The sequence below is a fragment of the Oryzias latipes genome, chromosome 24, assembly GCF_002234675.1.
Source record: "Oryzias latipes chromosome 24, ASM223467v1".
Taxonomy (NCBI): Eukaryota; Metazoa; Chordata; class Actinopteri; order Beloniformes; family Adrianichthyidae; genus Oryzias; species Oryzias latipes.
Window position 1 is genome coordinate 20279476 of NC_019882.2, and position 72089 is coordinate 20351564.

Below are 72089 nucleotides of genomic sequence, written 5' to 3' on the forward strand. Positions count from 1 at the left end.
TTGCTAAATGAATTTTATTAATGCTATTAAAAAATATATATATATTTTTAATAATAGGACAAAAAATTAATGACTGTAGTGGAAAAATAGCAAGAGAAAAATGTGTACAATCCCTGAAACTGGCCAAATATTAACCAAAGAAAACCAATAAAAAAGGTAATCAACAAAACTAAAGTTTGTCTTTTTCATAAACAGGCTAATTCTTAGTCTGATTACAGTGCGGCAAAAAGGTATGTAAACACACAAACACACTGTGATTCTCCCACTTAGAAATCATGGAGACGTCTGACATTTTCATTTAAGCTGCATTTCCACTGTGAGAGACATCATCTAGAAAAATAATCTGGAAATCACATTGTATGATTTTTATATAATTTATTTGTATTCAACATTAAGGAATAAAAGCACAATATACATATTTTTTAGTGTTCCAAAGATTTACAATTCATGGTGAAATAGCTGAAGAATGTGTGTGAAGCAGAACAAAAACAAGAGCAAAGCCTCAGCTGGAACACAACATAACAATATGAGCCGAACCTAAATGTTGAGGAGCTTTTGCTTTCATAACTGTGCTGACACTGTAACAAATGCAGCCAAAGCAGCTTTTTCTGCAGATTCCTGGACCATGAAAACTCTTCTTGATTTTATAAGATAACATTTTTGTGGCAAATCCAGTCTTTTAGGGAAAAACCTGAGGTTTTCTGGTACAGGGCTGTGGTTGTCCTCAAAAAGAGTAGGGATTTCGTTTGTTTTGAAAACTTTCATGATAAAAATCTGTTTGCCTGTCTACAACTCACTTTGGTCTACTTCACACAAAAGGACTTATTTTTGCAGATAATCAAAGTTCTTCCATGTTTTCTCTCTCAAACATTTGACTGCAATGGTTGTTCTTTTCTTCTCTGCTCTCATTGACGTCACTTCTTCCTCTCAGCTCAGCACTGTCCATCCTCATTAAAGGGCTTGAATAAAATCCTAAAACAGTGTTTGTGTGTTGGACCGATCCCTCTCATCCACTTGTGATTAACTTGTTGGAATTGTATCTTTTTTCTGCATCAGCTCTGATGGGTTTGCCGGAAATGTTATTTGCGGCGCTGAACAAGGCGGCGGCTGACAGACCTGCAGCTGCATGTGTCTGCTGCAGGTTTTTCTTTGTTTTTTTGGGAAGTGCTTTTTCCATGGACACTGTAATCCTGTTAATTTGACTCCTAGTGTTCTCACCGTTTCCCTCAGCATTAATCTCTTGTTTGGTTTGCATCCTCTGAAGCTGCCTTCAAACAGGCTTCCCCCCCCCCTACTGCTTGTATAAATAGACCTAAGCACTGTCAAGCGTTTACCCTCTTTGATATACTTGCAGCAGGGCTTTATCAGTCTGATGAGACTCGGAGGAACAGGCAGCTGATTTAAATTCATTCTTTACAGCGCCGCGCTGACAGCTTCAAATCGGCAGCATAAGGCTGTTTCAGGCGCAGCAGTCGACCTGTTGATGTGAACCTGTCTACCTGTGAAACCCACACACAAACGCTCACTCTGAAGAAAGCTGGTTTTTCCTTGTGCTGTTCAAAAACAGTTTTTCCCATAACAAAGAATATTCATTGGATATTTCACTGGATTAGATTTCTGACATGAGAAGCTGTTCCTGCAGCTCTTGTTACTACACTTATTTAGAACAGGAGTGAAAAATTTAAATATTTTTTTTACAAATTTGTGGCCATTTTGAAAAAAAAAACAAGCTTGTGTACGAATTCCTTCACTTCTCACCACTTAGTGCACCATATGTCCAAATGTCCCCAAACAGTAAATGACTGTCTCAGCCACAGCCACCAAATTGACACATTCATTCCAGTGACTCATTTCTTTCATCCGAAAGGACGATCTCGAAATTCTTTGGTCATTTCTCAAAACAGCCCGTCTCCTGCAGCAAAAGAGCATAGACCTGCAGCAAAAACGCATCTGTCCCAAAACAATTCATCTCTTCTCCAAAATGAGGTTCATGGCATCACTCAAAGCTGCAGTGCCCTCAAATCCATCGTCCCCTTTAGTGTTCTGTTGATCCTGCAGATCAAAAGGTTCAGACATCACCATGTCCAAAGGCACACCTCCGTGAAAATGCCTATCCCTCATGTCGAGTTGACAGAAAATAAAAGTCAATCAAAACTGAAAATGAAACTATGCAAGAATAAGAACAAGAAATGAACTCACACTGGCAAGGAGATTGTTGTGATACTTGATTTATTTATGAATTCACTGTAAAGAAAATTTCTCAGAGCAAGAATAAAATAACGTCAAAGAACCTGAACAATCAAAGATACTATGTATATACTTAAAATCATAGGAAATGTTTTTGTAGATCAAAGTACTTTTCCTCCTCGACATCACACCGAACATCCTCCCTTGCAATGCAACCGGGGAGGAAGCAACAGAGATGCTGCAACCAACGGCTGCACTCTCCTGCTGTAATCTCTTCACCAGCAGCATCCGTTGCATGGCAGAGGGTTATTTGATCCTGAGCCTGAAACTCATAGACCTCCAAGTCCTCAATAGGGTTGAGGGTCAGCAGGTATGGTAACAGGAACAAATTCAGCATGCTAGGATTTCTGAGGAACCAGTCTCTGGTCCGTGGGCAACGGTGGAAGTCCACATTTCCCCACACGACTGAGGCCCAGCAAAAGGAACATGATATGAACAGAGACAATCCAAGAAAATCAGGAGCTTCTCACTATTGTATGGACCAAGAGTGGGGAAGTGGGTGGTCATTGCTATATATCCCAAACGCTCATCATCATCAAGGCTCCTGCAGGGGGGGGCAATTCCCCTTCCTTGCAGCTGGTGCGGCTTTGTGCAAAGAGGCAGAAATCTTGGGGCTGCCATGTTTGGGCTCTCACTACTTTGTTAGAGACGTGATGGGGCCACTTGAACCTGGCTGTCAAATCCATTTGTTCTTGCAGCTAAGCTCTTATTTAACCCTTGTGCTATCCTAGGCACTTTAACATTGGGAGTTGGGTCATCTAGACCCACTAGACAGTGCTCTGAACCTTTTTTCTTCAATGATTTGTGATCTTCACTGGTGTCCATGGATTACATGAAATCTTTCCACCTTTATCCACTTTTGTCATGGTAGGGAGAACACCTCAATGGTCATAGCACAAAGGTTAAAGGCCATGGTTCCGAACCATAAAGCAGGACACACCCCATGCTGGCCTACCACGTCAACCATGGCCCGCTGGCCAGTGACATGTTGGCCACATTTTCATCTTTTGGCCAGACTGGACCCAGCCACGTTCACAAACACCAGTGTGGGGGATTCCGCCTTCTTAATTAGTACACTTTTAGTTTCAGCTCACATTCAGTTACAGCAACTATATGCAGCCAATGTTGAATGACATTTGAGTTAGGAATGTTTTCTTATTCATGGTTTGGTGCTTATGACATATTTTCAAAATTTAGGAAATAGTTTGACATGTTTTAGAGGGTAAAACTATCTGACTGACTGTTCTGAATGACAGAAGTGACTGATTCACTTAAAGAATTGTTCAAACTGTTGGGTTTTGAAGCTAATCGTTTGCAGACAAACACAAAAGCATTTGAAATCCCATGAATTGAATGAACAATGTCGAATCTGTTGTGAACAAAGGCCAAGAGGTTTGGAGAAATGTCCAGGTGGTTTTGAGAGGATAATTTCTGCTTCAAGAAATGAGCCAAAGTGGTGGAAAAACTGTAAGTAAGTAGTTGTGCAGCTGCAGAGGAGAGTAAAGGAAAAAAGGTGCTTGTTTACCCATTTTATGAGTAAAATGGACTTTAATTTACAATAGCTATTGATACCTTTTTTTTAATCACTGCTTCTGCAGGCACTTACTTCCCATCCTCTTTTAGGAAATATTTAATTTCTGGCCTCCAATCCTTCATCATGGCTGCTAAATATGACGTGTTTTTAGTTTGTGAATCTAAAAATATGGAGAACAGGGTGTTCCTCATTGTTCCTGAAAAGAAAGTTGAAGCTGGAAGTTTCAAAACTGACTTTAAAACCAAATTTGCCTGAATCAAAAATGTTCAAATACACTGATCAAAAATATAAACGCAACACTTTTGTTATTGGAGTGAGGTCGAGACCTCGATGAGGATGACGATCATGCAGATGAGCTTCCCTGAGACGGTTTCTGACAGTTTGTGCAGAAATTCTGTGGTTATGCAAAGCGATTGTTTCAGCAGCTGTCCGAGTGGCTGGTCTCAGACGATCTTGGAGATGGACTTGCTGGATGTGGAGGTCTTGGGCTGTTGTGGTTACACGTGGTCTGCGGTTGTGAGGCCGGTTGGATGTGCTGCCAAATTCTCAGAAACGCCTTTGGAGACGGCTTATGGTGGAGAAATGGACGTTCAATTCCCTAGCAACAGCTCTGGTGGACATTCCTGCCATCAGCATGCCAATTGCACGCTCCCTCAAAACTTGCGACATCTGTGGCATTGTGCTGTGTGATACAACTGAAGATTTCAGAGTGGCCTTTTCTTGTGGCCAGTCTAAGGCACACCTGTGCAATAATCATGCTGTCTAATCAGCATCTTGATATGGCACACCTGCGAAGTGGGATTGATTGTCTTGGCAAAGGAGAAGTGCTCACTATCACAGATTTAGACAGACTTGTGAACAATATTTCAGAGAACTGGTTATTTTGTGTATGTGGAAAATGTTTCACATCTTTGAGTTCATACCATAAAAAAATGGGAGCAATGACAAAAGTGTTGCGTTTCTATTTTTGGTCAGTGTAATAAAAGGCTGTCAATACAAGAACAGCATCATCAGAAGGGTGAACTTTATGATGAAATTTTAAGTGTCTTTATTGTTTTAACAATTTTAGAAGAGTTTTAATCAGAAGGAAATCCTGAGGAATAGCGACAGATTTGTCTTTTTTTTTTCTTTTTTTCTTTTTGTTTTGCCCCCGTGTCCTCTTTGCGCGTGTGGTGCTGATGCTGTGCGCTCTCCAATAACTGAGCACCAATCAGAGTGTCTGTCTCACTCAGTCATCCCATCCCTCTTCGCACAGCACTTGTTCCCCTCCGTCCTCAGATTCACATTCCTCCTCCTGCCTCCGCGGAGAAGATGCTGCGGCGCTCCCAGCATCCTCCACGGTTCGGCTCGCTCCGGGACCTCTGAAGCAGTCATGCCGGGGTACCTCAGGCTCCTGCTTGTGCTCCTGTGTTTGGTTCTGATCGGGGAATGTCGGAAACACCGGAGCAGGAAAAAGCGCTGGTCTGCGCCGGCGGAGACCCCAAAACCCGGGAGGTGAGTGTCACCCACCCAGCTGTGGTGGAATCTCTGCCTTAAGTTTCACCAGCGGAAACTCGAGCTCTTTACGCTCAGGAGTCAAAGTTGCGTAAGTGTTTAGAGCAACAGACGCGTTTGCATTTCTTTCGGTGTCTTCATGGAACACATCTTTACAAATTGTGGCGGTAAAATCACCCCTCCTCACGTCTCTCCTCCCCTCAAATCCATTTTCACGCTCGCTGCTATTTTGGGGATCGAGTTCCAAGAACCAAATCGTGCGTAAAAAGCAGCCAGCGCGCAACGCTGCTGCGGCAGCTCCATGCTTTCCTGCAGAAGCAGAGCAGGTGGAGTCAAGACAGCAACAAGACATTCAAACAAGAACTGGAGAAATCTCAGACTGGTTTCCACCGCAGGACAAGCATCCTGAGAGGAATTTCCATTTTGTAATTCCCCTCTCAATGCAGCAAGACATCACAATAATTTATTTTCTTTATCCCTATTTGAAGTCCAAGGTGTGCATGGTTAAAATATAGATTTTAGGTGAGTTTGATTACAAATGTGGACACAGTGAGACTCCCACCTGTCCACAAAAGCTCCATTTTTTCCTTCTGACACAAAACATCATATTTGGAGAAATACTCTCAAAATCAGCATTAAAGTCCACTCTAAAGCAGTCATGCAGTGTTTTTCCACAATATGCCTAAAATATTGTAAATGTTTTGTTAGGATAGGCATCTTCTCTAAAAGCTGCTGGCTCTGATGGTTTCACTGAGCACAAACGCTGTACTTCCTGCAGAGATTGGAGGGAAAATGTTCATTTTCACGGGCCGTCACACAGCAGGGACAAGACTCTGCTGCACAGGTCACCTGATTTAGTCTCACCTCATCTGTTCCTGTCAGAATTCTGATGGGAAACGCAACCCACAAGCAAAAAAGTCCAAATCACTTCCCTCCACACTGTCACTTTGGCGGTTTTGATCTTAACCTTTTTGTCAAACTCACGTTTTGAAAGTCACCTGGTGTTCACTTCCTTTCACTCCACCACATCAGACTGCTGGAGTTCATGACTGTCAGTCACATCAATGATGCAGCCTTCCCAACAATCCGCAGAAAGAGTTTGGGAAGTCAAACTTCAGAGTTTCAGGTCAGACCTTTGAGCAGCATGTCAGAAATCAAGAACTTTAAAGACAGCAGATGAAACATTTCATTTACTGTCAGTGACAGTTGTTTCATTCTTTTCAGTCTTGTCTAGCGACAGCTAAAGTGACCAAGTGTGTTCACATAAAAGAGGTCTTCCTTTAAAATATTATTAATTATTAAGGGTGTAACAAATAATTGATTAACCCATGAGTTAATTTACAGTCCTACAATCCAACCAGATCGATCTGTTTGAGATGAGTTTGAGTCTCTGAGTCTCACTGGTTGAAGTTTTGGATCAAACATTTTTCATCCAAACATTTGTCAGATTTAACATGTTAGGCATGTTTTGACAAAAACTAGGGATTTTGGTTAACCTCTGACCCTCATCTTAGGCATCATTTGGCAGCAAAGCCAAGCAAAGCTCTTTTAAACTAGCCATTCTTTAATTTCAGTTTGGCCTCTCTTTGTTCAGGCTGTAGTTGCTGCTCTAAATTCCCAACATCTAGGTTGGATTTTAGTGTTTTTAGGCAGGAACATTTCTAGAAAGTTGAGCCCACGGGGGCTGAAGTCCCTCTTCAACAAAATTAAGTTGATATGCGCTGATTTGTGTTGGACAAATCCAGTGGCCCAGACCAAAACACAAGAGACAGACCCTAAAGTCAAGGAACACGACAATTCTAAATTAAAATGAAGAAGTCTGTGTACGAGAGTTGACTGTTTTCTGCAGAAGTGCAACAATAACATACATAAAGCAAGTTTAATATTTTTTGCCACCAAATCCTGATATAAATTTGTTTTTTATTTGCTGTTTCTACTAGTATTTGCAAAATTATCCCATCATACACATATTGATCGACCCTTCGTCCATTTATTGATTTGGCCACGCCCATGTTTGCTGAATGTTTGCCGAATCTGTTGCTGAAACTCAAATGAAACCCAGAACATGAGATGTGAGCGTGAAGAGGAGCTGGGCAGATGTTCTGATGGAACAGGGATATGTCCACAAGTCAGCTCTTTACTCACATCTTCTGAAGCTTTTTTCTACGTTTTAAACAAAAAGAAATATTAAAAGAATAAACAAAAAAAGGAAAACATAAAAAATCTGAATCTTGTGAGAAAATGCGTCAAAGAGAAGCAATGAAGAAGATTTTTGTTCATTAAAGTTAACTTAAGACTGAATTGTTCAACTGCCCTATGATGATGATGATGACGATGATGATGATGATGAACCCCTTTCTGTTTTCAGCCCTCTGGCAAAGAAGGTCGCTGACGGCACTAAAAACAGAAAGCTAAAGACCACTCACCTCCTGCGGGTTGATGAACACGACTTCACCATGAGGCCGGCTTTTGCAGGTAAGACCCGTCAGCTGCTGGCGGCCTGCATCCACTCTGAGGAGAGTGGAGGTGTGTATCCTGACAACACCCACAGGGCTCCGTTTTTTAAGCTCACTCAAAAGCATTTTTTTTTAAACTGTCACCTCCTCTGAGCTGCAGGGAGGAAAACAGAAAATGTGTTTGGAAACACCTGCTTTAAACAATTCTGTCCTTTCGATTTTCTTATGTTTATGGAGAGAATCTGATTTTTTTTTGTGTAAATTTTCAAATCTATCTTCAAATCGATAAAATGTCTGATGCTTCAGCAAAACATTTACTTTAGGTCATCATCATAAAAGGCATGACTCATCCTTTATATGGAAGCCTTTAGGAAGACAAGAACACTAAATGTTACAAAACATGACAAAGGTCTATCTCACTCATGTCGTCTTCACTCTGAGCTTCTGTCAAAGCACAACCAAATACAGAAGCATCTACTGCACTATATTTAGTGTTTCCAAGGCTCTTTGTGAGTTTGATGAGGAAAACTGCTGTTGCCACGGCTCAAATGTACTTTCATGTGCAGACGGGAAAATGACCATGTGTTAAGTAGACTATGACAAGTCACAAAGTGTGTGGTTGCTATAGACTCAGACCTTTGTGGAAGTGGCTATTTGGAATTGAAGTTTAAATTAAGTCAAAAATGCCTGTCACGTTTGTCACTTTGTTGCATTGCATTCATAAAAGCTGAAATCTCCCAGAGAATCCACAGACTAATGACATTTAGAGTTATGAAGACCTTTTACACCAAGATATTGGTGGCAACCTATGAAAAGTAGCATCAATATGACATTAAACTTGAATAATAACATGTTCATCAAAATTCACTGATATCTGCAGACAGATGTGAAGGTCACTCTTACAGGACTCTTAGTCAGGACTTAAGGTGTTGCATTATGTTGCCACAGCAACCATAAACAAATGTTTAGCAACGGAAACTCAAAATCTTTATGTATTTAAATGCAGGAACAGAAATCGGTGCTTATCAGACCAGCGATGGATTTGGAGGTTGTCGCTTCCATTTAACCCCTTGTGCTATCTTAGATGACCCCACCCTTCCATTGATGTGTTCTCCCTACCATGACAAAAGTGGATAAAGGTGGAAAGATTTCATGTAATCCATGGACACCAGTGAAGATCACAAATCATTGAAGAAAAAAGGTTCAGAGCACTGTCTAGTGGGTCTAGATGACCCAACTCCCAATGTTAAAGTGCCTAGGATAGCACAAGGGTTACAAAGGTGTCATGGCAACCTGTGATGATGTCACTTCAACCATAACGTTAGCGTTGGTCTTCAGCCATTGGCAAAAGACAGAATGAGGGATTTGAGAACATCATTTCATGTCAGCAAAATACAAATGTGAACTAAAGATTTCCGCTGTTTAGCATGCAAAAAGTTCAGGAGGTGAGCGGGAAGGAACTGGAGGTATTTGGACCTTCAGGTTCTCAGATGGATCATTGAGAGTGTTTTGTCGGCTTTTGTTTGCTTGGTGCTGTGGAATAAAGAGGAGGATGGTTACCGTGTTATTCCAAGTGTCACAAGCTGAGTTGTGTGAGCTCCCGCTGCTGCTTGGGAAACGTATGGAGCGATCATTTGGCTGAGGAAGACAATTCTGCAGCAGCTGTGCTGTTGCTAATGTAAGCCTCTCCTGCCTCCTGCATGACTAGCGAGCAGCTCTAAGAAGGAGCTCTTTTGTTTGAGTGCCAGTGATGATCATAAACACGGAGCTTCTCGCCGTCTGAAAAAACAATGGCAACTTCAAGACAACAAAGAGAGAACTTTAGGTCCTTCTAAAAGCCTTCAAAGAACCTGCTGTGTGTCGTCTGTTTTCCTGGGAGAGCGCCCCCTTTTGATCAGGCAAATCAAAGTGCTCCGGAGGAGCAACAGATCAATTTCTGCGTCTATTTATAGTGCACCTCCTCCCTGTCGGCATAGCCTTGCAGAAACATGGAGAGGGGTGGACAGACCTGTCACGCATTAGTCATAGTTGCATTAAAGAGTTCTCCTCCAAATGCATCCCATCACTGGGATTTCCCTCCGGACTTAGTGTCTGTAATGCAGAGGCCTAGCTGTCTAATCTAACATGGTCAACCAGCAGAGGATTTGCAGCTGCTAATCCAGCAGCCTTGCTGCAGCGGGTCAGCAGAGGGGAGATCTCAGACTGTTGGTGGAAATGACACGAGGACAATCTGCTCTGAGAAAGCTCAACACAAACAGCCCTGACAAGTCTCCTGCAGGAGGTGCTTGAAGAGCTGATGTTTGAACGGCTGTCCAACCTTCACTAGTCTGAACCAGATGCTGATGGGTTTAAATGAGGAACTGTCACCACTTGCTCAGTTGATAGCAGCTAATGTGGCTGAATGAGATCCCTGTACTTCATAGACACCTTCATAGGAGACATCTCCAGATTAACACCAAAGACTCCCTATGGCCCAAACCCATCTGTGTCTGATGTCTATCAAAGTTGGAGATGGGCAAGATCCATAAATACCTGAGCAGCAGCCTGGACCTGAGACATTCACGGTTTCCTGATGAGGTCGAGGTTTCTCTGCCTCTGCCAGAAGTTGCTTTAGATGTATTTCTCCTCCTGCCCTTCCATTTGCAGACAGAGAGGCACATTTGACTGTGTGATGCTGCTGCAACCAGACTTTGCAACCAGCTCTTTGTTTATCAGCATCTCTTTCAACTCTTTAGAAAAGCTCTCTGACTGCACAATAAACCCAAGAGGCAATTTCTGACCACCGGTCATCAATTCAGTCACCATGGACACCCACAGGCTTCAGATCTGAACATGATCTCATGATTTTTATTTAGTTTTGACCAATTTTAGGGTAAATAAACCCCAAATGCCTCCCAAAGTCCCTCAGCATGAACCGAAGCACAGCAGAATTTCAGCTAAAAGGAAAACAAGAGACATGAAATAAATATTTATTTTTGAAGTAAAATATAATTAAACAAAGTACAAATAAATCTTCTAAAATTATTAGTTTGCATTAAAATATTTTGAGCCAAATTTCATTAGTAAAGTAGGGTTAAATAAAATGGAACTGGTACTTACGGGAGGAAATTGAGGACTCCAGCTCCCATTTCTACATATTTTGGGACCTTTTGCAAACATTACATTTTTTTTCAACCCTTTGCAGTTAAGTGAGAGTGAACCCAAAGTGCTGAAAAAGCTGCAGATATAGTAATTCTTTATGAAAAAGATCATTTAATGTTTATTTTAGGTCAAGTCAAAACTCCATATGGATTTCTTTTTTTATACTTCTGTTTGGTTTTAATTGCACTCTAAACGATTTGCTTTGAATTGATTGTGGGATTCAGCTACTCTAACAGCCTTTTTTTAATTAACCAAATCTGTCCGTATAAGGAAACAAAGCCATTCTGGGCTCAGAAGATTTGTTTCACCTGAAAATGATTTGTATATGTTTTTAGCCCCTAAAGAACCAGCTGCAGTGGCTGAAAGACAGCATTTCAAAAATATTTTCTTTGATTTCAAGTAATTTTACCTTTTAGAATCTTTGATGGGGGGGACACTAATGTGCAAAGAAGAGGAATAAGATAATAATTTTAAATCGAGGTTAGCTAGGTGCTTTCACGTTCCCAATTGGATAAGGGTTTTTATTTGGTGGCATACAAACGGAAAAATTGAAACAGCTTGTTACTTGATAATTCCTAGCATGAGTCAAAGTATCTTATCAAGAAAACTCAGAGCTATCAGATTACCTCATATTAGGGTGAGGGGGTAGGGGGCTTAGCCTGCAATACGCCTTGGGGGGGCTACTTGGTAGTGGTCCCCCCCTCCCATGGTTGCTGTATGAAGTGGGCCCCCCCTCTTTCGGTTTTATTTGCACCTTAGACATGTAGGGCCCTTGGTAGGGGGGGGGATGCTTGGACATCACTGCCAGTAAGCAGCAGCACCCTACCCGCCAATTTTAACCGCATCTTAGACATTTAGGGCCCCTTTGTGGGGAGGGTGAGGGGACATCACTGTGAGTAATCAGGAGATATCCCCTCAGTGCCCTACCCGCCAATTTTAACCGCACCCCCCTTAGTACACACACCCCTCCCCCCTCAAAATATACATTCCAAAATAAACACACACACGCACACACAGACCCTCTCAAACACACATACACGCACACACATTTGCAAAGAAGGTGGGACCCAGGACCATCTGTCCCCTACCCCTTCCCTGGTGGGGGGTACGGGGTCCTTGGGAACGGCGGCTGTGTCCCCTGGGTGCCGGTTTCCTGGGCCCGGCGGTGCTCTCTCTGCGCGCGGGGGGGGTTCACATTACACCTGAACCGGGGGTGTCCGTGTCCCTGGGGGGTGGGTTCGGGTCCTTGCCCCTGGGTGCTGGGCCCCGCCAAGTCTCCAACTGTGGCCGAGCCTGGTCGGGCCAAGTTAACAACACCCCTTGTGGGCCCCCTTTCTCCCCGGGGCGCTCCCCTTCTGGGCGGGGGCGGCTGGCCCCTGCCTTGCTCCTCCCTGGACCAACCGTGGGCCGGGTGGGTGGCTGCCTGGAGTGTGGGGTGGGTCTCCCTTGGGGGGTCCTGGCTCGTACCTGGGGTTGGGGCGGGGGGATGCCCGGAACTCCTGGGGGGTGGTGGGCTGCTCGTCTGGGGCTGTGGGCGGCCTTCTCGGGTGGGGCCCTGCGTTGTGCTCTCCCGGCGCGGCGGGGGCTGCCCTCCTGGTTAAGTTGGGCGGCGCTCCCTTTCCCTCTGTGCCTCCCTGCTCTCTGGGTCTGGGGGCCTCGCGGCGGTCCTGCTGGCCCTGGCCTGGGTGGCGGGCTGGGTCGCCCGGGGGGCGGTTGTTCCCAGCCTGCTGCCGTGTGGCGTTGGGGGTTCCGGCTGCCGCTGCTGATGCAGCGGGGGTCTTGGTGTGGGGGTGGCTGGTCACTCCTCCTCCTTCTTTTCACATTCCACCGTCCATTTTAGAAAAACATAAACACTCACCTGAGCACAGGTGTTAGCTCACCTTTGCACTAACAGTTTGCATGATTGAATGAATGAAAAATTTCACACTAGTTGGTTTAAAGGCATAAGTATGTGTGTGTGAACACTATCTGTTTTGTGTACATGTTGACATGTGGATGTTTTTTTCTTCTTTCAGCCAACAGGTGTGTTGATAACATGTGAGTGTGTGTGTGGATAGGCCCCGCCCTGTTTGTACTACATTTGAACCTTAGCGTAATGATAAACAACCAGTAAACTTGTTGCTTTATGCTGCTTCATGGTCTTATCCCCCCCCCCCTCCTATTATCACCCTCTTACCCCCCCCCCCCCCCCCCCCCCTAACGTCCCACTCTACCATCCCTCTCTCTTCTTCCCTTCTTTCCTTTTCCGTCCGGTCCAACACTAAAGATTTTCAAACCTGATTGAAATTAATAAAGTTTGGCCTCAATTACAAAAGGGGTTTATTCAGACATACCTTTGGTTTTTCTGAAGATTAATAACCCCTGTTGTTAAAGTAAAATATGTCCAACACAAGAGGCCGTCAGCTCTCATCTGCCTGCCCAGCTGTTGGACAAGACAAGTTAAAAAAAAAAAGAAAAAAAGAAAACTCAGAGCTTGGAGCAGAGAGGAGCAGGTTTAAGGTGGTTTGGGCATCTGGTGGGGATTTCTCCTGGACGCCTCCCTGGGGAGGAACATGGATCTATTTGTCTGCAAGCAGATGCATCAGAATGGAGCAGAGCAAGGAGCTTGAGATCTGCCCAGCATATTTAATACGACACAAATACAATCGTTTTCAAACAGCATTTTTATTGTTCTCCTGATTCACAATTGACTTAATCCTCAAAAATCCAATTTTAAGCTTGATTTCCTTTATATACGTCCTTTATCAAGAGGAACATGTTAAAAAAACTAAAAATACAATTTTCCACAAATAGAACCAAAACTGAGGGATACAAACAAAACAGGAGATCTGACACCATCCAGCTATATATTATGGATTTGAGACAACAGAATGGGAATTTAGTGATACAGCTGAACATGACCACTGAAGTATGCTAAGGCTAACTGAGAGGAAAAAACAGAACCTGAAAACTCAACAGAGTTTGAACACAAAAAACACGACTCAAAGCAGAAATTCAATTAAAGTGAAAAATCTGCAATCCTCACGCTGCCTAAAAAAGGGTTTTGTAGGGCAGCCAGGCTCAGAAGAACCATGAAAGCATAAATGTGTGTTTTAACGTGACTCTTTATGCTTTGATGCTGAAGCCCGGCTCTGTTCGTGGAAAAGCGAGTTTAAGGTCACGAGGAGTCGCTGCCTGATGCTTTCCTGCTGCTGCGAGTCACTAATGGGTCTCATCTGGGATCAGGGAATTTGTCAGCAATTTACTGATGCAGAAAATCTTCAAATCTCCTAGAAGCAAGCAGGAGGCGTGCTGTGTACTGAAGTTTCTGTCAGAGACGTGGAGGAGCAGCTTGTTAGAGCTTTTTTGCAGCTGGGCTAACAGCAAATCCAAGAGGTCTGCGTGAGCCTGACCGCAGACGGACGAGGCTCCCTCCAGCAGGCGTCGGTGTTTCGGACTCGCTAAAGGGACCAGAACTTTGGATTTACCCGTCCTGCACGTGATGTCCGACATATGGGGAGGAGTTAATATCCCCTGTTCCAGGTAGCAGCTTTACCCTCACAGTTACATAAGAGCAGGCGCCTCACTGCTGCAGATTAAAATTACTAGTACTACAGCGGCCAATGTGACTCCCACACAAAAATGACAGAAGGGCGTGTGAGTTTGTTGTGCTGGTGATAATAAGACTACCAGGATGCTCCTCCATATCCCTGCAAATCCCAAACTGGATATAATCCTCTCAATCAGCTAACATGAACAACCAGGAGAACACAGAGATCTGTTTAATGAAAGATCTCATGTGAAATGATTCCAGTCATTAGTCATGGCTTAGCAGGATCCCCTGTCTGGTTATTTTTAGGAGCGTGTGCTGGAGAGGACGACATGATGACATGGATGCAGACCACCGTGAGGCTGGTTCCTCCTCGGATCAAATGTTAGCTCTGCAGCATCAGCGCCCCTTCAGCTGTTTGGGGCTGCTGCTTCCAGAGAAAAGTTTCTATTTGGACCCTCAGCTTGTCGGAATATTTTGTTACAGAGCCTGAGGATGATGATACAGCTGTTAGGGTTGGAGGTTGTTGAAAGAGACAGCAGAAGCTCAAAAAATAACATTTTAATAATAACAATCATAAAACATTAGAAAAGGCTAAAGAAAAGGCAAAATGTGGTGTGGCAGGGTGATGAAGAAAAAGGGGAAGATTGGGCCATTGTGGACCTAAAACAACAGTCTACTGCAATGGCCAGAGTGCCAACAGTCCAGTTCCATGTGGTGTTAGGTCCAAGACACCATCTGGCCTATCACCTTTATCAGCTTTTTAGTTTGTCATGTGTTGGTTCTAGCTTTGTTTTCTCTTGTTTGATTTTTATTTAAAGCACTTTTTGTCTCTGTCACAAGGGCTGTACAGTGGTGTAGTGGTCAGCACTCTCGCCTCTTAACCCTGTTTCAAATTCTGGCTAGTACCTTTCTGTATGAAGTTTGCTTCTGTGGGTTGTCTCCAGTTACTCTGGTTTCCTCCAACAGTCCAAAAACTGTCTTCAAAGGTTGATCGATGATTCTAAACAGTGTCACTTAGGTATGAATATGAGAGTGCAATTATCTGTCTCTTTGATGGAATTGAGAACCATCCAGGCTGCACTCCACTTTTGCTCAAAAGAAGCTGGAATAGGTTTAATGACTGTTTAACCCTTGTGCTATCTTAGATGACCCCACCCTTACATTGACATGTTCTACCTACCATGACAAGGTGGATAAAGGTGGAAAGATTTCATGTAATCCATGGACACCAGTGAGGTTCACAAATCATTGAAGAAAAAAGGGTTCAGAGCACTGTCTAGTGGGTCTAGATGACCCAACTCCCAATGATGCCTAGGATAGCACAAGGATTAAAAGAACTGGAGTGAGTGTGTCATCACTTATAGAAAATGGTTCACTTCCAGCTCCGACCAAATGAAGTCAATTCAGTTGCCATATTTTTGCCATACAGACGTCGCCATGTTGGAGCCAGAGAGTGTTAGTAAGCAGTCCGAGTTGGTCTGAGTTAGGAAGCCACTCTGGTCAGTCAGGAATGAGCTTGTTTGAAGTCCACACCCCTACCACTTGAAAGCGAGCTCATGAGAATCTGTCAATTCAATTCAAATTCAATCCAAATTCACAACAACAGTCAATGGACTTCGTACTGGTAATTGTAAAGTGAAAATACAATCAAACGTATCATAAACAAATAGAATTCAATAGGATAATACTTAACTTTAATTAAACAGACTAAACTAAACTGGACCTCCCTGCCCTTAGACCCTCTTTCGCGGTAAGGAAAAATTCCTAAAAAAACGGATTCAGGAAAAAAAGAAGAAACCTCAGGGGTGTCCACATGAAGGAGGGATCCTCCCCCAGGACGGACAGGCGATGTACCAGAACTCATAGAGAAGAATTAACTTATCCAACCCTACAACTACATATTTGAAGTCCAACAGACGAGCTTCATCCAGATGAGAGGGGGGACGGCTGAGGGCGCGAGACGACCCGGAGACAGAATCCACATCCAGGAGTAGAAGCAGTAGTGGGGGCAAGCCAGAGACAAGGTACACAGTCAGGAACAGGAGCACAGATTAGCCAGAGGTGAGGACCACAGCCAAGTGCAGGTGCGCGGTCAAGCCAACTGGAATCTGGAAGCACATCCACTCCCTCGGAGGGGAGTGGGAGTGCAATCAAACGTTTTGAATGTTGGACGTGAGACTACATACTTTTATTGAGGCAATAAACTGCTGTTTATTGGGGATATGGGATTTCAGATTCTAGGAACCAGCAGGTATTTCCAACAGTTACTTCCTGTTTGGAATGTGATGGGGGAGGGGTCACCCAGTCCAGTTCTCATAAACAAGTCAAAGGTTAGGCCCCAGCACCCCTGTGACCATGACCAGGTTTGGAAAAAGAATGGATGGATAATTCTGCCATGAAGTCATGTCTCCTGTGTGTTGGTCCTCCTCAGACCTCCATCCCTGACAACTCAAACTGCATTAAGATGATTTAAGCATCATTTGTGGTCAGTTGAGGCTGCTGCTTCTAGAAAGAGTCAAACTGGGTAATCACTAAGGTGAGAGTCAGAGCAGCTCCTCCATCCATCCATCCATCCATCCATATGGGGCAGCTGCGGTGCAGCAGTAGGGCGGTCGATCCACGATCGTAAGGTTGCAGGTTCGATTCCCGCCTTGCACACCCATGTGTCGAAGTGTCCTTGGCCAAGACACTGAACCCCACCTTGCCTCTGGTGGGAGGTTAGCGCCAGTGTTTGGAAGCGGAGCCGCCATCAGTGTGTGAATGTGTGTGTGCATGGGTGAATGGGACTGTGACTGTAAAGCGCTTTGGGCCTTCGTAAGATGGTAGAAAGCGCTATATAAGTATTTACCATTTACCATCCATTCATTCATCAAGTTATCGATGGACTTGTTTGCTTCTCAACTGGAATTTAGTAATCCCCCATCAGTTTGTTATGAAACTTATCTAGAAATATCATTGTTCATCCATAGTCCTACATACAAGAATTAGGGTTGGGCGATGTCCCTTAAATTGGCAGTTGACGATGTTTACTGTAAAACATCGGGATGGACGATGATATCGTTTGGGGGGGGTATTTTTAGTTTTTCATTATTATATAATTATAATTATACATATAATTATTATTCATTATTTTACTTTATTACTTTATTTATTTTATTTCCCAACTAATGACCCACCTGCGATGAAAAAATAATGTCCAGTATAAACTGAGGGAAGTAAATTTAACAAAAAAATATATATAAATAGAAAAGACATACTCCACTCCTGCACTTCATTAGTCAAGTGGACCGATGGACCAAGTGACTGTGTCTCTGAGCAGAGCAGCAGGACTTATAGCTTTGTGTTTGAGGAGAAGGGAGGATGCTTTGTTACGTGTGTGAGACTTCGGACTGCGATCCATCCCGCAGCTCTAGGTGAACGAGCTACCGAACTCAGGAGAACCGGGTCTCCCGGTAAAAGTGTGTGTCCGGGCAAAGCTCGGACCGCCAGCTCACACAGCAGCTTTGGGGCGGTGTCTGAGCTTTTCAAAGCAGAAATGTCGCTCAGTCCTTAGAAACCGTTCAAACAATCACAGGGATTTGTGTTCCCAGTTGTGTGCCGACAAAATAAAGGCTGATGTTATTCCCACATATTTATGTGCAGCCAGGATGCAGATTGCAGCATTTCCCGCATGGATTTTATGTTCATCAAAGGCTAAATGTTGTTGTTAGCCCGTGTTCTCTCTTAGCCCTGGCTTCTTCTGGCTCCGTTCTTCAACAGAAAAAGCACTGACCACACGGATTAAAATTAAAATGATGAGCGAAGAGGCGCTTTATAATAACCGTAACATTAATAAAAGCACATTTAGAAGATCATCTTGCATATTACAGAGCTGCCAGATATCTATGTATGCAGCCGCTCGGCGGAACTCATTTCCTCTTCCGGTATTTCAAACACTACTGTGCATGTACAAATGATTTATTCTGACCGAAAGTGTGACCCATGTGAACGTTTGTTATAATCGGAAAAAGGTTTTCTGGGCCCCATGTATATGGTTGAATTCTAATCCGACCATTGATCCGATCGACTTATGATGTCGATTCGCACCGTGGCGGGGGCGTGGCATCACAATGGTGTCTCTCCATCGTGATGTCAGTCAGGCATCCCGATGGATGATTGTATTGTCCGTCGGGATGGTATCGTCCATCGGCACAACCCTAACAAGAATTACTATTTTTCATATGTGTAAACCTCACAATTATTATATCTTCTTAAGTGAGAATTTTTCTCCCAATCTGCAGGATGCTTGGTAGTTCCAATAAGAACTGGAATGAGAGGGCAGACCCTCCAGTCATCAGGCTCCTCTTATATAGAACTATGTCTGTACTTCAGTTTAGGAGAAAGAGACCATCTGTGTCTGCACAGCCAGACCTAAAACCTTCCTTTTTGATCAAACCTATAATTGAGATTGACTTAATAACTAGTATTTACATATGCTGCTCAGACTGCTGGGGGTAGTTTCAGGTTTTATGGGGCATTTTTCTCTCTACTCCTCTTGTGTCATTGTTACATACATGGGTCTCTGTCATACAGCTGATGTTCATCTATTTTTCTGTGTGTTTTGTTTGTCTTCTCTAACTGTAGATACCTTTGCTGACTCACTTTCTTCCTCGCTGTAGCTTCATCCGCTCTCAGGATGTGTTTGAATGTCATCTATCATCTGATTACTTGCAGTAACGGTTTTATTTGACCTGCTCAATGGCCTTGTGGAAGCGTGTTTGCCCTGTGACTGGAAGGTTGTGACTTTAAATCCACAGCCGAGTCATAACAAAGATTCTAAAAATGGGACCTGCTTGACACTCATCATTAAGGGGTTGGATTGGGGGGTTAAACCACCAAATATGGTTCCCGAGCGCAGCCGTGTCCCCACTCCCCAGGCAGTGGATCAAATGCAGAGAAATTTAACTCACCTATGTGTGTGACAGCTAATGGGAGTTTAAAATACTTGAAAAAAACAAACACAACCTTGTTAATCTAAAAGCATCATTTTGATGAAGTTTTTCTGATACCCCCTGCAGGACCTGCAGTCCCAGTTGGAGTGGACGTACAGGTGGAAAGTTTGGACAGCATCTCAGAAGTAGATATGGTGAGTGGCTTGTAACATTTCATAACTTGCGTTGCGTTTCTCAGAGTTAATCATAAATTAAGCTCAGAGAAAGAGAAGAATCAGCTGCCCCAAAGGTGACTAGCTGAAGAAAAAACCCACAGGAGTGTGACCAGGTGAGAAGATGACTTTAACCCTTGTCCTATCGTAGATGACCCCACCCTTACAGTGACGTGTTCTCCCTACCATGACAAGGTGGTAAGATTTCATGTAATCCATGGACACCAGTGAAGATCACAAATCATTGAAGAAAAAAGGGTTCAGAGCACTGTCTAGTGGGTCTAGATGACCCAACTCCCAATGTTAAAGTACATAGGATAGCACAAGGGTTACAGGTAAGGCTACGTCATAAAAATGAATCCTCCACAGCTCCTGCTTTGACTCTACAGCCTGTAGAAACATGGAGACAGTAGAGACAGCACAGAAAGGATAAGACACAGAAAGCGTTTCTGTTGGTGGTTGGGGACTCTGCTCTCTCTAAGGTCATGTGTTCTTCTCTACAGAAACTGACTCATGTTTGCAGGGCCGTAATCAGAGCTAAAATACGAGGGCTTGTTGGCAGGAACCATTGGTTTGGCTGGAGGTCAGACTACATTTAATGCCATGTGACATAATTAAACCAACCTTCTGTTCTAGAAAACACAAACTGGATCCAAAACAGTTGTCCTGATGTTGCATAAGATCCTGTTTCAAGGACAAATGAGGATTATATTTAATTTGGATCCCAAAGTTGAGTGTTTAATGACTTTGCAACAAAGAGAGGTAAAAATGGAGGGAGTCCGGTGCTGATTTTGGAGTCAAAAATTCACTAAAACTTATATTTCAGTAAACTATTTATTTTTTAGGGTCTGCAAAAAAGCATTTTAGGGAACCAACCACTTTTACTGTGAAAAAAGAAACTAATGGAGTTAGTTTTGGTGGTTTCTTGAGTTGTTTTGCCTTAATTCTTGGATGGGGATGTGTGAGGGCACAGACAGACACGCATGAAGAAGATTAGCTGAGTTTGTTGGGAGAATTAACTAAAAAAAATCTGAAAAAAGTTGAAGGACTAAATCTAAGGAAGCTAGGCAATCTTAACTGGAAAATGCACAAATCTTCAACATGGATAAATTCCACCTGTGGGAGACTACAGACTCATTACAGAGATTGTTTTGTTTTTTTCTCTCTCTAGAGATCAAACTTGTCTGAGAAAAGGGAGAGCTCATGGATCTTTGCTGGTCAGAGTTCTAAACAAAACAAATAAACAGATGTTCATCCATCCATCCACTCATCCATTCATCCACTCATCCATTCATCCATCCATCCAATCATCCATCCATCCGTTTACCTAAACCGCCACATCCCTTGCGGGTCGTGGGGTTTTCGGAGCCTGTCCCAGCTGCTGTTGGGCGAAGGCGGGGTAGACCCTGAACATTTTTTTTTATTTACTCCAAGCTAATAAACTGTTTTGTGGATCTCATGTAGGGGTCTGACTGTTGTCATAAGGTTTTAATAAAATGGAAAGAGCATTAGGGAAAGAGTCTGTTAATGTCTAAGAGTGGTTGTGTTTTTTTCCAACGTTTTTCTACACCTCACTCTTATGGTACTGAAGTTTGATTTAAAAAAAATTTTGATTATCAGTGGTATCTCAAACTTGTCTTTAACATTTCTTAATTTAGTTTCCAAAAACGTAAGAGATCTGTGTGGAGTTTGCAAGTTCTCCTCGTGCACATGTGGGAACTCCAGTTTCCTTCCACAGTCCAAAAATATGCTTCAGAGGTTAATTCTAACCTTTCCCTAGGTCTGAATGTGAGAGTTCGTGTCTGGGAATGTGTGACCCTGTAACAAACTGGCGACCTATTCGGGGTGGACCCCACCTTCACCCAGCAGTGACTGGGTTAGGCTCCAGCAAACCCTGTGACCCGCAAAGGAATTTAGTGGGAAACTTTATGAAAGCTAACTGTCAAACCATTTTGCTCCTGAATAGTTACAGACATTGTGTGACATTAATGAGAATGTATGTGGACATCAAATATTATTCATCTTCAGTTTCATGAAAAATAATCACAAATTTGTTAAGAATATTTTCTTTCTTTTTCGGTTATAAATTCGGTTATACATTTATTCCCCGACCTCTGTCTCACTGATGCTAAACTGTAAACAGTTAGAGACAAGCGAAAGGATGCCATCAGAGGTTTTATTTTATTTCTAAAGACATTTTTACTCACAGGTGTTTTAACATTAAAGTACCGGTACCAGATAAATGACAACAAAGTTCTGCAGCAAAGAGAGCCAGAACCGTATAACTACTTTCAGACGTTTTAAGAAGCATTTTTGAAACCACTGAGCCCACACCACCACCCCATTTATATAAGGTTTATGTTATGTGTCAAAGAGGTGGGTAAATAGATTTTATTGGTCTGAACCTGAGAGGTGCTTTTCAGAATCAGAATCAGAATCAGAAATACTTTATTGATCCCACACGTGGGAAATTTGTTCGTTACCATAACAACTGACAGGAAAAAAAGAGTAAGAATAATATAAATAAAAATAAAAAAGAGAACAAGGAAAATGTGGTATAATTTAAAGAGCTATTTACAAAACAGTGCAGGTAAAGAGATGTGCAAAAGAAATGTGCAAAAGAAATGTGCAAAATAAAGAAAAGAGAAAAAAAAATGTGCAAAGGTTATCTTCTGCATTGTGAGTTATTGAACAGGGTTATAGTATTTGGCAGGAAGGATTTCTGGTACCGGGCAGTTTTGGAGCGGAGCTGTCTGAGCCTTCTAGAGAAGGACCTCTGCTGTTTGTCCAGAACAGGGTGGAGAGGATACTCTGGGTTGTCCATGATGGATAAGAGCTTGTTCAGTGACCTCCTCTCCATCACTGCTTTAAAGGTTTCCTGTTTGCAGCCAATGACAGAACCCGCCTTCCTGATCAGCTTGTTCAGTCTGTTGGTGTCACTGACTGCAATGCTGCTTCCCCAGCAGACCACGGAGGAGAACAAGGTGGTGGCTACCACAGACTGGTAGAAGATCCCCAGCATCTTGCTGCACACATCAAATGACCTCAGCTTCCTCAGGAAGTAGAGTCTGCTGCAGGCCTTCTTGTACACAGCAGTGCTGTGGCTCCTCCAGCTCAGTCTGCTGTCGATAGTCACACCCAGATATTTGTACTCCTCCACCGCTTCCACATCCCTGCCCAGGATGCAGAGGGGTTGTAAGACTTTTGTGTTTTTTTCGTGTTTAAGAGTCAAAATGTATTTCCTTTGCACATTTTCTCGTTTACTTTGTAGTTTTGGACATCTCACCTTTTTAATTTGTTAATTAACTCCTGGGTGAAAGGTTCGGTAAGCGCCTGCTCACCTGCACTCGGTACTGAGGAGGAGAGGAGATCCGGGGTAGTTTATTTTTGTTGTTGCCATTTTCACACCACTGTATCCCTTCTGTTTTCATTGACACCACCGTTTCTTCCCTCAGTCAGGTTCGTTCATACCAAATTAACCCCATTATTTTCCCCCACTGTTTTTATTAACCCTTGTGCTATCCTAGGCACTTTAACATTGGGAGTTGGGTCATCTAGACCCACTAGACAGTGCGCTGAACCTTTTTTCTTCAATGATTTGTGATCTTCACTGGTGTCCATGGATTACATGAAATCTTTCCACCTTTATCCACCTTTGTCATGGTAGGGAGAACACGTCAATGCAAGGGGGGGGTCATCTAAGATAGCACAAGGGTTAAAAGAAAAATATCAGCTCCTCATGAGGCTTCAACAGGAAATTCGCCTCCACAAAGCTTTTACTGGTAGCACTATCCACCATCTTAAGGTTGTGGTTTCATTTTACAAAAAAAATCTGTTTCTTTAGACAGAAATGGAATTAAAAGAGGGGGCTACCAGCCTTTGAACAGATAGAAGCCGTGTCCCCTGGAATCTTTACCGAAACCACTCTACTCTAATTAAACGCATGGAGGGAATGCATAGCAGGGACTTCAGAAAGCGTCCATCATGAAATAGGATTTCAGCACTCAACTTTAAATCATCTTTCTTTTGTGAACACAGTTATTACTCATCCGCAGGATTCGGAAATGTCCCTCAACTCCTCTTATGCAACAAAAGATACTTAATAGTGTTTGCCAAGAGTACAATGTGTTACTGCGGCCATTATTCCAAAGTGATCTGCTCTTATGTAATGCTGCGAGGAGGAGAAAGGGCAGAGGATGATCCGTGACATGGACCGGCAGCGGGAGAGCAGGACACCCCCTGCCTACATGGCAACAGGCACCACCGAGGTCCCAGAGCGACCAAGGAAATCCTGGACCAATGGAAAGAGCAGATTGTGTTTAGTTAACATATGCTCAACACTTTAACCGACTGTGTGCATTTCAGTCATAAACTGTTGGAATAATCCAGCAGCTCAGGTCGCAGTGATGTAATCCACAGGGAATTCAATAAACCAGAGGAGGCGAGTCTTCATGGTGGCACTTAATCCTCAGGCTGCTTCTCTGTTCTCCTCTTTTTTTTCCTCCGCGGGGCCCTCAGGACTTCACCATGACTTTGTATTTGAGGCACTACTGGAAGGATGAGAGGCTGGCCTTCCCGAGCGCCACTAACAAAAGCATGACCTTCGACGGGCGCCTGGTGAAGAAAATATGGGTTCCTGACGTGTTCTTCGTCCATTCCAAGAGGTCCTTCATCCACGACACCACCACAGACAACATCATGCTGCGGGTCTTCCCGGACGGGCACGTTCTGTACAGCCTCAGGTGAGGAAAGAGAGCAGGTCAGACCTGGTGGGCTTTCAGAAAGTTGAGACATTTACTCTCTTTAACCCTCCCAGGGTCACAGTCACTGCGGCTTGCAACATGGACTTCAGCCGATTCCCACTGGACTCACAGACGTGCACCCTGGAGCTAGAAAGCTGTAAGTTATTATGTACTTAGACATTCTTCTGCTTTCCAAGGGAGATATATTTTGGGGGAAAAAAATCTGCTTTTTCTTTATAAAATATTTAAGGATTTTCGACAGCTTGCTGCTTCAACCAACACCATAAAGCCTAGCAGTAAAGACAAAACGTCATCTTGGCTGTTTCTTCTCTGATCAAAACAATTTTAGTTCTTCGTTTGCCTCGAAATCACACCAGTTCTGCGCCTTCTGAGCTGCAGCACTGAATCAAACCACAAAAACATCATTCCAGAATGAAAGTCTTTAGAAATAGTAAGATCAAATGTCAAAACTGCTGGGACACTCAGTGACTTTCACCCAACATTTCTGCCACCAGTCTCCACTTCTGCCGTAGTTCATTTATTCAATGGAAATAAAGATTTCCCAAGATTTTCCTCCAAGAAATCCCGTATTTTATAGAAGCAAAAAGTTGTGTACTGATAAAAAAAGTTGTGTACTGATAAAAAAAAAGAGAGTGACAACACAAAGGAGATTTGTTCCTATGAAAACATTCAAATAGTCAAACAAAATTAACTATTACACAAAAATAACAAAGTCACGTCCTCCTGAATCTGAACAGGTGTTTGTCATAATTACTAGTGAAAATTTCTTATGTCTGTGCAGGAATCTAGTCCAGCTTTTCTTAGCAGAGCAGCTTGAATTCAGTTTCACTTCTTTGTAAAATTGGGTCACTGTTCTGCTGCAAAGCTGAGAAGGTTTTTATGGCAAAAATCGAATTTATGATTTGATTAGGTACAAAAATCTGTCTAGGAAGTGAAGTTGCCAAGGAGCGTCTCACCATCACACTACCCCCACCACGCTTGCCTGTTTCTCTAAACTTCTTCTTGTTCAATGCTGTTTGTTTAACTGGCGATCTTTTTCTTTGAGATCATTGTGCTTTATATTATTTGGTGATTAGTTTTCTCATCCACTGCTCAGTGCAAACCTAAAATCGGATATTCTCTTTTTCCACCTGACCAAAGTAGCTGATTACAGATGAAGATTTGTAAAACTTAGATGTTTCTTCTTTTTTTTCCAACATTGTTTGGGTAACTTTCAAACCTACTGTAGGATGAGGCTCCTTCAGCCTGCACTGAATCAACTTCCTTTCTGTTATGTCACACTCTACTCTGTTAACCCCTGTTGCTATCTTAGATGACCCCACCCTTACATTGACGCACCATGACAAAGGTGGATAAAGGTGGAAAGATTTCATGTAATCGATGGACACCAGTGAAGATCACAAATCATTGAAGAAAAAAGGGTTCAGAGCACTGTCTAGTGGGTCTACATGACCCAACTCCCAATGTTAAAGTGCTTAGGATAGCACAAGAGTTAATATACATTTTAGGAATTCTTTCTGTGGAAATTTCCAAATTTGGTCAATAGAAGTCCATTTGATCAGCAGCACCAGACTGCTTTATCTTAAAGAGTTCTAAAATCACATCTTTAGCACTGTGGCTCCTTCATAGCTAAGTAATAATGTAATTTTGTCCTGGTTTCAAAAGTAGATGTATTTTGCCTCTTTGTAACTTTTTGCTGAAGGACGTTGCTTTTATAGTTGAACTTTTATCAAAGTGTTTTTGTCGGTTCCTCGGAGGCTGGAGTGCAGACTAACTCACTCCTCTTCGTTTGGATTCAGATGCCTACACAGACGAGGACCTGATGCTCTACTGGAAAAGCGGGGATGAGTCCCTGAGCACAGACGACAGGATCTCCCTGTCTCAGTTCCTGATCCAGAAGTTTCACACCACCTCCAGACTGGCTTTCTACAGCAGCACAGGTACACACACACACATCCGAGTTCACGTGTGCGTGAACATTCATGCATCTGCAGACTCCAGGGCGAGTATGTCTTCAGTTTGAGTTTCTGTGATGAGCTCCATGTCAGGATTTTATGTTAATACCAATAATACTTGAGGGATTGTGTAAATTACATGGTGCTGAATATTGATGAACAGAGGATATGAAATTGAACTGGTCAGGTCTGCTGGCAGAATAATAAAGTTCTGATCATTCAAATGTATCACACTGAAACTAATGAAAAGCACAAAAATATGCTAATCACCTCATCTTTGTGACCCAAGTTTGACTCCAATCCCATTCCATGCTAAGACATTTTTCTGGCTTGGGATATTTTCTTTTTTATTTAAATGTCTTCATCTGTTTTGGTTCACGTCTCTGAACTTGGGAGGATTTTTAAAGTGTCAGTTTTTAGGTTTTCATTTCTAACACATTTGCTGTTATTTCTGCAAAGTTTTGTCTTTGGAATGTTGTGGAAATTTCTGAAGCTGATCCAGACAGGCGAATTAAAAAACAAAACAAAAAAAAAAGCTACAGTTGCTTCTTGGGTCACAGACACAGGTTTCGTTTAGCGCCCAGGAGTTTCTGTGTCACCAGCCTTCAGGGAACACAGAACTGCAGACATAACCCTCATTCTCTTCCACACCAAGGGGTGGGCAATTCCAGACCACACCAGCCAGTGTGTCTGCATGTCATCCAGGTATCATTGCTCTACTCACAGCTGATTACCTGAATCAGGTGTGTCCAGCCAATCAGAACATCCCAGATCAGTGAATGTTGGCAAACAAGCAGGAATGCAGCCCTCAGCATCCATCCCTGTCTATTGTCTACTATTGTCTATTGGCTGAATGTTTTAAGTGACTTTTTAGAACAGTTACAGAAGATCAATCTGGTTTCTCAGAAAATGATCTAAAACAGGAAAAGATGGATTGAAACATTTGACACACGATCTATTGGACGCCAATAAAATTGTAAAATCTTTGACATACTGGCTCTAATTTGAGTCTGAATCAGCATGAAAAAGTTACTCAGTGTCACTGCCTAACAGCCAAATCTATTTCAAAATATTTCAGAAGCATGTTGCTGATGATAGAACTATGGAGATTGTTCCAGCCAGTGACCAGCGGGGGAGTTCTCACTTCTGACAGGGAAGGGAAAGGGGGGTGGGGTTGTTCCTCGCCAACAGTCACAACTCAGAGGTGTCCTAACAAACGACAAAGGTTATTATGATTTTGCCTAAAAACTGCATAATTTTAATTAAAAGACCACCGGGAGCACTTTTACAATACAAAAGATGATCAGAGGGGGACCTGACAGGTAAATTTGTATTTTTATTTCATAAATTGAAATTGCAACCATCAGGTGCGTGTTTAACCCTTGTGCTATCCTCGCCACTTTAACGTTGGGAGTTGGGTCATCTAGACCCACTAGACAGTGCTCTGAACCTTTTTTCTTCAATGATTTGTGATCTTCACTGGTGTCCATGGATTACATGAAATCTTTCCACCTTCATCCACCTTTGTCATGGTGGGGAGAACACGTCAATGGAGGGGGGGGTCATCTAAGATAGCACAATCATGATAGTTTCACTAAACATGTCTGACACTTGGTAATCAATCTTAAGTCAGTCCTAAATGAAAAGATTTGTACCAAAGAAGGTTATTTTAAAAATTTGGAAAAAGAAAAGGCATCAATTCAACAAATTTTTGTTAATTTTTGTTAACAAAAACAATACTTTCAGAAAAGAAGAAGTTAAGCAGGTCTAACCAAAAAAAAAAACAAAAAAAAAAAACAATACTTGGTATAAAGTTTAAGTGTTTGCAGCCAGATGTTTTCTGTGGTCTACTCCAAAAGTTTTCCTGGAAGCTCTAAGTTTATGAGAGAGGTCAAGCTGAGTTGACGAGTTATTCCATAAAAAGCCCAACCTCAGGCATGAGGGCCCCTCCTTGCTGTTTGTCACAGCGGGCTCCTGTCACGTGGAGTCATGCTGTAAGCCAACCTGGAGCAGCTCAGTCCAGCTGTTGCAGAGCTCCAGCAGAATTATGTAAAACTGATATACTTTATTTGCTGGGTATTATCTCAGCACAGAGGCTCATTGCTAATATTAATCCTTTTTATGACCTTACCCAAATGGGATTGTTGTTTTGTTGGCAGTAAGGAGACCTGAGATCATGCTGATCCTCAGGTGCAGCAGCTGGACTCAGATGGGCGGTTGGATGGTTCATCACAGTTTTTGTTCTGTCCTCAACTCTTGCGTTTCTGCTTTTTCTCATTTTCAGAACGAACTCTTCACCTGTCACACCTGCAGGGCAGCAAAGCGGAATTTTCCAGTTTCACAAACGTTAATTGAGACACTTTAAGCTTTTTTTTTTGTCCACAGCATATTTAAATGAAACAAAAGTAAAAATGTTATCAAACTAAAACCACAGCAGAGACATCCCTCAGTGGATATTTTGAAGAAAATCCAATTACTCCAAAGACTACCAAATCTTCACTGCAAATTTATGTTTGTAGAACCTTCAAATTCTCAAATGAAACTTTTTTAAGATTGATTGTTCTCCAGATGCTGCAGTGCGGTGGGCCTAAAGTGCAGATTACTCAATACATTAATGTTCACAATGATCACACATTAATGATTAGCACTGACTGCAAATGTTTCTTTTCTCTTTGAAGCATCATCAACCTACGTGTTCAAAATCGTTTTTCTCTTTCACGCGGATCATTTTCTCGGAGACACGCACAGCCGTCCGTCTTTGCTCAATAATCCACGTTAAAGCCAGTTTTTCTGATTCTTTATTTGCCTTCTTTGCATCTCCACCAGGAGAGACAGCCACTATTGGAAGATACGTTGATCCTGATATAAAAGGCCACTGGGAACCCTTTAACAAGATATCAAAAACTGATTGAAGTGGAACCTTAAACATTTTTGAATTGTTTCAGAACCTCAGATTTAGAAAGTGTTAAGACCACACGTGTCAAACTCAAGGCCCGCGGGCCAAATGTGGCCCGCCATGTCATTTTATGTGGCCCACGAGAACATAAATGTTAATTTCTTAAAATAAAAAATAAAAATTGGTGTGTATTTATTCATATCTAGGGGGAATCAGACTTGAAATTTCGGATTGGGTAACTATACATTTGGATTTAAACACTGTCCATATAATCTAACCTGACAAAATCAAATGTAAAAGGATTTATGCTAAAGTAACAAGCAAACATATGTTTTCTATGCAACTGGAATTGTCACTTTAAAAAGGTATAATAAGTAAATAATGAGTTATTTAACATTGAGCTGTTGCATTTATTTTTCATTACATTTAGTCACATGTATAAGTTATATCTGGCCCTTTGAGGACAGACACTACGCTGATGTAGCCCTCAGTGAAAAGGAGTTTGACACCCCTGGGATAGATGGATACTTTTATTCATGCAAAGTCACATGAAACTTCCACTTGTACGCAGACACCCACGCAGACACACACAGACACACACAAAAACCACTCGAGACAACAGAGTTTTTCTTCGTTATATAATTATTACAGTTATAGAAGTTGCCAAAAGAAGAGCAAACAGCATGAAATAAACAAGCTGGAGTCATAAACTGCAGGGAATTCTTCCAAACAACAAGTCCAAAGATCCAAATTAGCCTCAAATCTCAAAAGAGAAGCAACCTGAAACCCTATGGGCTTCACCAGTTTAGAAAATATCTTGATTAGTCAAACTGCCGACATAATTGAACCCACCCACTGGCACCTTCAGCAATAAGTGAGGCTAACTTACAAAAGTTTTTAAAGGCTGTGTGCATTTAGAAAAGTCAAAATCATCAACAGGGAAAAACTCTTGGAGGATTTCATCTTTTTTTTTTTTTATTAGAGTTCAGAGCAAAGCAAATCTTCCATATTTTTCATTCTTCAGTTGTTATGTCTATGCTGTGTGAATCATTAAAAAAAGGTTTGATTGCAACTTGACAGAAACCCAAGAGAAGTTTTGGCTGAAAATCTCAATCTGTCTGTTTCCCCTGAACACGTTTACGGATCATGTTTGTATCTTGTGACTCTGCAGGTCCAGAAGTTCACTGTCTGTTTCTTGAACCTCTATGACTTTGGCACATCTGTCCCGATCTTTTTGGTTTGTTTTATCTGTGATCTTCCCGGCTTGATGGTTTGAATTCTCTTCTAAACACAGTCCTGGGGGGAAGTTGTCAGAAAGAGGTTAAAGCTACTCCTCTTTTCTAGGATGATTTTGGTTGTTTTTGCTAAACGCAAACATGTCTGCCGGCTCTTCTTGCCCGATGGCTGATGTTGGTGTGAAATCTTTCTGGTTACACAGTGGAAGAAAACATGAGCTGTTCACTCTGACAGAAACGATTTCATTCAGCAAATCCTTTTGTTGTTGTTCCTCCTCTTCCTCTGAGAAATACTGTTGATCTTAAACTGGAACACACCACAAGACAATTTCAGTTATTCCTCCCCCCCATGACCAATCATCTGTTTTATCTGTTTCTGTTGATGCACCTTATAAAACATATACATGTTAATTTTTTTCTCTTTGCATTGATATGATTTTTAATGTGACTGTAGAGCTGCTATCTTCATATCTTTAAAAAATTTTTGTTTATTTCTTTATGTTTCCTCCAGGCTGGTACAACCGTCTGTACATCAACTTCACTCTGCGGCGGCACATCTTCTTCTTCCTGCTGCAGACGTACTTCCCTGCCACCCTCATGGTCATGTTGTCCTGGGTGTCCTTCTGGATCGACCGCCGGGCCGTCCCGGCCAGAGTCTCCTTAGGTATGATCAAATTCTCAATTTTATTGTTTTTTTGAGGGAAAGCACAAGAATGAAGCACAACCTGTCTGAAATAAATCAAGGGGAACCAAAACTACAGCCCAATTCCCACAAGAGGACCTGAAAGTAACAATGGGGTGTTTAAATTATGGTCAGTTTTTTAGCATCAAAGCTTTGAATGAAGAATATTTACTTTCTGTTACCTTTAATGTGGTTATTTTTAACCAAGTTAAACTCACCTTAAATTGGAAACGTTGTCAAAAACTGTTGAAGTGTGTTACTCTTCAGTTATGAATCCAATCAAAAGCTTTGTAAAAAGGAAAACAGGCCTTGTTGTGTGTAGTGAGGAGAACTGATAAATGGATCCTGGCAGTGTCAGTAGTTTAATGATACGATGGAAAGAATACTATGAAGAGTGGATGAATGAAGAAAGTGAGCGAGAACAACGAACAGATGAGGTGAGTGTGGCTGAGCAGGAAGCAACAAAGATCAGTAAGGGTGAAGTGAGAGGGGCATTAAAGAGAATGAAGAGTGGAAAGCTACTTGGTCCTGATGATTTATCTGTGGAGGTATGGAAGTATCTAGGAGGATGCCACTGGAGTTTTTGACTGGGTTGTTTAACAGGATTTTAGGTGGGGAGAAGAATCCTGAGGAATGGAGGAGAATTGTGTTGGTGCCCATTTTTAAGAATAAGGGAGCTGTGCAGAGTTGTGGCAACTACAGAGGAATAAAGCTGATGAGCCATACAATGAAGTCATGGGAAAGAGTAACTGAAGCTAGACTAAGAGCAGAAGTGAACATTTGTGAGCAGCAGTGTGGTTTTATGCCAAGAAAGAGCACAACTAATGCAATATTTGCTTTGAGGATGATGATAGAGAAGTACAGAAATGGTCAGAGAGGGGCCACACTTTCTTTGTAGATCTGGAGAAAGATTATGACAGAGAAGAACTCTGGTATTGTATGAGGAAGTCTGGAGTGACAGAGAAGTATGTTAGAGCAGTGCAGTACATGTAGGAGGACAGTGGTGAGGTGTGCTGTAGGAGTGGCAGAGGAGTTCAAGGTGGAGGTTGAATTGCATTAGGAATCAGCTCTGAGCCCTTTCCTGTTTGCAATGGTGATGGACAGGATGACAGATGAGGTTACACAGGAATCACAATGCACTATGATGTTTGCAGACGACACTGTGATTGTACTGAGAGCAAGAAACAGGTGAAGGTGAAGCCAGAGAGGTGGAGGTTTGGTCTGGAAAGGAGATAAATTAAGGTTAGAAGGAGCAAGACAGAGTACATGTGTGTGAATGAGAGGAACCCAAGTGGAAGAGTGAGGTTACAGGGAGATAAAGATGGAGGAGGATTTGAAGTATCTTTGGTCAGCACTCCAGAGTAATGGAGAGTGTGGAAAAGAAGTGAAGAAGCAAGTGCAGGCAGGTTGGAATGGGTGGAGAAAAGTGTCAGGTGTGATGAAAGGAAAGGTGAAACAACTGTGGTGAGAGCAGCCATGATGTTCAGCCTAGAGACAGCAGCACTGAGGAAAAGACATTTACAGAGATGAGACAGTGACTTTATTGGTAGAGCAACACAGAGTCTGGCAAGAGGTCTAGAGCAGTGGTATCCAACCTCTTTCAGGGTTTTTCAGTTTAATGTCAGACAATATTTTCCCGGATCGGTCCCTCGTGGTACCGAAGTTTGCGTTTAAAAGTTTTGAGCTTCAGGTTTCTTAAAAACCTATTTTTTAAAATAAAATGCTACTACAAAACATTTTGTTTAAAACAAATCTAAAAACGTTGGTAGAGTTTTTTATTTGTGTATGTATTTATTTTTACATATGATGAAGATTCAATGAAACAAAGTTGTTGATTTGCAGAAGTTGCTTCTGATTTCGAAATAATTCAACAAAAGCAACATTACTTTTTTTTCATAGAACACCATCATAACACTGAGAACTCAACTCAGTCTCTGATTCTCTTTCAGGGAAAAAAGATTTATCATATTTCCTGATATCATATATTATATATTTCCTGAGACGAACATTTTCTGTACTAAAGTTTGTTAACAGATGCCTGCCTAATTCATCCTTATTGTAGAATTCGAAACAACTTTATTTGATTGAATCTTCATTCAATCCTTATTTAACACGTTAGTGGCTGGTGTAAACTTAAACTCTGTGATGAAGATTTTCCCTTTTTACGTCAAAGTGGATGCAAACAACCAGATGCTGACTTTAGCTGCTGACAGATTTTGAAGGTGTGATGGATAAATAAAGCAAAATAAAAACACAAAATTACAAAATTAAATATAATAATAAACATGAATCCGCTGTGAATCAACTTTATTACGACTGAAACATTTCAGAGATGCCGTGTATCGGGCAGAGCAGCTTCTGGTACCTGGGAAGAACTGTCTCAATAAATCCATATTTGGAGGAAAACTCCTGGTTTTGACTGTAATTAGCAGCTTTATTTTCTTTGAAGTTGAAGCCTCTTCTTCAGTTTCTTCACGGACTCTTTTCTCCCAAAAGAAACTTTCCAAATCCGTTTTATTCTTTCATTTTTGTTAGCTCTTAGGCGTTGAGCTTCCATGTTTGCGTCCGAGCAGCTGCTTAAAGTCACGTGACGTGTCAAGACAGACGGATGTAGTTTTTAAAGTTACTGGGATGCATCAGATGCACCTGTAAACATAACATGTCCACTCTGCAAACGCATGAGCTTGCCTTGTGTCTATGTGCTCCAGGTATAACCACGGTGCTCACCATGTCCACCATCATCACTGGAGTCAACGCCTCTATGCCCAGAGTGTCCTACATCAAAGCTGTGGACATTTACCTCTGGGTCAGCTTTGTCTTCGTCTTCCTCTCGGTGCTTGAATACGCAGCTGTCAACTACCTGACAACAGTGAGGGACGGTAAAGAACGCAAGCTTAGAGAGAAAGTGAGACAACAGGTACAGCCAGGTGCAGAAATGTTCATATTGTAGATGCAAATGTTTTAGCTTGCCGTTACCTCCCTGTCTCCTCTTCATGCAGTCTCAAACACTCCCCTGTGCTTGTGGCATGCCCCACACAAAGACCATGATGCTGGACGGGACCTACAGCGAGGCGGATGCAAACAGCCTGGCGGGGTACACCCGAGCGTCCATGCCAGCCGAGGACGCTTCAGACAAACAGGAGCAGATGGTGGTGCACCTTGCCTTGGACAATGAGTCCAACGGGACCAAGAGGAAGGGCATCCGCAGCTTCAGGATCATCGAGAACACCCACACCATTGACACTTACTCTCGCATGATCTTCCCAGGCGCCTACATCCTGTTTAACCTCATCTACTGGTGTGTGTACTGCTAATGTCCACGCGAAACAAAAAGTTTTCCATAAGTTTGGAGGAGTTGTTACCGGCCTGTTCTGGACAGGGTGCCTGGGGAATAATCTAGTCTTCTTCACCTGTTGGACGAGATCTCTTTAAAAATGATTTCTATCATGTCACGATGTTGGCGTCCCCCACTCATGACTTATTTTTTATTGGCCTAATAGTCTCTTGTTTCTATTGCCAACTTGCAAAACATTTTCCAGTAAAAGAGCTAACCGTGCTGAAGGTGGCATCACCAAATGTTGATTTCCTGCCTGATGTGGAGATGTTTTTGCTCGTTTTTTTATGTTTTAACATCTTCCACAAAACTGCAGGAATAGGTTACCTCCCTCAGATTCAGCTAAAGATGTATTTGGTGCATTAAAGTCTGTTCTCCTTAGAGCACAGATGTAAATATTTTAAGAAGCAACCAATTAGAAATGCTCTTGAAAAATGTGATTCCATTTAGGTGAGGTAGCTCTGGGGCTTTGCCGTCGCTCATACTGGCACAGTGTCAGGCTTCAATGGGCTCAGAAACGGACTGGCTGAGCCATTGGCTTAATTTAACAAGCTCCTGTCATTTTCTTTCTTGACAAATGTCTGCCATTTTTATATTGAAAGGTCAATACATATACATCAGGTATAAGAAGTTCACTTGGCTCCTGTTTTCTGACTCAAATAAATAATAAAGTCTCTATTTACAATCTGCAAATGGTATTCAGCAAATATTAAAATGAATAACATAAAAATGAACATGAGGTTACAGTAAAGCAGAAGTGTGTTTGGCTTACCTTTTCTTAACCATCAGACCTCAAGAATTGTAATAATCAGTTCATGTTTTGCTTGATTTGTAATGATTGTTGTTTGTTCATGGGAAAAGATAAAAAACAGAAAATTATAAGAAGCTTTTTTTTGGCACTTCTTGTTTTTTTTTAAAACAAAAAAATTAAATCTCCACACTTTCAGTGGAAACCACAAATAAAAATAAAACGACTACCCATAATTTACAGGGGAACACACTTTCACACAGTTGATAAAGGTCTCCACATTTGACCCATCCCTTGCTTTTAGCAGCAACAGCATCACACTTTTGAAGTCAGACAGACGGCCTGCCTGTCTTGATGCATCAGTAAACAGCAATGTGTCCTGACTGCCGTACAGTAGTGGGAGTGTTTGTTAAGTAGGCCCACTCCCACTACAGTTAAGTTCATTTTAAGCTGGGTATGCTATGCTTTACGCCAAGAACATCCACACAGTAAGCTAACATGTCTTTCCATCAGAGATGATAGAGATATTCGGAATCAAGTGATTCCCAACAAACATTTTCTGAATGGCAACCACAAGGCTGCTGCAAGAGTTTGCTAATAAAGTTCAAGCTTTGAGATATGGATCTGAGGTGGATCTTTATGGCCTGAGATTTAGTCCTGTGTGCATCCGCCCACTGCCTGTGTGTCTCTACCTCATTGTCTCCACTCGCCTGTTGTTCCTGCTTGTGACAAGACCTGCCAAAAATAATAAGCCTGCAGCGTGATGTGGCTGCTCTTGTCTCGGCAACCTTGGGATTTGAATGAGACACATAAATGTTTGAGTCTATCACCCGTCTAATGAAGCGATAAGTGGGCCCATTAGCAGGCTTCTTTCTTGAGCAGCAGTTTGACTGCACTGACATTTCAATTAAAGTGGCAGTAAATGCTGCTGCATAATCTGAGTCAAGGACTGATGTTTGCTCCATTCTGGATGGTTGTTGCCATGCAAGGAATTAAAGCAACACCACAGTCTATATTCAGCTGTTCAACAAGTTTAGAATCGCCAAAAAAAGTGAACAACATTCAGAAAATCTGATAGTGTCAACAGGTGTTTGATCAAAGGTCATAATCATTTTACAGTAATTAAATCTCTAAGATGGTTATGATCTATGCTCACATCTGTGGAGGTTGTTCAATCTTCTGTCTGTAGATATGTGCTTATGAAACATCAAGATCTGACACTGAGCAATGTACCCGACACTAGTTGCCATGATCTTGGGCCACTCCCCCTTCGCAGCTCATCTCAGCAGTGCTATCAGCTGATATACTCCACCTGTGTGCCATGCCTTCAGAAAGAGCTGCAGCACTTCAGTTAGTATCAGGTCGTCTTTGCCCCCGTCCTGTTCCCAAGTCCTGAAAGTCTCGTGCCTCTCAACCCCCCTGCCCCTTCCAAGTTTGCTTTCCACTGGTGCTGACCTGTTGCCTCTCTCAGGAGTGTTTGGAGTTGTGGGTCTATTTTGTTCCCCACGGGTTTTCAAGAGGAGAGACTTGCTGATGTCAAACAAAACCCCAACAAGATGATCCTGCTCAGGTTGTGGTCTGGCCTCACGCGGTCCTTCCGTTTCTCTCGCCTTGGACTCTTGATGCCATGAGAATCCCTCGCAAATGAAAGTAAGCCCCTCCCCCTGCCATCATCCATTACTGTGGTTGAACATATTATAACTTTCTTTTCTTGTGCAGAGACTCCTGCTCCACCTGCTGGCCTACATCCGTGTCGCTCCCTCAGGCTCCTTTTTCCTGTCCTACCTGAGTCCCAAAATAAACCTTTTTGTGCTTTGGCCTGTTTTATTGGGGTCCATATCCAAAACATTGTGAGTTTTAATCTTAAAACACATCTTATATAGGATTGTACACTTGTTTTAAGAAAAAAAAGGTGTTTTTAGTTTGTAACTCTTAAAATTATTAATTTTACAAACAAAACAAGAAAATGAAAAGATGCAGGCAGAATTTAAGGACAAAATAATATTTTAATTTATTATTTTTGGGAATATTTTAGATGTGGGCATCCGAGTAATCAGGTCAAAGAAATAATGGCAACTGTCACTACAGGGTACTGAGCAAAAAAGATGAAAAGCCTGTTGTAACAAAAGGCGGTAATAACATATTTTTTGTGCACAAATGGGCTTTTTGTATTCCCTCAATTTCAGTTCTACCTGGATGTCAAATCCTGCTTTACTTCAGTTTCATTGACTTTATGTAAACTCTTCACCAGAAACAATTAACAGCTTTACAGCTACAGATTTAAAATTCATCCTCTAAACAAGAACATGTGCTCTGATAAGATGGAAAAGGTGGAGAAAACAGTAAACTGAATCCTAATTAAACTAATGAGGGTGCTTTTGGTTTAATTAGCAATTAAACAAATTGCCAGAAAGCCACTGAGTACCTGACTTATCTTCCTTTGCTTTTGGTTGTTAATGTTTCTGTTTGAAAGGATGCAACACTTTCATCAGCTTTTTTTTTTTACAGAAATCTAAAGTGAGTGGCGTTTTTTTTGCTGCTTTGCAGTCAGTCATCTGGAGAAGCAGTAACAGCGCTTGTTATGTAGAACTCGATATTTTTGAAGCTGATCAAAGAAAAATCAACGAAGAGCACTTGGATCTTTTATTTAGGTATAAGCAACAATAACGGACTCCATAAGATTATTGAAGAAAGTTCAGTTTGAGTAAAAATACTAAAATTCTTGACACCAGATGTTGCTTAAGGTTCAATGTTTTCATGATATCATCTGACACAAATTGAACAAAAGTGTTGCAGACTTCAGTGATGATGTGTTTCAATAAATATACCCCGGTGTGACTTTCATCCCTTCTTTCTTGTTAAAGGTCAACAACAGGAGTTTTGGTGTGTAAATTTCTGCATAAGTATCTTTTAGAGAATTTACAAGTGTAGGTTCTGGTGTCAGGTGAAATGCAACTCTGGTCTATCCATGCTTAGTGTTCAAATCCCTCCATCTTCTTCAAGATGGCATAATTCTCAAAATCAGCCCCGCACCAACAGGCTTCCTATCATCCTGCAAATCCAGACAGCCATGGACCTGCCCCACATAAGAGAACATGCTTCCAACTCCATCCTGGAGTGGTTTGGGTCTCACGTTTGGCAGTGGAAACCCATCAAATGAAGCTCCTGTCACTTTTTTGGTTCCCACCACGAAGGGAGGGGAACTTTTTGCAAAAGATTTCAAAAAGTTGTTTGGTTTTTCAGTTTTTATGGGTTGCTGTTGTTCCAAAACACTTCATTAGTCCAACAGTTGATTGAAGAACATCCAGCAGGTATCACATTTTCATCAACCGTCATTTGGATGGTGTCACAGAAGCACACATGAAGGCACTAAGCTCTCTGCAGAAACCTACTGCAGGTGATTCGGGGGTCTCATAGAAACTCCTGAATCCAAGAAAATTGCTCCTCCAGAATTTGGAATCAGTATTCCCATTAGGCAATGCAAAATATCAAGGACCAGCTCAGTTCAGCAGATAAGTCAGTCAGACTGGATAATTCCCGTTCAATTTGACATGAAAAAACTTTTTTTGAGCAATGTGGCTACATTTAATATTTAAGATAACTGGACTGAAAGGTAAATTCTTATCTGCTCATTTGGATCAAAGTTGCACACAATTAAGATTTTAAATCCCATAGCACTCAACTTTATTCAAAAACTGTCAGGTAGATTAGTGCCCCATCTGTTTGGAAACGTTGCTGTTCTGTGACGTAAATTAAACCAAACCACAAAACTGATGAATACTGAGGAGTCACTGACCTCAGGGTTGTGTTTGGCTGATAAGGACCTTCAGGGGTTGGAGTAGCTGTTTGGAAAAAAAAAGCAGCACGGTTGTTCTTAAAATGTGGTAAACATCTGGTTACTCAATTTGAACCTAGATGAATCATTGTTACAAAATTTCTATTTTCTACTCCATCTATAACAATGAAAAGCTCCAGGTAGAAACGGAATAGTGGTCAAGAGAAAAGTTCTGCAGTCTAGTTCTTCAGTTGCATTAGTGCATCACGTATCAGCAGCAAACCAGTTTTTGTCTTTTCGTTCCGTTATATTTTTAATTATTATTGTCAGGATAAATGTGGTTACAGCTGCCAAACACAGAGGCAAGATAATGCAAGCTTCAGCATGTCTTCAAAAAAAGCAAAAACAGGAACAAAAACGCAACAAAACGTGACAATTTATGCAGGACAAACAGATAACCAAGAACCTTAAACACAGAAAAGCCGGTAAGACCGGTTTCAGCGCCCTGCTGTGTTCCAGAGTCTGAAGAACAGCAACTCATCCACATGCTTTTCCTGTGCAACACATTTCCATCTTTAATCCGGATTTTCAAGAGCACTCATGCAACATTTAATCCACAAATTAAAGAAAAAACATGTATACTCCCACGTCCAGCAGAGGGATGCAGTAAATCAACAACTCCCACTCTCATCTGTGTGGCTCCTCAGTGCCGCTTTGAGGTAACCCTCTGACTCATGCTCCTTGAGGTTTGGCTGGGGTTCATTTCTACGTTTTGGAGCCTCGGGGTTTAATTGTCCTAGCAGGACATCGATGACTAGGTTAGGTTAGAATTAGAGCACATTTCTTTCCAAAGCCAGGAAGGAAACCCAATATAAATTGTTTTACAAATCCTGGTTCAGCTTTTGGCTACTTGGATGGTTCTGAACAGAAATGCAGGGGTTTCATCAGAACTCGGTGGAGCTCTGTGGTTGAAGGTTTATTTTTCCTTACAGGTCTGCAGAGACATTTTTTTTCTGGGGTGAGGGGCTGTGTCCCAATTCCCTCCCTACCCCCTAATAAATAAATGAAAACTATAAAACATCTAGTGCCCTGGATTTTACAAGTCAGACGCCATGGTCAATACTCTTTTTTGTTTTTAATGGTAAATATGACAACACAGATTTTGCAAAGTAAAATCCTAATAAATACAAACATTTTCCAATGACTGTTGATGAATCTACTTTGTTCTGATGGTAAAAATGTTGATGGTTTAAAAAACAAATACATTTAAATACATTTTTTTCACAAAAATTATTCAAACGCAATGCATTATGGTCTATGTTCACCAATCTAGTGAGAATTGACGCACACTGGTGTTTCGCAGAGACTTCTGGTTTGTTCAATGCAAAGGATTGACCCGTGCGGGTGCTGGAGGTTTTTGGGTTGTCTCGGCCCATGGGGGGTCATAGGGAGGAGGGGCTGCGTCTTAAGTGAATGCAGGCCTGTCTTGCTCTTACAGCCACCTCAAGGGACGTCATGAAAATAGAATGTACCATTGTCCTGGGTGTGGTAAACGTATTTTTACGAATTTATAAGGATATTGTAAGTCACACAATTATGACAGGTGATGCGTCTCACCTACTACACCCTTACTTACCCTTCATGTATATGTGTATGTTAAGTCCCCCGGAGCATGCCCATTGAAAAATGTACAAGGACATTTTCTCTTGACAGGTTACAGAGGGGTCTACTGCCTTGATGTTTCGTGTGGGTCCCGTACAGGTCCATTTTCACCTACAGAAAGCCCGTATCCACCGGTACTGTAAAGACAGTTTGGACTAAGGTTTTAGGTGGTTCAGGCATGATGTCCTTCAAGTCAGACTGTTGACTGTAGAGAATGGATGGATGAACGGGTGGAGAGTGTTTTGTTCGGGCTGTGGGTGGTTTTGTTTTTAATTGTTTCTGCTTGCATCATTTATTTGGTTTTTGCTGTTTAGTTTATTGGACATAGAAGTTGTTTCCAAACTGTAAGCCATTACAGATTACTTGTTTGAAAGTAAAGTTACAAAACTAATGTCTCAGAATTGTAATATATGGCCTACAGAAAATGTGCTCCTGCTTTGGGATCTGAGTGTATCTTTTGCTAGTTGCGTGGATGTCCAAGTTTTAACAAGGACTTCAATACCTGATCATTTTTTTGAGTGTTTTTGGAAGATGTTGGCTGATCAGTCCTTTCCATCCACATTCATATAAGAGCATTCACTTCACAATAACCAATCAGACTGCCACTACTACTAATAGCTTGTTCCGGACAGACAAAGGAACAATGAAGAACCTTAAGGATCTGCTCTGAAGAGAAAAAGATCAAGAGGACGTCTGCTGTTTGCTGGAGCAGGACGGCCTCCTAATACAGGGAAGCATAGTCAGATAATTCTCGGTCAGAGCGACTCTGGGGTTTTTCACTAATAAACAAGAACTACCGAGCAAGAAGGGACTCGACTCTTTTCAGGGTAAACAAAAGAGCCCAGAGCTCTGCAGGTGAGCAGCTGCAGGTTGGTCTGGTCCCAGCACTAAAGAAAGCAGGGATTTAATTAGGAACTAACCACAGGAGGGCCCACACTACTTTGTTTATGGGTCTGATTCCAACAAACAGCAAACGAATCTGTGTTGAAACTTTTTAATGCCTTCAAGTTTAATGTTTGCTTCTGGTCACCTGTGGAGAAAGTCCACGCTTAGTCACAACTGCCCTCGGGTGGGCTGTTTGCGAGTGAAAAATGTGTGCGTGTGAAATGTATGGGTCGTAGTGAACACTTATACAAGACGTGAGAGCAGGGGGGTCTCAAACTCAATTTACCTTGGGGCCACTGAAGGCAGGGTCTAGCTGAGGCTGGGCCGGAACTTCAGCTTGCGCGCACAACTTTGATTTGATTTTGATTTGAAATGGTTTATTTCAAGCAATCAAAGCAAGAATAATGCACAAAACAAAACAATTACCCTTCATACATTCATACAAAGACGTATCAAACTTAGGACAATCAGACATTAAACTTGTGAGTGTCTGAGAGCCAATGCCAGTTGAAATCAGAAATGATAAAAAATCCAATCTTTTCAGACTTTTCATTCTATTCTATAACACAAAATAAGATGAACAAGGACCCTATTGTAAAAAAGCTCTGTGTAAATCCCTTCTTTGGTAGTAAATTTGTATGGAATAGGTACGATACCATTAACTATACTGTATTTTTAACTGTTTTCTGTACAAATTTACTAAAAAAAACTCTCAATCAGATGAAATAAAATACCTAAATAAAAAAATTAATAAGTAAAAAAATCAGTAATAAATTTATTTTTATTCAGTCTTCTGTATCTACTGTTTTCAGATTTAAACGTCCGTTTTAACACAGATCAGTTTACACAACAATTTAAATTCTAACTGTTAAAGACAAAAGAAGAATTAAATTTAACAGTTCTTTAAACTCAATCAACGGTTCTTCTGAACACGGCTTCTCTTGTCTTCTTCCTCCTGCTGAAGACTTGGCAGCTGCTTCCTCTGATACAGCAGAGAGGCTGAGACCCTCAGTGTGGCTTGAAAATGATTGACAGTAAATCTGGACCTGCACTTGGACTTTGTGAAGTTCAAAGTGAAGAAGAGCTTTTTTTCGCACATGTGCTCCCAATGTTAAATCTGTGTTAAATGTTTTGCTCTTTAAAACGCAAATCAATACAGGAGAAACAAAATTCAGAATCCATTTTTTGATTTTCTTTCTCATGACTTTTTGCACATTTAAACCCACATTTTGGTCACAAGTTATTTCAGAGTAGCCGGTCAGCCGCTCCTATATTTTCTTAGTTGAATTCAAACTGTTGTTGGTAAAAGAACAGGCACTACTCATTGGAGATCGGAACAAGCGTTACACATACCTAAGATCAAAGAAAGGCTCAAAAACAGAGGGAAATTCATGTTGGCGACACATAATACGTGCATCCAAGATGCACATTAAGTGTGTTTCAGATCACCCAGGTGGATGCAACGCTGTGCAGATCACCCAGTGTGGGACGTATGTTTTTGTTTTTGCTCCGAACGCAACCTGTCAATTATCACAAAAATAATTGCAGCTAGAAATGCCGCCTGGTCTCGCTAACGATCCAGGCGAGGCCGCAAAATATCGTCTTGGGGGCCGCAAATGGACCGCAAGTTCGAGACCCCTGCGTAAGGGTAAGTGACGAGGAAGTAGGTGAGATCCAACCCCCCCAAAATCCTTGTCACTGATGTAGTAAGTGCGATCCTTACGTGCAGCCTGACTGTTAGAAATGAGGAAATTAGACAATCAGGGTGTAGATTGCGTAGACGTCCTGCAGGTATCATGTGCACACATCATGCGTGCAGCATTTGCATGCAGTCAGTGAGGAGCCAGTGCGAACATCTTAATGACTAGAGTAAACTAAATCCATCTTTAGGATGATATTACTATTGGCTCACTAAAGAACTTTTTTTTTAAATATGACTTTTTACAGTTAGATTTCCAACCCTGAAGTAAGACACCTCAATCCCTGCCTTTCGCTCCGTGTGGGTACCGCCCATTTCATGATGTCAGCATAGAGCTGGCCCCAACAGCGTTTCTGCATTATAAAAAACACGAAAACAAACAACATCCAAACTTTGACAAAGATGGATGTGCATAATGTGCAGATAAAATAAAAGTGTTTTGCTGATCACCGCTAGCCCTGTGGGGAAAGTGGACGGGTGTGTTAGCCTGAGGCCGGTGCTGGGACCTCTTCCTGGAAGGGGCTGTTCTCACTTTGTGATGTCACAATGTGAGAACCTGCTCGTTTTTGTGGGTTGGGAGGGGCTGGTGCTCAGAGAGCCGTGTTTTAGAGGAATGCTCAGAGATGCGTGAACTGATAAAAATACCGCTTTGGGGGAGTTTTATGTGAGGAATGAACATTATAAAACACTTAAAGGCCCCCAAAATTTATTTTGAATGATATAGGAAATTTTGGATTGTTTTCATCTGTAAATAGAAAATCTAAATAAAATGAAGAAAAAAAACAAATTGAAGTAAAGTTTTGTTCAGTCTATATATTTTGTATTCTGAGTTCTGAATGTTGAAATGTAAACATCATGCCATGAAGATGTTGTGGAAAAGCCAATAATTAACAGCAGAGATCTGTTTCCTGTTGCTGCGATAGATGGATGAGTTCAACTCATGGGTTCTGTGCTGTGGGGTTCTGTGGGTCACAGGGAGGTGATGAGTTCTGTTTGTGTTGTTTCTGTCGGCTGACAAAGGTCACCTCCATGCTTGGAATCCAGCGGTGAAGCTAACAAATTAACCAGTGAGGAAAAGCCGGAGGCAGCAGCTGAAGTCAGAGCGCTTTGGAGTCAAATGAGGCTGCAGTTGTTAAGCTGCTGAACCCTGACGTCACCGCAGCAGTCAAAGCCATATGTTGCTGCTAAGACGTTAAGAGCATCTGAAGCTTCCCCGTTCTCCTGTTGCATCGGGGTTTCTGCTCTCGCGTGAAGCTGCAAGTGTTGCATCTTTAGGAAGAATGCCTGAAGGGAAGCAGTGGAACAGTGACCTCTTTGGGTCTACTCTCATTACTGTACTTTTTTATCATGTAAGAGGCGACGTTTCCCAAAAAAAAAAAAAAGTAAAGTAACCCAAAATAGGAGCTTTTTATTCATTTGTATTCGTTTTCACAGCATCTACATCAAGATGAAGAGCTTGGACATGCTGAAAATATTGAAGCCATTCAAGGAACAATCCAACGTTAAACTTTACTTCTAAAGCACTTACTGGTGACCTAAAGTGATTATCCTTAAATCTGCTCCCATCATCTATTGTCAGTGTTCTCAGTGGTCTTTTAATTTAGATTATGCTCTGTAAAAAACGGAGTCCATTTTCTGGGACATGGTGTCCGCAGAAAAGTAGAAAGTGGTGAGTTAGAAATTCCAAATACTTTTCAGAGGTCATTTTCACACCTCCGGGGACCTTAAAGGGGATGACCAGCTCTATCCCCATGATTCCAGCCCAAAACACGACTCCGCCACCTCCTTCTGCATGAACCCATGTGTGCTCTAAATCAGCCACAAATCTCTAATAGTACGATGATCACGCTTAAGTTTTTGTGAAATATCAAGGGTTTTCATACCTTGTCCAAGGCATTTAACTATTTCAGGCTTTTCAGCAGCAGAAATCCTTTTTCTTCCAAGACTGATAATGTGAAACATCCTTCTTATGTAGTTTTTACTTTTCATTGAACTCGCCTGTCAAAGTAATTATCACATGCAGGTGTCTGAGAGTAATGTCAGTGATCCAAAGAGCCCAGAGACACAATATTATCCATGAATTTAATTGAAAAACAAAGAATTTTATATTTTTGACCCTAAATACAATAAGCATAATAAATGGGAGTGAACTGTGTTTGTCTGCAAGTGGGTGCATCTGAAAGCAGTGGAGCAGGGAGCGTTTTTAAGTCACAATACCCTCTTTTTTCGTCTGCTCCCGACTCAAAACTATTTGAATAAAGAAACGCATTTTTAAAATGAATTTTCTTTATATTTTTCCTTCATCATGAAAAGTATGTAACAAGAACATGTTGAAAAATGTCTTGTTTTTCATTCAGTTCATTTCAAATTCTTCTTTTACTTGAAAAAACAGTTTGCATCTTTTTGGTGTTCTTTTTGTAAAAAAGCTTTTTTGAGTTGTTTTCTTGTAAATCTCAACATAATTCTTTCCATGAAAATATTCTCTTTTTGCTGAATTTAAATGCTTTTTGCTCATAATGTTTAAACAATATCAATAAAAAAAATATGTGAGAGAAGACGCTCTGATGCATTCATGGTTCAAGAGTTCACAAAGACAAACACATATTGAAATAATGACAATCACTTTCTTTGGTTTGTAGATTTTAAAGTGGGCTTTGCTGCATCTTTACTCATCTGCTCTTATTCTGGTCTGCACGCCCTTCAAAGCTCATATCCTGACAAACTGATGCAAATCTTTTCAGAAAGTTTTCTTCATTTGATCAAGAAGGAATTACTAACCTGAACCTGAGGAAGACTTCAGAGGAAGCTACAGAGGAACCTGGCTGGCAAGCTTCCGCCTCTCCAGCTGATGGGGTCAGATCTTTTTAGACGTGCTGACAAATGATGAGGCTAATGGAGCTCACTGGGAAGAAGTGCGCATTTATTTAAGAGAACGACACTTCACTTATGTGCCAGATCCAGCAGCGTTGGCCCGGCTCGCAGCTGGAGTTTGTGTGAGCGAGATCCAATCTGCCAGAACTTGGAGCGAGCAGCTTTGAAGATGGTGAGTGAATGGAGACCTCCTGCTGCTCTCCTCTGCTGATTCCTCCTGTGGCCTCATGACTTTGATTATGTTCAGGATTCTCTTTGTGTGTGCAGCGAAAGCCTGTTCTGAGCATACAGATCAATCCTGCGCACCTTCAGGTGGAACTCCTAAAGCAGAGATGGATCTGCGGGTTGTGTGTTTGTGGACTGGCCGCTCTGTCTTCTCTGGACCTGGTGACGTTTTTATTCTGTAATCATCTTCTCAACTTGCAACTTTTCACTTCTTTTTGTAGATTCTGAAAAATGTTGTGAGTTATTGCTGATATATCCTCCCTGATTTAGATGTTTATTTGTACTCTAGTGAAGAAGATGATCTGCATTACTATTGAGAAATTAAATGTTTGAGGGCAGATGGATGCAAAAAAGTGTTTGGAACTTTTCTTCTGAAGAAGGATTCTCTCTGACTGAGTCTCCTTTGAAAAGGTCCTGAACTCAGCAAACTGAAAAGTGACGACTGTCAAGAGCTTCCTTTTCTTCAGCAGAGGAAACATCAGACCATTCTTCTGAAACACATCAATCCCACAATTCTTTGCAGTCACGATGTTGAAGAGAATGAATAGCGCCCAAACTTTCAAAGATGGGCTGTTTTAGGTTGTACATCTGTGTTTAAGGATTGAATGTAATTCTGTGGATGAATTTAACAGCCGGCTTATTTTAAAACACTACATTGTTTAAAATTTGTCATGAGATCTGACTTTAACCCCATACAACCTACATATCATATATGATACACACATTTTTGATACCCTTTTCCCAGCATGGTCCAAACTTTACTTTAAAACCATAACGTGCCGTGTGGCTCATCATCCCTCCACTAGGGGCAGTAGAAGCACTTTTTCTGCTCATTTCAAAACAACTGCTCCCATGAAATCTCAAAAACACTTTCACAATTGCACATTTTCAAAACTTTAGGTGAAAATAACGACCAGTGTGCCGAGAGATGGTCAGGTGTGCCGCAGGAAATTTATAATTTTATCTAAAAACATTGATCATCACCAGAGTATTCGCTCTGTGTTCATCAAAAGCTCTGTTTCACACTCAGTAGTTTGCTGACAGCTTTGTGGAGTTCTTCAATATAAGTACACCAATCCATTTTAAACAGCATCTCAATTCCAAAAAATCTGTTAATTCTATGATGTGGTGGGCTTTACTGGGTTAAACTTTTTTCAAAGCACCAACAGATTTCAGTTTGTCCAGGAGCTTATGCTTTGCATGATGCATCTGCTTTTATTGCATCTCATCTTTACACGGTTGTAGATTAACATGGAGTTGAAGCGTTAAGTTTGCACAATTGCAAGAACGGTTGCATTAAATTTAGCAAATGAGCAGATCTTTTTTTTTCCTGCTTTCTTTTAAATATTTCTTTCCTTCTGTGAACAATGACAGGTTTTAAGAACAAGCTGAGATGAAGCAGACCTCAGAAACAGCACAAAGACTTAGGAGAAAGTCACTTTGTTGAAGAAAGATATTTTAGACAATATTTAGGGTCAAATCTGTGCAGTCTCCCAACATCTTTACACATTAAATCTGATCATATACACCAAAGGTTTGTTTTTTGTGCTTTTTAATAAGCCTGTCATGACATGCTAAGCAAGGCAGACCCAGGCGCTGGAACCCGGAAGGAAAACACAGGTGAGCTATGAGGTAAGTAATAGAGTTTATTTTATCCGGCGTGGCTTGAAGTCATGGCCAGGCAGGAAGCTTAATAGTGGCTCGTGGCGTGGCTGGAGGTCAAGGCGTGAAGGGATGTTTCCAGGAACCTCCGAGAGGAAACTTCTGCTCTGGGAGACGGGAGGCTCAGGTGACCACTCGTGGTTAGTAGTCCTGCAGACGAGGCGTAAAGTGAGATTAGGCAAGAGCAAAACCACATGAGCTGAGAATAAAGTTAGCTGCAGACTATGCACCATCAGGGGCAACGAACTGGCGATGAATGCTGGCACTGGATCTCCTTAAGAAGGTCTGGAGGATGATGAGGTGAGTGGCCACATCTGGTTTGAGTCAGAAGCAGAGCAGAGAGGGGAGGGGGAGGAGAGCTGCCAGAGGCACCATGACATAGCCAGACGTTCCACAAAGTTCGGCGGGTTTTTAATCAGCAAGAGCATCTTTAACCATAACTAATCACCTTAATCCTTTTTTCTCATAATCAGCCTCTCTTTTATCACGTCTAATTCTTGTTCTTTTTTTGGCATATTGTTCACAGAAAGAGGTGGGTTCAATGACCAAAAACTGACCTCAGCCAACAGAAGTGTTGCTTTCAAACAATGACACTGAAGTAACAAGCAATCATCCATTTAGGTCATCAAGTAACTCGAGAAGCATCATCCTTAAGAGTTCCCAGAAACTAGCAAAAATGTTTCACTGAAGAAAATCAAGAATGTTTAAAAACGGTGAGACTTTCATGGATGAATAATTGGTATAAACAAAAAAACAGTTCACAAGTGTAATAGTGTAAGAGTAAATGTTTTTTTTCATCTGAAGTTCGAGGAAAGTGTTTGTAAGACATCTCTGACCTCCTCTGCTAACAAAGACCTGATGTTACATTTCCTTTTGTCTCTTGAGTTATCTTTTTTTAGGAACTGTCTGTTTCATGTGAAACCTTAGTGCCATAATAGCAACATAAAAACAAATACACTAAAAACACAAAAAGTAATAAAAATCAAAAACTAAGACAAAGTTAAGCAGTTTGTTCACTCAGAAGAAATGATCAAGCTCTGAAACCTTCAGTTCAGGTTCTGGAAGGATCCAGATTTGCAGCACCGCAGGGACTCATGGGTAATTTTACTGATAAAGAAGCTGCAATATTCAAACTTTTCAAAGCAATAATGACAGAATGAAGATCATGCAGACAGACAGGAAGAAATCCAACCAGGGACTCCTGTTATAAAGTGACTGTACTCTCCTCCACATTGTGTGGCCCTGTGCACATTCAAGATTAGTTCACAAAAAAGATTTGGGCCTATTTTCCCATCATCCTCAATTCTCTGAACCCCACAATAAATATGTGATAGTTAGAAAAGGAGATGCTTCATAACAACAGGCAGTTTTTGAGAAGTTTTTTCAGTTTCTATTGTTTCTCTTCATTGTAATTTAAACCCTACAGGTCAGTTGATGCTGTTTGAGCTCCTCAGGTTTTGCTCTGAAGGGAAACATTCTCATTCCACGCTGCAGCTTGGTGCCTTCAGCTTCCTGGGGTTTGCTCTCCAGAGCGGAATTAGCAGCTTGGTGAGGTAACCTGAGGGTTGAACTGCAGCTTTCAGGGTCACTCTGCCTCTTCTCTTCTGATACAGAAGGTCTGGGACTTGGGAGTCAAGGATAAACCCTACAGCTTTCACTACTAAGCGTTTTTATTGATACGGAAACAGACAAAAAAGGTGAAGCACAGAATAAAAACTGAACTTTTCCCTTTGAGGGAAAACGTCTTGATGGACGTTAGATTTCATTTATGTTTCGTCATATTTTTCAAGTCTGTTGTTACCTGAATTAAAAGTTAAGCATTAAAAAGAGAAATTGAGAAAATCACAATAAAAAATTTAAGAAGGGAATTTAATTTTAACCCCTTGTGCTATCTTAGATGACCCCACCCTTACATTGACGTGTTCTCCCTACTATGATAAAGGTGGATAAAGGTGGAAAGAGTTCATGTAATCCATGGACACCAGTGAAGATCACAAATCATTGAAGATAAAAATCAAACTCTGTTTGACTTTGATAATCAATATACTTAATAAATCTTATCATCTGCTATCATCTTTGTTCATTTTTTGTATTACTTTATATCTGAAATGGGCTTTGTGTATCTGCATTATGTAATGTTTGATTACAGTATTTAATTATTTTTAATTCTTATAAATACATAAAAAAATCTCAAATCAAATTGTCCCTAGGTGTGAATGTTAAAATGCCAGGTCCTGCAACACAGTAGCCATCTGCTCAGGGTGTTCTACACCTTCACCCAACAGTAGCAGGGATAGGCTCCAGCATCCTTGTGACCCCGAAAGGGATTCGGTGGTTTCAGAGGATGGATGGGTGGTCAAAACCAAACGTTTTGCCCACATTCTGCTGGAAATTTGGGTTTTTCTCTGCACAACTGACTGGCTGAAAACCTTTGAATGTAATCTGTTGGTCACTTATTGAAGACATCTTGGAAATAGACTTTAAACGAAATAGCTAATTGGAAAGATCTGGACAAGACTGAGAGATAAAATGATTTCAGTTTTGCTTGTTCTGATCTTTTTTCTGCATTCTGTGTCTAAAACAGTTTTGAACAGCAGCCGTACAGATGGACTGGAGTGAAGATATCTCAATGGTGTCCCTGAAACACACTTCACTCTAAACCTCGATGAATAATAAGGCAATCCAGGAACACTTGATTATGCGTGAAGGAACTTTAATTTAAGTCTAATTTGATTGTTGTCTCCATTCTGACAAACTGGTGTTGACATTTTGACTCAAAAACGTCAATTTGAGTCAGATTAAATACCTCATTTAAAATAAATGCTATCTTAGATGACCCCACCCTTCCATTGACGCGTTCTCCCTGCCATGACAAAGGTGGATAAAGGTGGAAAGATTTCATGTAATCCATGGACACCAGTGAAGATCACAAATCATTGAAGAAAAAAGGTTCAGAGCACTGTCTAGTGGGTCTAGATGACCCAACTCCCAATGGTAAAGTGCCTATGATAGCACATGGGTTAACAGTCTTCACCCTGAAACCTTTTTGTCTCAAACTTCTCTTGACTCTGTAATCTGCAGGTTAAACAGTAACAGCGGAAAAATTCTGCAAATCTGACAGAAAAAAAGGATGTCCGTGTTTCTGCTAAGCTTCAGCTCCAGATCAGCACTCTGTCGCCACCTGCTGGTCTTTCTGAAGCACTGATGTTATTTGGTTGCAAAAGTTATTTGACGTTCTTGTTTTTTCTAAAAAAAAAAAAAAAATCAAAATCTGACCTGACTGGTCTCACATATAATAATCATATTTCATAAACTCATATTAATTTTCCCCTGTCACCATTTGTTATTTTTTCAAACACATGTAAAGATTCAGCTTGGAATAGGAAAAGAATGAATAATAAAGCAAACACTGCATCAGACTGACATTCATTGACTAAAATGTTATATTTTGAGTTTTGTGTTTGAAGCTTTTAATTGAAAAGATGCAGACTTTCACTGACACAAATACATCCAACTTAACAGAAACTCATGAAGGACATAATCCAGAATAAACTGATTAATCAATTGTCATGACTCAAAAGGTCATACTGGCAATGACAAAGCTGTTTTTGTAAGAAAAAAAAATATTTCAAAAGAAATATTGAACACATGTATTGAATCATCTTCATGGTAAATGGTCTCTACTCTCTTCACATATTCTTGTTTTTTTGTGTGTATGTGTGTATTTTTTCAGGTATAATGTTCAGAATAATGTTTTTAACTTCATTTAAAAAACAATAAAATGCGGCAGAGAAATGCTAACGGTGTTTACAAGGCAAATGAAAAAGTCTAAAATATTTTATGTTTACATCAGTCAATTATTTCCCATATTTTCCATTTATTCTTTACTTTCTGTGTGTTCCTGCTTCTTTTTTAATTTCAATCAGTGATTTCTGAAACTTCCCACTGTTTCTTAATGATATTTGTCCATTAATTTCAATGCCGAAGGAAACCTGCAGCCTGGACTTCCTCTGAAGCATGTGTTCAGGTGATTGATGCTCGGCACTGACAGCATGTGTCCTCTGACAGTCTAAACACGCATGTGGCCGCAGGCAGCACACAACCAATTCTGCAACCACAAATCAATCTTTCCCAGCGCGTTTTTATTTAATGTGTGGCTCCTGAGGAACAGTCACACTTAAGATCCATGTCTGGTTCCTTTGGCTGCTGTTTTCGGCTATTTGTATTGCCATGGTGTCAAAACTATCAGTTTTTCTGGAAGATTTTTAGCATTTTTGTGACCTTTTTTGTCTGTTAACTACCTTTTTTTACAATATTTTTTGGCCAATATCGCATTCATAAGTACGGTTTAATGCTAAAACACACAGTTATTTCAATGAAGAAGCTCCCGTCGTTCACTAATGTTGTCCACTTTTCCAGTTTTATTTAGATTGTGGCCTCAGAAGGTCATCTATGGTTACAATCATCTCCCGCTGCAGACAAAGGTCTGTTCTGTTCTGATAAGTAGCCACTTTGGAGGATGATGCACATTTGCTGTTCATATCTCTCCCTTTTGCTGCACTTTTGCTGCACTGTCACACAGTTGTTTGCTGCAGTTGGCGACCAGACTAAACAGCCAGAACAGAAATGAGTGATGCAAAAATGTCCAAAACGATCTCAGTCCCCCATAAACAAAACAAGATTTTCTTCTTGGATGATGACATGAATGAGGATGTTTTTGGTGACAGTGTGAGCTCTGTTTGCTTCAGGTAAACTTGTAGATAGTGGGGGTCAAACTGCAGGCCTCTGCTGCCGTGTTTCGTAGAGAATAACTGAAATGTGGCACAAATGTTGACTAAATGAAGAAAAAACTGAATACAAAAAAGACTGATTCCCACCAAATGTCTTAGTGTTTAGAAGGAGAACAGCAGGTTTAACTGGTTTCTTTAATTAAAGTGCTCTTTAACCCTTGTGCTATCCTATCCTATCCTATCGTCATCCTTTTATGATGTAGCCTTACCTGTAACCCTTGTGCTATCCTAGGCACTTTCCCATTGGGAGTTGGGTCATCTAGACCCACTAGACAGTGCGCTAAACCTTTTTTCTTCAATGATTTGTGATCTTCACTGGTGTCCATGGATTACATGAAATCTTTCCACCTTTATCCACCTTTGTCATGGTAGGGAGAACACGTCAATGTAAGGGGGGGTCATCAGGACATCCCATAGGATAGCACAAGGGTTAACTGAACAGTTTTCTTGCATCTAATCTTCTCTATAAAAGGACAATACAAGGATTCTGATTCTGATTCTAAAGATTAAGAAAAGTGTTCAATCAAATGATCAATTGAGCATTCATGTCAAACGGTCATTCAGTCATTTCTGAATGATCGGAGAGCAAAAATGCATTTGTTTTTTGATTTTACTCTAACTACTTTGTGTAGAGGATCAGAACTTGTCATTGATTGTGTTTTCCTGAAGTTTAGGATTGATTCATGACTCATCATCAGAGACAGCAGGCTGACACTCTGCTCCCTTATCGAGCATTTCTTTTGCTTGAAGCTATCAGAGACAGTTTGAGTACCGCTGAGGTTTTTGTCAAAGCTGACACGCGAACTGTGTTTGACATTGCTGTACATCCAGATCCTTGCTTTCTGCTTTATTGAACGTTTCCTCCCAAAACAGGAAAAAAAAAATAAGTTGGAACGATGGTTATCGTTTTATAAATGTATGTTTTATATTTCTTTAAATCAAAATGTAAAAATACTCTGTAACATTTTGTTTTTGACTAAAAACAGCCCAATCATAATTTTACAATAGATCAGGAGATGATCAAAGTGGAGTTTTAACATTTTGGAGAACAGAAGGAAGTTTCTTGGTTTTGAGAAGATTCTTGTTGTTTTGTTTTGCTCAATTCACTTCTTCTGTCTGTTGTTTTTTTTTTTACTGTCCAGATCAATTAAAAAGCCACAAACTATGTTGTCATAAAAAAAGCCCTCCTAAAACTGTTGTCTGTGATGAAACTGATGAGCAGATTCAAAATATTCAACTTTTCTATCCCTTTTTTCTACACTATTGAGAGAAAAAACAGTCCCGTTCTCATGACCTCAACAATCAGACATTAAGAACTGAAACCTGGCCACACGCTGACCCCCCCAACCCCTCACTACCCCTCATGTCTCAAACTGGTCAGACAGGAAGATGTGCAGCAGCATAGTGTGTCACATTCCTCAGAGGTGGACATTGTTCACACACAATGGCAGAATATCAGAGAAAAGAGCGTCTTCTTCTGCAGAGTAACTCTGGTCGTCTGAAGTGTGAGAGCAGAGAAGCTGTTTCTGCTGAGCCTCAAAGGTCAGAGAACCCTCTGAGATCCACCTGCAGCTGTGCTAAATCCACCTTCAGCGTTCTCTGTTCTTCACTCTCAAGGTAAACCGCAATGAGCTTCATGCTCTTCATGAAAAGGTTCCTTGTGTTCAGCGTTTCATTTATTTATGTCTGAAGGTCAACCTGAAGTTCAAGGAGAGCCCACAGAGCAGAACTCTGTTCAGACAAGAGTTTTTGACAAAGCAGCAGCTTTTTTTTTTTACCTCAAGCAACACAAGACAAAATTGAGACAAAAATAGACGTTTGCAGTAGGTACCACTCTATTTTAGAACTACTATTTTATATGTTAATATTACAGTTTTTGATATTTGGTTGTCAGGTGACTTGGGTCTCGTTGAATCCACAAGGTTTGAGAAAAAATCAGTAAATTTCACCTCAAACCTAAAATTAAAAAGATCATTTTGTGAGAATGAGATGTGAAAATCAGCGGAGGTAATGTCATGGTGTGGGCTTGTATAGCTTTTTGTTGCTCTTGGATCTGCAACCTGAGGCTCCGGAGCCACACGGGGCTCTTTAACCCTTGTGCTATCTTAGATGACCCCATCCTTACATTGACGTGTTCTCCCTACCATGACAAAGGTGGATAAAGGTGGAAAGATTTCATGTAATCCATGGACACCAGTGAAGATCACAAATCATTGAAGAAAAAAGGTTCAGAGCACTGTCTAGTGGGTCTAGATGACCCAACTCCCAACGTTAAAGTGCCTAGCACAAAGGTTAACTCCTCTATTGAGGCTCTCTGGCTGAAGAAAAGTGTAAAAAGTATTTTAAAAAATAACATATTTTTGGACATCAAGGGACATCAAAAAATACAAAACCAGTCCCATAGGTCAAACTTTGTCTCCTTCACAGACAGTTGAAGCACAGGACATGAGGCTCCTGTCTACAGTACCCAAAACGCTCCAATAATCCAGAAAGCAGTGCGGCTTCACAGTTTACCAAACATTTTGACAGATTTTGGAGCGTGTTTGCCACAGAAACTCAGTTTGAGGTCAGTACGCACAGACAGACTTAAAGGCTGGTTTCCACTTATTGAAAATTGAAAGAAAGAGAGATAGAGAGAAAGGACTTTATTGATCCCCGGGGGGGGGGGGAATTCAGTTGTGACAGCAGCAAAAACAAGAAATGTAGCAGTTAGGAAAAAAAAGTACCATTAAGTAAGAATAAAATTGTTATAATAAAAATTGGAGTGAAAGTACACGTCAAAATAACAAGTCAAGTGGTAAAATAACAGCAGCGGTTTCAGCAGTCGTAGACCGTGTTGTTGTATAGCCTGACCGCTGTTGGGACGATTGTATGAGTGCCTCATGGTCCAAAAGCATATAGTAACAGTCGCTTAGTTAGATATGATTTATAAATTTCCAGCTGAGATGCAGCTAGAGCTGTAAAAGAAATTGTGCAGTCTCTTTTCTTTTCTCTAAAGGGTGACGTGAGACTGTGTAGCTCCTACTGGGTGGTAGTCAGGAAGAAATGGACCCAAACTGCTCTGTAAGGGTTGAAAGTGGCAGAGTCCTGCCTTAATATCACTTATGATAATAATAATAATAATAATAATAAACTTTATTTATATAGAACTTTTCGAAATCCAGACTACAAAGTGCTGTACAATTAATATGAGACAAAATCAGTATTAAAAACAGTTTCCAGTATGGAGAAATAAAACCCAGCACACTCATGAAATGGTGATAGTGGTTAGAATCAATAAGAATCGATAAATCATTAAAATCAATAAAATCAACGAAATCAATACAAACAATGAAATCGATAAAATCAATGTAATCAATAAAATCAAATGTTTAAATTTAAGAACCAGTAAAATCATTAAAAGCACGCCTACAAAGGTAGGTTTTTACAAGAGATTAAAATACGAGCCTGATCTCTTCAGGGAGACGGTTCCAGAGTGTTGGGGCTCTTACAGCTTCCAGACGAGTAGGCCAGGGCATACAATACCTTACACCTTACACCTCTGTCACTCACAATGGCAGAGGTGTACAAAAAACACTTTTTTTGCTAATGAAACCAAACTTCCTTCATCATTAGGAAAGCAAATAACCCAAAACAACAAAGCAGTGCACCAGCATCCAGAAGATAAGTCCATTTTGATATTTGAACAAGCCTTTCACTCGTAAACGAGGAGACTGAAGGGGGGTAACCCCCAAAGCAAACACAAAGAAGCTGCAAAACTGGGAAAAGCATCAACAAGAAAATGTCAAAGTTTGGTGATGTCAACAGACCTATTAAGTTGAAAGCAGAGGATTTTTGTCTTTAATCTGTTAGTTCTATCTGTGCCCATGCTTGTGCTTGTAGGTAGGTTTGAACAAGGTGTCAAATCTTTTAAGTTATTTGTAAAAACTTGGAAGTAAAATTTGGAAAGTAAAAGTATAAACTTCCTCTTTTGCAGTTTCAGTCCACAGAAAGCAACGTTCTAAGATTCTGTTATTTCAAATCCTATGGAAATGTGTTCTCATGTTTACATTTCTCCTCTCTCTGAGATTCGGAGGCGTTCACACTCCCGGCCTGATCACCAGGCTGACTCACTGCGGCCTGGGTGTATCAGATCCAGCCCTCGGGTCACTGCCTCACACTTTGGATCAGGGCCCGCTCCTCTGACTAACCCGGCAGAACAATGACTGCTTTAGCTGAGGAGAACTCACAGAAGTGACAGTGTGGCTCTCATATCTGGTTCCTTTGTCAGGAAACCATTGTGATCTTCTGACAGCAGATGAAGACGGAGAAAAGAGAATGGACACGCCCATTTCAGGGGCGGGGGCTTACTCAGACCCACCTGAGAGGGCTTCTGCTGCCACCTTAGGACTCTACTGTAAAGCCACTGTTCTATACACAAAGTGACCCACATTCATTGTGAAACAGTTGTGTTTGTTGGTGCAGCATCTGCAGGCATCTCTGTTTTCTGTTACATCACTAGGCTGTTGTCTGAGACAGCTGTTTGCTCGCCGCTCAAGGGTTTTGTCGTTGACTTCAAGCATGACGTGAGGAAAACATCTTGAGAAAATCTTCGGAGAAACGGCTAGGACACAAGATGTTGGAAACATCTGCTCCTCCAGCCAAAGCATGATTAGAATGACAACCAAGCAAAAATCTTAACTAACAGATAATAAACCTGAAATAAAAACAACAAAGGTTTCTTTTTTTCTTTAAAACATTTGTATTTACATCTTTTTTATTTGGCTTCATTAAAAAAAAAGTGTGTCCTCTCAGGGCGGCCGGGCTTGTGGGTATCCTGTTGGCAGCAGTGGTGGTCGGGCGTGCGGCGCTGGGGGGTCGATCGGCCGGACGGGGTTACTGACGGGGGCGACGGGGGGTGGGGGGCATCCAGAAGCTTGTGAGCATGTGTGTGTGAGCGCATGGGTGGGGCAGACCTTGGGGCTGGCTCACCTGGTTCCTCTGGGGCTCTCCCTCCCCATCGCAGAGTGGGGAGGGCATTAGGGGGGGTATGGGAGGAGGGGTCGGACAATATGGCAGGTGAGGAGGGTTGTAGAGGGTAGAGTAGTAGTAGGGGGGTGGAGCTGTGGTTGCGCGATGATCTCTGGGTTGCTGGGGTCAGGTGCCGGGGCTGGCTTGTGGAGACTGGGCTCCGGCTGGGTGGTGGGCGGCTCTTGGGTTCTTGGGGCCCTGGCTTCGTCCTTGGCCGCGTCTCGGTGTCTGGCGCCTGGTGGCCCCCATGGCTGCCGCCTGGTACGGCCAAGCATGCCTGTCCTGTGGCCTGAGGGCCCAGAAGTCGAGTTCGCCTAAACCTCTCGGCGCCAGGGGGGGGCCCCTGTAGGGGAGCCCCCTCTGCGCCTGGCTGGGTGGGTGGGCGGTCCCCTGCTCCTGGTCTGGCTGGTCGGGCTGGGTAGGATCTGGTTCCCCTTATGAACAAACAGTTCACTTTGGCAGCATGCATGTATCTCCACCCCTACGTGCACGTGGACGTGCACACTGTTCCCTGTCTGCTTCATCCCTCCTCCTAACCCACAGTGTATTGATGGACAGATGTCTTCCGCTCATCTTCGTGTCAGATTTTCACCTTTGATGTAATATTTGTCTTTCCAGCAGATCTGGAATAATTGTTACAGCTTAAAATTTTGAAGAAAAGGAAAAGAAAGCGTGTTAGAAATTCCTCACTTTCTAGATGCAGGAGAAACCTGAACCTCCTCTGAAGTTAGTGTGGGATCAGTTTCAAAGGAGTTTACAAAGACTTGAGTCCACCAGAGTTCATCCTCAGTTTGGATTAATCAGAGATAATACAATGGAGTTCACATTCAAAAGAAAGAACACATTTCTGAGCAGTAAAAGCTGTTTTTTAAACCACTTTAATGACTTGTCTATTCATTTTCAATCCCAATGGTTTGATTGTTCAGCTCGAGGCTCTTTATTCCTAAATTCTGTCCACATGGATTCATTCAAGTTTCGCAGCAGTTTCTATGGCGACTTCAAACCTGTCAAAGTTTCCATCAGAAACTTGTTTCTGTTTTTGAACCCTCTGAAGCAGAAACACACATCCTCATGTCTGGACTGTTTTGGAACTATGAAGTAAAGTCCAGACACTAAGGGCCCAAACTCTGGAATATTTTGGACCCCCCAGCCCCAAAAGGCTTCAAAGTCACACTCAGAAAGAACATCTTTTGATCTATTTTGCCAGTGGTCTTTCAATAATCAAAAAGAAAAAACGATGTCATTTTCTAGACAGTTTTTGCAGAGCGGCAGAATTACAAAATGGGATTTTCTTGGATTCACAATGTTTGAATAAAGACATTCTCTGAAATGCAATTTCAATATTTATTTATATATATGTCCTCCATCATCAGAAAAAGCTAATAGAATATGTTAGAAAAATCCAAATGACTATTTTGATCAGAGTGGGTTTTTAAGTCCTTCTCCAGTGCTTGTTTTTTTAATGTCTCTTAATTTATCGTCTGTATCATCTCGTGTTTCAAAGTCTCATATTATTTACTGTCCAGATACAGTGGTAACTCCTCCATCATGGTCTTTTCGTGAATTTTTCTTCCAAAAGAGTGAGCTTTTTTACTTTTAAGACTTTTTTCCCCTCAAAAACTGAGGATGAGCTCCAGTTTGGACTAGTCGCTGCGTCCTGTGGAGGTCGCGGTTCGTCCGCAGCTCCTCATATGGAAATCAGAGGGAGGAGGTGGCAGCAGGAGGACGCGTAAAGGCGGCGCGGCCACAGAGGCAACCGAACATTTGGCGTCACGTTTCCCGAACTGGACTCTTCCCTTGGACTTTGTTTGGACCATCGGACCCGGATCTGAACCTCGGGGCCCCCTCCCTTCGCTAAGGTCGGTCCATTTCACGCATTGCTGCTCAGTTTCTGTTGTTTGTCTCCAGTTCGTCGTACTTTTCCGGGATATTCTGCGACGCCTCCGACGAGCCTCCAGCTCTCAAACCCTCGTCTCTGCATGTTTTGGGAGACTGTGGCGCTCCAGTGTCCGCCGCGCAGTGACGGTTTTTCGCTCCTGTTTACCGAGCTGAACTGAAAGGACGCGACACGCGTGCGCACTGCGCAGCTCCTCCGGACCAAAACCACGTTTGTGGATGCCAAGTCAGATTACGCGCAAAAAACAGAACTCCCCGGCCGGTGGACTCAAATGCGCATTCTCTGCGCGTTTCTTCTTTAAATTCACTTTAAAAGTTACGCTCTATTTTTTTAGAGCATTTAAATTCTTGTTTTCGAGTATTTATGATGTTTTAGACAAATTTTAGGGAAAATAAGGAGAAAATCTGGACATTTCCACCGTCATGATGGTCCAAATTCAGCTCCAACCTCTTAAAAAACATGATGAAAATTAGAAATTAAGCAGGAATAATGACCCCCACCCTTTCAGCAGGGCCGACATTTAACTTTAACATGAGGGTCATGAGGGCTGACCACCTTTAAGCATCAGGGATCTGACAGGAAACCTGCTTTCCTTCTCCTGCTCCGGAGAACGTTTGGATCTTCAGCGTTCACATATCATGGGAGGATCAGTGCAGTTTTCTGACTTTAGTCATTTCAGATGAGCTCAATTTAAAGGAGCAGAGATTACCCCATCCCCCAGGATGTGACAGTCCTCCAGATCGCCTATCCGGCCAGTTAATGGAACCGATTACACCAAATGAAATAATGCCACATTATGAATGCTCTCAGACACTTCCGTCTGCCCATCTGCTCCCCTCCCTGGGGGAGCTGATTAGTGCAGGACAGTGGTGACGAGGTCAGAGGTCACCAGGTGTATAATGGCCTCAGGATGGGGTCTAATGGGCTAATGGAGGGCGGGGGGTCGTTATTCTCTCACAGGCTGGAAATGTCACGCTGCATTAGAGGCTGTGGTCGGATTAGTGTGGCAGAGGGTAGAGTGGACGTCTGTTGGGTAAATTATTTACTCTCGTGGGGTGAAGAGCTTTCATCTCTGGGTTGGATAGTTGATGAGTGAAGTCATGAGTCTTCATGCTGGTTCCAACTTTCTTTGAGTTCTAAAGAGAAATGGCTGAAGCCAGGTCATTCACCAAGTGGCCACTAGGGGGATTTTTACCCAAAGCATCTGTGTAAACCAGTGGAAAATATTTCGCAGACAAACGCATAGCCTGGCTCTGATAGTGCTTTGTGTGGAGTGAGATACTTACTATTAAACATTCAATACCTAAATAGATATTATTGATCAATACCATCATCATTAGTGGGCAGAATTGGCAGAAAGCTGAATTTCGTTGATGTTCAGCCTAAAAAAAGCCTCACATTTACATGATGATCAGCTGCTGCATAAACTTCATGAACCTATGTGCACTGATGCATTGTGTTAACATCATTGTGTCTTTTTTTGCATTTCTGTGTTTATTGGTTTGAGAAATAATAGACACCAAAGTTTCTGTGATCTCGTTAAACACGATTCTTAAAATCTGTATTGTTAAAGGTATAATTCAGGATTCTGTTGTGAATACAGAGTATTGGTTACAGCACTGACATCTAAAAGTTCCAGCCTGGAGGTCTTTCTTTCACCTCTGATCCATGAAAACTGTTCTGGGAATTCCTTTGACTTGTTTCATTTATGTTTTAGCTTCTATACTGCACATAACTAAAGGAAACCGTCCCGGGGGCAGCATGCAGAAGAGGGCCAAAGCACAGATGTAGAATGAATCCATCAAGGCTCAGAAAAACCAAACACAACAGCTCCACCACACCGACCACCATGGAGACGAATCAAATTCTCTGTAAGCTCAGTCAGAGGCCGAACCTTAGGACCCATTGAAATCAATAAGTTTGAAAACTTACATGAAAACACACCAGCTCTTTGGAACAGAACCTTCTCTTCAAACTCATCAGTTTTTCTCCAAACTTCAATGGATATCTAGGTGTGTTGTGGCATCCTCAACGGTACTTTATGCCGTAATCACATGCACCCGTAAAGGGGTTGACCTCTACAGGTGCTGCAGGTTTTTGGGTTGTCCAGGCTTGTAGAGGGTCATAGAGAGGAGCAACTGCATCTTAAGAGGGGCAGAGGCTTGTGCAGCCTCCTCAAACTGTTACGGTGCCCTGACGCCGTGCTCTAGTTGTTAGTAAGGTACGATTCCTGCGATTTGGGAGGGTTAAAAAAAAAAGAAAAATCCATACAACAGGCTGGCATTTCATCTACTTCAGCCTTACTTATTTATGTGTCGTACTACGAGCGGTCACAAAAAATGTGCATGAACATTTTTGCTATAAGGTTTCATTGAGTGATCTACGACCTTGATATTTCCTGTTGGTCACCTGTGAGCCCCGTACAGATTTGCCCGTTTTTCACCTGCCCTCTTCTTCCCCATCACTCCTCTTCACTGAGGCTCAAAGAGAAAAATAAATCCATCTCCCCACCTCCAAAGCCATCCATGATCCTGCCCCTTCATACCCTTTGAGTCTTCCCTCCCCAGCACCACTCCGGCTGCCCCCCTTACATTTATTTAAATCTGATTTGAAAACCCACTGTCAGTTCTGTTTTTCTTGGTTGGTTTCATATTGTTTTTTATTGTTATTTAGACTAGTTCTTGCTTTGTTCAGCGTCCTGAACATTTTGAAAGAGGTTTTCACATAAAAATAATTATTGGAACTGATCTAAAAATTCTGTTTGGTCTTAACACACAGAACATGGCAGTAATCTGAAGCAGTGGTACAAACACCATGAATTTAAATCTCAAACTGATGCCAAAGAAGAAACTGCTTAGCTTTAGCCCAATTGCCCAGCAGGGAAAAGCCTTTTTAAAGGTTTATTTTTCTATAACAACAGGAAATATATAATGATCAGGTAAATCTTTAGGTCAAATCGGGGCACTGAAGGCCCCTGAAATCTTCACCGACTCTTCCCTGCAGCTCTGACTGGCGTCCTTCATGTTTTCCTGCTCTCGCAGCCTCTAAGCAGCAAAACGCACCTGATCCAGGTAACCAGCAGGTAAAGACAAAACAAAACCCAACCAAATAACTATCTATAATAAAAACATCAGAGGCCTCTCTGGAAAAACCCATTCATTTTGCTCCACACAGCACCTGCGTGCTGAAGGAGGAGCTGGCAGGTGATTTCGGCCACAGACCAGGTGGGTCTTTAAAGTCAGTGTGCTGGGAGGAGTCTTGCTGCGCAGCCGCTTCCTTTCAGAGCACGCCTCCTCCTCCATGATCAGAAGGAGTCTTGGATGGCTGCTCGTCTACCTTTTTCCCGTTAACTCCTCGCCTTTTTGCCTGGTTGAAATCACCTATATGGATGGATCAGGTAAACAACATAAACATCAGGATGTTGGCCCTTTAGGGCTGGGATTAACCTCCTCTGGATTAGCTAAAAACTCCTTCAAACATGATTGTCATTTTATTTCTTCAAAAAGGGGAATCATTCCAACTTATCTATGATCTTCTTGCTCACATTTTGTTTTTCAGATTACTGTGTGAGTGGTACTTTGGAAGAATGTCCTTAACCCTTGTGCTATCCTAGGCACTTTACCATTGGGAGTTGGGTCATCTAGACCCACTAGACAGTGCTCTGAATCTTTTTCTTCAATGATTTGTGATCTTCACTGGGTTCCATGGATTACATGAAATCTTTCCACCTTTATCCACCTTTGTCATGGTAGGGAGAACACGTCAATGTAAAAAACCATTTTCAAACCCAAACGATCTGTGCATTTGTTTTTTATTTATTTAAGTTAAAAGCCGTGAAAGGTTGATTTGATTATGGTTTTGGAGCTCAGACTTTTTTAAACTTCCAAAAATAATCTGAGACTGATCCAGAAACGTCTTTGTTCCAGACATCTTGAGTTAGTGTGATCGTCTGGATGAGGTGTGTGGAGTCAATTAGAAGCTAAAAAAAACAGGAGTGCTAAACACAATCTGTAGCCTTGAGTCCTGGATTTTCCCAGCCCAGTCCTGATGATTGAACTTTAAAGTTAATGTTTCTTTAGCAGAAGTTTGTAAAACAGTGGACCCAGTTTGGAACCATGGGGAACTCCACAGGAAAAAGGAAGCTGCTGTGTTGGGGCCTTTTCTCATCAGGGGAAACTGTCTGAAATGGTCCTACCCCTACCCCCCACCCCCACCCCCACACACACACAAAGATTCAAACCTGTTTACACAAATATTCAATGGGTCATGACACATCCATGTTTACAGATGTGACCATTTTGTACTTTTGCATGAGTCATGCTTCTTATTTGACCTGTGACGTGTCTTTTCCCTCATTTGATCCACTTTAGTGTGCAGTCTAATAAAACTGAGACTTGTGCTTCATCTGGACATTGGGCTGGCTGTTACAGTGAGCGCTTACACCTGAAGCAGATTACTGGAGAAAACCAACTTGACCTCAGACTAACAGGTCATGACCTACTAATGTCTGACTTTTCTGTAAATGAGACCCGTCCATCTTTAAATGACGGTGGTGGGTTGCAGTTCAGATGAAAGAGACTTTGATGTTAAGACTTCAAAGATCTGAGAGACCAACGTTTGATCATTTATTTGTGCATTAGAACAGTTATTCATATGTCAGTTTGCAGGTCACGTCCATCCATCTCTGAGTGGCCCAGAGCCCAATCACCTAAAACAATGCTAAGAAACATTTTAGGATTGCAGGATTCCCCACACATATTTTGTCCACAAATCCACAGGAATCTTTATGACTTTACAGCATTAATACTCAAATAAACAAACCTTCCCCTTCAACCCTTCAAAATAAAAGCACCACGAAAGCCTACCTGTCATTTTAAAAGCATGGCATTGTCAACTGAAGAAATCCCTGCTGAAACCATCGACCCTGACCCTATCCCAGAAGCCATTGCAGCATCAGGTTTTTGCCTGGTTGAACAAATGCAGTTGTTATTCATGGCTGCCATCATCTGTGTGCCTTCAATGTGGACAGATCTGCAAATTTTTCAAGAGACATCAGTGTAACAACAATCTACGGTTGAGATGAGAATATTTCAGTCTAAATTCAATTCGAATTCATAGACGGGTATCTGCATTTTTTTGATAAACTTGGTTGACGTGCATTGTTTTTAAAAAACATAAATGAGTCCTTTTGGGGTTTTTTAAAGGTTCGTCATACACATGGTTAAGGACATGACTCTCTTTTTTTTCTTTTTAGCCAATGAAAATGATCGATTCCAATAAGAGGTTTGACTTTTAACTCAGTTACATGAAAATATTTTCTTTTAGAATCCCAGAAGTTAGACCTAAGAGACAAACATTACATCATCAGCAAATCTCTGCGTATTGATTTAATTAACTCTGATTAAATCTGAAGATGTTTTTTTCACCAAGTCTCTGCGATTTCTTTGATCAGAAAACAAAGCCTCTTTGCTGCAAACATGTCCTGTGTTTACGCATAAACAGAAGCTTGTCTCTGACTCTTTAATGCAACTTTGATATGATTTTATCTTATTTAACAACAGCTGAGGAACTTGTTCTTTAGACTGCTGGCATCTTCTGCCTGATCCTTAATACTGGTTCCCACAGGAACAAAGATTTGTTTAGAGTTGGAGTTCGACATTATCAGTTTGTTGAGACTTTCTGTGATTGTTGTGGTGATGTAGAGATGTCTTTGTTTTCAGCAGTCTCTCGTCTGGATGAGCCTTTGCATAGTGGATCTGTGTAAATCCATGCCACAGCAGCTGAAGCTTCAGTTTCCCTCCATTATCTGGTCTGCATCCTCCTCTTCAATTTTCCCCTCTTGTGCTTTCCTCAGGCTGCGCTGCATTTCTGCTGCTGCGCTGAAACAGATCCTGGGATTAGGGAGCGGGTCAAAGTATTGTTTTAATCTAGTTTTGGCTCTCTGGCCGCTGTGGAAAACACAGATGGTTCTGTCAGTGTTGGCTTTAGGGGTTTCTGAATTTTAAAAATACAATTTCTTATTATATTTTTCATTATGAGTTAGTCACTCAACATTTACATTTTCTGCTCACATCACAAAGTCACCTCAGGCTTAATGAAGCTGCAGTTCAAGTATTTCTGGATCAGAAAAAATAAACAACCATCTGCACTTTTCTGTTTTCACTTTCCAAGTTTTCCAACATTATTGTTTGGTTTTACATTTCTGGTTAGAAGCTTAAATTTGCCAGGAAATTTGCATAAGATCCCTCTTCGATCATCTATGATCAAAGCGTTCCTTGTGGTCATTTTAATGACGATTATGCCGTTTCTATCCAGAAACCAAAAAACCTGAATTGTTTTCTAGGACACAGTTTTGAGTTCAGTAGACATGCACCTCTGAGTAAGCTCGACATGGAGTAGGCCCGCCCCCATTTCCCGTCACCCAACAGTTTCTCACACTAGCCTACTGCCCCTCACAACCTCAAGCTATTATTAGCAGTGCAACAATAATGACGATCAATATCGGAGCTATGCAGCCGTACAGTTTAGATCCAGATTCCAGCTCAGACGAGGCAAACAAAGACGTTCATGGATCTATTGGTCTGACAGTGGATGATCAGAATGGAGTGGAGCAAGGAGCTTTAGAAGTCCCTTTTCTCTTCTAATATAACTAGCAAGTCACTGAAAGATAAAAAAAAAGTGACAAAAAGGAAGACAGACCATAGTCGTGTTTTTTCCATTCAAGATTTTTCAAATCTGGTTTGATTTTCTGCTTTATGTAGTTTCAGATGCTGCATAGAAACCCTTTCAAGTGTTTCATTTTTAATTCCTGTCTTTCTTTTAACCCTTGTGCTTTCCTAGGCACTTTAACGTTGGGAGTTGGGTCATCTAGACCCACTAGACAGTGCTCTGAACCTTTTTTCTTCAATGATTTGTGATCTTCACTGGTGTCCATGGATTACATGAAATCTTTCCACCTTTACCCACCTTTGTCATGGTAGGGAGAACACGTCAATGGAAGGGTGGGGTCATCTAAGATAGCACAAGGGTTAAAGAGCATTCTCTCTCTGAGCAGTTTCACTCAGCTTTCTCTGTGCTTTCATTACCATCATCTTAAATCTTCAGTGTCTCTCAGATCACAAATCTTTTGTTTGTTTGTTTTTATCCTAAAAGCACATTTGTGTTTGTTTTGAGGCTTGATGGCTTTCTCCAGTCAGATGCTCAGTTTTGATTCTCCAGGCCATGACTGGGGCTCATTTTTCACACCGTATGTGGTGAAATGTTGGCGCTCCGTCGTGAACAGTGAGGAACGAGTGGCTCTTTAGCAGAGCTCAGACAGAGAACATCTGACCCACATTACAGGAGATGTGCAGCAGTGTTGTGGCTCGCAGCGCTGAGGTTAATTTTAGTGCATTTGGCCTGTGCTTCAGTGCACAAACGTAATATGTTTGGTTTTTAGTGCCTCGTTCTGGTAAGGAGTCACACGCTGGCGTTATGAACATACATCTGCAGTTTGTGTGGAAAGGAGTGTCTGTAAACATTTAGTGTGGGGAAAAAACAAGAAAAAAACCTTCAAATGGAGCTGTTTTTTTTTAGATAATTAAACCGTGTGGCCTTCTGTTTTGTTATTTTTTATTTTTTTGTAATAATTTGAAACTCCAGCAGAGGCAGTAAGATACCCTTGAAGTCCCACTCCGATCATTGTTTGATCTATTGTAAAAGTGTTCCCAGTGGTTTTTGATTTATGATTATGTGGTTTTTAGCCCAAAAAAACTGACTTTTCTTTAAGACGTAGTTTCTGCAGAACTGTGATTCATAAATACTCAGAAATGCAGTCATAAGCTTAACTTTCCTTTTTCATGTCTCGACTGGGAGGAGTTAAAAGACAAAGAACCTTTATGATATTGTATTTGATAGTTTTCTTCAAATTGGGCGAGTATAGAGAGTCGGTGAACTTGTACAGTAATAATTCAGTGTGTTTTTCTACAGTTTCGTGTCCAGGAACTCACTGCTGTACACATCTAAAGTGTTTGAAAGATGACGATGCAAACACTTTCTGATGACTCACAATCTGTGGTCAGGAATTTCAGAATGTTCTGAGAAAACGTCTCGGCTTCCTTGTCTTCTGGCAAAGAGTTTTTTGAAATCATCATAAACTGAACCAGGACACAAAGGCCATACTAAGGTAAAAGATGTCACAAAAGAGAAAACTAGATTTTAAGCTCTAAAACATGGGAGCAGAAAACAGATTAGTAATTAACAAAAAATCTAATCTAGTAACATGATTTTTATTTGATAGCCAACTGTTTTTTGATTTTTTAGTACTTACTTGAGTAGGGGTCATAATGTGTTTATCTCATTATTTACCACTGCTCATCATACTGCTGTATTCATATCTGAGAACTCCTCTATCCCCTCATAGTGGGCGTGGTGTTTTTGTCTGATTGGACCTCTTAGAGGTTGACGTCAGTCTGCATTTTGTGCAGAAACGGGTCAAAGTAGGTTTTTGTCGCTGCATAAAACAAATATTATGTCGTTTTGAAGATGGGGCGTGGTTTCTTTCACTCTTTTTCTCCTTGTTTTCATGTTTCTGGTCATTGCTCTTGCTTGCCTGGTTGAACTCTGCAGCCCAAACATCTGAGAACAGGACACGCATCATGACCAATTATCTCATGGCTCTGTGTTCAGCTGTCGCCTCAGCCGGGCAACGGCGCTCATTATGACGGCTGTGCGGCCGCATGTTCAGCTAATGTGACACTTACACACATTAAAGGTCTGGGGTGAACAAATATAAAGAAAGTTAAATTTGTTTGATTTTCTTCAGAATCACTTTTTCAAAATAGCTGTCTGCCTTTGGGGGATGACAGCTATAAGGTTTTTCTGCATGTGAGTTGCTGGGGAATATTTTTAAGAATGTTCAAACCTTTTCTTCAATAAAATTTTAAGTCATTGGCTTTATTCGGATTCACTTGCTGCTCCTCGGTTAATGTGCTATACATAAGGTGTTTATATGAAAAAAACTTTGAAAGCTCACATTGTAAACTTTACCAAAACATATAAATCTAAATAATTTTGAAGAAAAACTAAAATTGGAATACATTCTATAAACCTAAAACTATTACCAAGTGAAAAATTATATTTATGTTACAAATACTGTTTTGTATTTTCAATTTTTCTTTTATTCTTTCTTGTCCTTTTTACTTTCAGTCCTAATCTACAGTTTAAATTCAGAACTTTTATTTTTTCTGAGTTGATTGATTTTATTTGGGGGTGGGGCTTTGAGCCCATTGGTGATTTCAGCTCCAGAACAGCATCTCTTGTTGGCACCGCTCCTTCCTCTGATGTTCCAAACTTATAGAGAGAATTATCACTATACTTTATGTTGGCCAATATGCAGTGCCCTAGAAATGTCCCAAAAGTATGTGAAAAACCAGTGTAACCAATGCTCACTGGAGTGGCCAATACAGAATGTAATGCCACGCATTTGAATGATTTGTCATATGAACAAATGTATTTTTTTAAATCCTCCAAGTTTTTATCTTTAGGACATAGAATTCATAAGTAGTCTTTATAAAATGTTGATGTTTATTAATTTTTCCCCTCTGAAAATGGGGTATGTCACATTTGCCCTTTTAAAATAATTTAAAAAAAGTAGTTAGCATCTGTTGGAATTGCATTAAAATCCAGTTGAACTTAAATGAATATTGTTGATCATGTTTTGATCAGGTCTAGATAATCATCAGGTTTTTTTTTTGCCTTTAAAGGTATATTTCCATGTATCTTTAGATTTACCCTGAAGTCTTGAAAAGTGGGTGACATCTCCTAGTTTACTAGAGAATAGCAGGGTATCATCAGCATAAAGCTGTTCGGCCAATATTGTTTTTAAGTGGAAATCTCTAAATAAGTTCTGACCAAACCACGACTGCTCTGCTGTGTCAGGAAGACTCATTTACTCAAAGAGAAAAATGTTTGAAATGACCTTCATCCTTTTACAGCAATAGAGAGGTGGTGGTTTGTCTAAAGTCCAGCAGCATCGTGGGATTAATGTCTCTGCCGTGGTCCGGCAAAGAAACACGGCAGCTGAAGGATATGACGTCTGCACATGTTGCAAAATCATTCTAGAAAACTTGGATCCTATAAGTGGTTTGCAGGAAAGATTGTCAGGAAAGAGGTCAGGTCCTTCAGGTCAGACAGGAGCCGGTGACCTGGCTGTGACCCACCTGGGGGGCTCTCCCTCTGAAACGGCTGCCTGCTTGTTGGGTTTAGTCGATTCACAAAAACATCTTTGAAGCTTTTTTCCACATCATCAGACTAAATGTTTGCTGTTTCCAGGTACTCCACAGATGGAGTGCTTGGTGGGGGAGGGTTTGCTGCTCTCCATGGCAGCCTCGTTGAACGGGCAGGACTTTGGCATTTCTTTTGAGTTCCTCAGCGGGAGCACAAAAGCTGGGTTGCCTGGCTGCAGCGGAGATGGCCGGCCCGCTTTGTGTGCTCGGTGACTGAGCGGGATCTGCTGCAGGATCATCTGGAATGCAGTCAGGCAAAGAATCCCCCCCTTTAGCCTGATCTCATTCAAGCTTTCTGCTGGCAGGAGGGATGCATTCAAGCATCTCCATGGTTGTCCAGCACTCTGTGAGACCAGAGCTGTGAGGGCTTTCTCTGTCCGTCTTACATTTGGGTCATCGCCACACATTTATTATCTGGTTTTGTTGTCCAAAAACAAAAGCTGATCAACAACCGCTTATATTTAAGTTAAAGAACAAAATGGACATGATAAGAATACTAATGATAAAGTGGTGAGGTTAAAGGTAAAAGTCAAATTCAAGTTCATCTGATAAGAAAACGCAATGGAAGCTGCACATGGTTCATGAAACTGTCACAGCACATGCACTTTTCATCTTGCTGATCTATGGGGAGAATCAGCTTTTTTACAGAAAGAAATGGTGTTTTTAAAAATCTTTTCAGTCAAGCTGATATGGTGTTCCTGTGGTTTTGCTTGAACAGTTGCCCGTTGCTGAGACGAGAACAGGCCCGGATAACAGTGAATCTGTCAGACGTCCTGTTGCTGTGGAAACGAAGCGGCGCCAAGAAAGTAAGTTATTCCTTATCTTTGTTGTGCTTTTGTTCATGCATGTGCTTTTTATTGTTCTAAAAAGGAATCTGATCCTAAATAAAAACTTTGTATTTTTACGGATATATTATAGAGGGCTCATAGTAACCAGTCTGCAGCAACTGGAAAAAGATTTATGTTCCAGAAGGTTCCAGAGGACAGAATGCCGAAGGGTTTCTAATGTTGATAACGGCAGCTGAGACTGTGGGATGGTCTGTGAAGGTCGTCTCCTGAAGTGTTATGAAGATAACACTCAGGGGCTGCGCAATATGAAGAAAACTCACGATATTAGTGATCAATATTGTGATGACGATATAACTTGCGGTATATGAACAAATAGCAAAAAAAAACACAAAAGAACATCATTTTCATTTCCATGCAACATTTTAATTTAAATAAGATTCAACATAACTTAAATTATACTCCAAATGACCCTCATTTACATGGGAGGCAAGCATCTTAATAATTTCAATCAAAATAAATAAATAAATAAAAGATCTCCATCCGATTGGTCAACAATGTGAAGGCGTCCTTCTGATTTGTTAAATGCATAAATGCTTTCGTTAAATACTTCGTGGTGCCATGAGACACAGTTATGGTTACCATTAATTGCAATTTTTGCCGACTTTTGCGATATGCATATTGCACAGCTTGATATTGCAATAAAGATACATTTGTGATTTATTGTGCTGGCCTATAACACTCGAGTATTTCCTTTGTATTTTTGACCAGATGGATAAATGTGAGTGAAGCCAGATTTTCTTCTTGACTATTGGATGTTTTTTTAAGTTTTTATTTTCATTTCAAATCTGATGGTGTCTGAGACAAAACAGCTTTATTTTAAGACTGAAATCACATGAATTGGAGTTATTCCGCTCATGGAGGTTGTGTATGCAGCTATGCTTTTACATCCAGAAGAAAAGCTGAGGTTTTTCTTTTCCATGTAGGCCTGCAGTGCTGTGAATCGGTCTTGTCTGTGTGGTTGGGTTAGCCCTGTCTGCTGCTGCTGCTGCTGCTGTGTCTCATCAGAAAAACGATATTATTAGAATGCCTGTCAGCACAGATTAGATTCTTGGGATTGGATGGGAAAAACCTCTTCCTCTACAGATCGGAGCTGAAGAATCACTGAAAAGTTTTTGGCATTCCTCACATCCCATCTTTGACTCGGGTTACCTGCTTGAATGTGAAGCTGAAACCTATACCTGTGTAAAACTGTCATTATTCAGGGGTTTTCTAATGTCTTGAAGGTGTCAGTTTGTTTGACCAAAAGACTTACTGAATCCGGCTTTTGTACCTCAGGTGGGTTTGAATGTTTTAGGCCTTGAAGCAGCATTTCCAAAAGCTTTGAAACTGAAACTTTGATT

The 72089-nt window shown here is 41.4% G+C and overlaps 2 protein-coding genes across 3 annotated transcripts in view; both read left to right on the forward strand.

The window, feature by feature from the left end:
* The first annotated feature begins 4980 nt into the window (after positions 1-4980).
* LOC101163783 (gamma-aminobutyric acid receptor subunit rho-2) lies at positions 4981-35775 on the forward strand. Its single transcript, XM_004083907.4, has 9 exons — positions 4981-5275; positions 7644-7750; positions 19462-19529; positions 24066-24289; positions 24364-24446; positions 26110-26250; positions 30908-31060; positions 33787-33995; positions 34078-35775. Exons 1-9 carry the CDS (start codon positions 5154-5156, stop codon positions 34390-34392), a joined length of 1422 nt encoding a protein of 473 aa, XP_004083955.1. The 5' UTR covers positions 4981-5153; the 3' UTR covers positions 34393-35775.
* A 23678-nt stretch (positions 35776-59453) lies between these two features.
* Positions 59454-72089, forward strand: part of ankrd6 (ankyrin repeat domain 6) — a 34793-nt gene continuing 22157 nt past the window's right edge. For both annotated transcript variants that reach the window (XM_023952940.1, XM_023952942.1), the window contains exons 1-2: positions 59454-59598; positions 70620-70707. The gene's annotated coding sequence lies outside the window, so the exon portion shown is untranslated. The remainder of the gene's footprint in view (positions 59599-70619; positions 70708-72089) is intronic.

Excerpts from the sequence above, each read along its gene's own strand:
- LOC101163783 (XM_004083907.4), top strand. The coding sequence starts at position 5,154 with ATGCCGGGGTACCTCAGGCTCCTGCTTGTGCTCCTGTGTTTGGTTCTG. Across the intron at positions 7,751-19,461 it reads CATGAGGCCGGCTTTTGCAG|GACCTGCAGTCCCAGTTGGA; the intron begins GTAAGACCCGTC and ends TACCCCCTGCAG. Across the intron at positions 26,251-30,907 it reads GGCTTTCTACAGCAGCACAG|GCTGGTACAACCGTCTGTAC; the intron begins GTACACACACAC and ends TGTTTCCTCCAG.